A 72,089-nucleotide genomic window follows, 5' to 3' on the forward strand; every position below is an offset into this window, starting at 1 on the left:
ACCCCCCCACTTCCTACTCCCACCAGCTCTCCTCCTCCACTACCTCTCTTCACTACTTCTACACCTCCCACCAACACCCCTACTGCTACTGCTACGACCACCCCTCCCCCCACTTCCTTACCCACTTCATCCCCTTCCAAAGCTTCCACTTCCTCACAGCTTACCAAAACTTCCACTTCCTCTGCATCCACCTTCGCCCACTCCACCACAACCAAAACCTCATCCAGGTCCAACTCCACCTCCTCCAGACAAAATCCACTCAAACCTAAACCTACCCCAACTTCTAACGGACAGACCAATGAACATAAAAACAGATCCATCTCTTCCTCCCCCTCCAGGAAACGGGTCCGTAGCACCTACAAACACATATCCACTAATGGCACCACTATCACGGGCTTTAATCCAAACTCCTCCCCCGACATTAACTTTGCTAAGACGAAACCATTAAATCACGTTTAAGGTGATTCAGTTCAACGTACGTTCTTACTTTACAATTAGACACCTACTGGCCGAGCTCCTTGAAGCAGAGAGGCCAGATATTGTTTTGCTAAACAGTACCTGCCTCAAAGCCCCTCAGTGTATCCGCCATTATGGTTATACTGCACTACAGTCCCCCTATGATCCCCACGATGGGGTTGCCATCCTTGTCAATTCCAACATAAAACATGAATTTCTCCCAATCCCTTTTATTCACCAACACTGTCTTGCGGTCAGAATACACACCCACCTTGGCCCCTTTATCTTTTTCACCACCTATGCTCGCCCAAACACTACTCTCAACATACACGACCTCTCCTTAGTCTTCAACTACACCAACACACCAACTTACCTACTAGCTGACATGAATGCCAAACACACTGCCTTTCATCACACCAGTAACAACCAACTTGGTCACCAATTACTCAACTTCACAAACCATAAACACCTAATTCATCTTGGCCCAGACTTCAATACCTTCTTCAACCACACGGGCCAAGGCAAACCAGACATCATTCTGGCAAACCGAGCCAGCTCTCTATTTCAACATTACATCTCACCTGGCCCTATTACAGGCTCTGATCACATCCCAGTCATCTTACACATCTCCTCCAACCCTATCCTCATTCCAACCACACCTTCATTCTCCTACAAGAACGATGACTGGGATGCTTTCAAACAACACATAGACAATATTAACCTCACCTATGACTACAACAACAAACCTATCTCTGACATCGATACTCAACTTGATCTCATCCAGGACACCATTACACAAGCAGCCAACATCGCAATACCAAAGAAAACTCATACCACTCGTTATTCCTTCAAACCGTCACTCAGAACAAGAAGACTAATTATCTGCTACCACAACCGCTTCCTTTACAACACACATAGATTTAATCAAGTCCGATTAGATCTCACTTACCTTAGAAACAACATTTTACACAGCCTAGACCAAGACCACAACAATCACTGGTCACGACTAATACAACAAGCGGACAGGCAGCGTGTTAAAAACACTAAAGCCTTCTGGAACTTTATCAAAAAAATCAGAGGCACTACTCCCACCAACAAATTCAAACACATCACCCACAACAACACACACATCTCAGACCCACAGGCTGCTACCAACATCTTCAAACACATCTGGGAGAACATCTTCCACGCTCACCCACCTCACCCTAACGTTATTCAACACATTCAGAACATAGAACACTGGAACACTGCACACACACAAGAAACAACACCAGACAGCCACATACATCTAGACACTCTTACCTCCTCCCAAGAACTCGACACTCCTTTCACCAACACAGACATTAAAACTCTCCTCAGACACCTTCCTCCAAAGGCTCCTGGTGCCTCTGGCCTAAACCATATTATCCTGAAACACCTTCCTGACTCTATCATTACTGCCTACACAAACCTCCTCAATGCCTCCCTTGCCTCTGGATACTTCCCTTCCCTCTTCAAAGCTGCTACTGCTATCCTCCTTCCTAAACCCAATAAAGACCACTCTGACCCTAGAAACTATCGCCCTATCAGCATCCTCGAAACTTTAGGAAAACTCTTTGAAAAACTCATTAATCATCGCCTTCGCAGATACCTGGAACATAATTCTCTACTTTCAGATGGCCAGTTTGGCTTCAGAACACACAGATCCACACAGGATGCCATTAACATCATTCTCAACTACATCCACATAAACACAAAACAAAGAAACAGGACAGCCCTGGTTGCAAAAGACGTTGAAAAAGCTTTTGACACTGTGTGGCACGAGGGGCTCAAGTACAAACTCTGCACTACCTTCAACCTGCCTCTCAATACTCGTAAACTCCTCTGCAACTTCCTAGACGGCCGTACCATGAGAATCAAATTCCAAGGCTGTTACTCTGACTACTTCACACTAAATGCTGGAGTGTTACAAAAAACGCGATTCTAAAAGCTTAGAGATCTCCAGTGAATACTAGAAAGGACTGCCCTTCTAGCATCCAGCCTGTTACTGGGTTTTCGTAACAAGTAGTCAGTATCCTTGTCCAATTATCCATTAAAATTCAGTATGGTTCAATAGTGCTTTAGGATTACAACTGGTAGGCTACTAACTAGAGAAATTAAAATTTAATAAATTTATTAAGTAGTAAGTTGTCTAGAGGTATATTATCAAATTAAATTAATTACAGCAATCAAAATAAAATCAATCTCTCGAGTTCAATATTATTGTGCTGAAAGCACATATCACATTTATAATTCTTAAGTACCGTCAGGTACATTAACATTTAATAAGATATTACAAATATGTACAAGTAAGTGTGTATGCATATAAGTGCTCTTAAGTAGTTAGCTATGTCTCAAGACTCGAATAAGACTTAAACAAGTGACTGACAAAGTCCTCAAATAAACTAACTTCTTGACCGACTGGCAACCCGAACAGTCTGCTTGAACAACAAAGAATGCTAAGCCCAATAGCAATGCAATATCAAGCGACTGCGACACAGAATCAGGAACTGGGAAATAATATAACACTAAGTAGGGACCATCTGCAGATCCTCCACAAGTTACAAAACTCCCATAGGAAAACGCAACTGTGACAATACACAGAAACCAGTACAAAATTAGGTCAGAAGCTATAGCTAAGGACCTGAGATGTTCAGAGTGTCAATGTGACACACAACCTCAGTACAACGTCGAAAATCACTAAGTCTATACAATGTTCTGTGAACAAAGTTCTACAGAACTAACAAGGATAATGAGACAGACAATCTGTCCAACCAGCAAGCGAGTCTCCAGCAGACTGACAAGCTGTTCACGAGAGGTCCAGCAGACTGACATTTCACCCCCCCCCCTCGATCACGTGATAGCTACGTGGACAACTGCAGCTCAGAAGCCGGCAGTATAACGAGCGACAAGCGATAATTACAGTAGTTTGACAATCAAGACTAACTGAGCACATTTTATGTACATCCTAACAACATAAGTCAATTAAAAATATAACAGTCAAATAATAATATAAAATCATACATTTACGATTTAGCTATTATCGCAAATATAAGCAATATAAAATTATATGAAAAGATAATATACATTACATATATACATAATAATCATTGTAACCCATTCAGGGGTTGCAACACCCCCCCCCAACACGACAGAGGGTCGCACTAGGAGTTGCATGAATGTCTATCACATTATTTCTGGTTACTCATGTCAATATTATATAATATAAAAATTATTTAGAGTCACTCTCGTCCCAAGCACCTCTACAATTTCACAGCGACCGTCACTAGGATGTACTAGGGCAGTACACAGTATCGTATCTCTTCATACTCGTGGTTATGTACATCAGTGTAGAGACAGGATAGCGCTGACAAGGAGGGCACTGAGGCTCGATCATTGTAGAGGAGACTGCATTCCACTCTTAAGTAGTGGTTGTGGAATGCGAGGCAGTATGAACATCTGAGTATGAAACAGCTTAAGGTGTGTAGTGAGGGGGGGGTCTGCGACAGGACAGTGTTGCGTCACGCAGTACAGTACATCACCCGCACCACACTACTCACTCAACACTCAGCTTGTCTCCTCCTCACACAACATTACTGTGAATATATACATATAATAATTAGACATGACATGAGTATATATAGTTAATATGGGCTGGAGGGATTAAGTTACTTTACTGAATTTGAGATAGCAAGTAACAAAAGGTATTTGGGCATAAAATTACGTAAATTTAATGTAACTGATAATTATTAAGGACGAGACAGAGCGTCAGCAATTACATTACAATGACCACTTATGTGTTTTATACTAATAGAATAAGGTTGGATTCTGAGAGCCCACCTCATGATCCTAGCATTTTTACTTTTCATGGTATTTATATAAGTGAGTGGATTGTGGTCAGAAAAAACGTTAATTTTAAATGGGGAAGTGCCCAAATACACGTCAAAATGTTCCAAGGACACCACAAGAGCTAGAGCCTCTTTCTCAATAGTGGCATAATTTTTCTGGTGTCGTTTAAGCTTAGATGAATAGTAACATATAGGATGGAGAATATCAGTGGATGTTGACTGTTGGAGCAGCACAGCACCCACTGCATAACCACTCGCATCTATATGTAAAAAGAAGGGAAGATTGAAATTAGGACTTTTCAACACAGGAGCAGAGGATAGCAAGCGCTTCAACCTTTTGAACGAGTCTGAACAATCTCTAGTCCAGGTGAACTGAACTTTGCTACTAGTAAGCTCAGTGAGAGGAGCTGCAATCTGAGAAAAGTTTGGACAGAACCTGTGATAATATCCTGCCATACCCAGGAATCTCTGTACTCCTTTCCTATCCTGTGGCACTGGAAATTCAGAAATTGCACGAACCTTAGCCTCAAAAGGAGCAACCTCACCTTGGCCGATACAAAAGCCTAGATAGGTAATCTTGGCTTGACCAAAACTACATTTAGCTAAGTTAACAGTGAAGTTGTAGTGCGCCAGTCTCTCAAACAATGCTCTGAGACGCGTCAAGTGCTGTTCCCACTCGTCACTGTACACCACTAAGTCGTCAAGGTAGGCTTCTACTCCTTCTAAGTTGTGGGTCAACTCGTTCATTATACGTTGGAATGAAGAAGCCGCGTTACATAGGCCGAAGGGGGTGACGAGGTAGTTAAACAATCCATCTTGAACAGTAAAAGCAGATATTTCTTGAGCACGTTCAGTAAGCGGGACTTGATAATAGCCTCGTAAGAGATCTAAACGGCTGACAAACTGGGCTCCTGACACACGATCAATAAGGTCGTCAATGCGAGGTAGAGGATAACCATCAGGCAAGGTGACAGAGTTCACTTTCCTGTAATCAGTGCACATCCTGAAACTACCGTCAGGTTTAGGCACTAAAATACAGGGAGATGCCCATGGACTTTTACTGCGCTCAATAAGTCCGTGAGATAACAGAAAATCAACCTCTTCTCTCAATGCTTTATGCTTTGTTGGACTCATCCTATATGGTGATTGCTTAATGGGTGATGCTCCCTGTACATCAACGTCATGTACACCCAGAGTACAACGTTTAGGAACATCACCGAACAATTCAGGGAAATGCAAAATCATGTTTTTAATATCACCAGCTTTATCAATCCCAAGGTTACTAAGAAAATCGTCTAGTGATTGTAGAGTCACTGAATTTTCTAAACGAACCTCTATACCTCTAGAGATGTCAGGTAGACTGACGTTTTCTTCCTCTGTCCTAGGAAGAATAGAAGTAGTAGGTAGAGGACTAGCGTAGTATGCCTTAAGCTGGTTAACATGGTACACATGATTAGATTTCTTTTTCCCAGGCGTACGTACCAAATAATTTACGTCGCTAAGCTTTTTCACTACTTCCAGGGGACCATCATACCTGGCTTGTAGAGCATGACCTGGTACTAATTTCCGAGCCATCACCTTATCTCCTGCTTTAAAAGAACGAGAGACAGCACGCTTGTCATAATGTTGCTTCATTCTAGCTTGGGCTGAAACTAGGTTTTTCGAAGCTAGCTCTCTAGCGGCTGTCAAATGTTGCTGCATTAATGAAGGTGAAGTACTCAATGATGGATTTGATTTTCCTGTCCACACGTCTTTTAACACTGCGAGAGGACCACGCACTTGGTGTCCGAATATTAGTTCAAACGGACTAAATCCGAGACTTTCTTGCTCACTTTCTCTCATAGCGAACAGAAGAAAAGGTATACCTTCATCCCAGTCTCTAGAAAAATGTTCACAATAAGCTCTCATCATGGACTTCAGTGTCTGATGAAATCTCTCTAGAGCCCCTTGTGACTGTGGATGATAACTGGTTGAAAGTACAGACTTTATTCCTAGGTGGGATAATGCTTCTCGAAAGATCTTAGAAGTGAAATTAGATCCCTGATCTGATTGTATCTCTCGTGGCAATCCAACCTGGGAGAAAAATTTCATCAGCGCTCTCACAATAGCACGAGCATTAATTTTTCTCATAGGAATAGCTTCGGGATAGCGTGTTGCAGCGTCCATAATAGTAAATAAGTATTGGTTTCCTAGTTTGGTTCTAGGCAAAGGACCAACACAATCAATAATAAGACGTGAGAATGGTTCACCATGCACGGTGATAGGAATGAGAGGCGCAGGTGGAGGTGTGTGCGCTGGCTTGCCTGTCACTTGACACACGTGGCAACGTCGCACATGATCAGCTACTGTTTCCTTCATCTTTGGCCAAGTAAAATGTTTTGCCAGTTTACCGAGTGTCTTCTTGACACCCAAATGTCCTCCTATGGGACTATTGTGAGCAAAATCAATGGCTTGTTCACGAAATGTAACTGGTAACACAACGAGATTCTTGACTGTGTTAGAAACACTATCAGCTGACAACTTACATGTATTTTTCTCCATCAGTGCACCGTTACTATAATAGTAACAATTATCGAGATCCTTTGCTTCACTCTCAGTAACTGCTATATCTCTCAGTCTTTCCAGTGACTGATCAACAAACTGATCCTTGATTAAATCATCATGAGTTAGAAATTTAACGTCAGTTGTGTCCTGACTAGGTTGATGACCGGGGGGAGTCAGTGTTAATGATCCTGGGCGCAGAGCGTCACTAAACAACATATTCAACCCCAAATCATTGTCATCAACTAACTCAACAGGAGACAAGGATGGTTGTTGAATCTTTGACATAGCTCTAGTAATTGCGCTGAGAGGAAATAAAATAGGTTTCTCTTTGGAAATCTTCTTCGTTCAATCTCCTCTGTGCCTCAATTTGTGCAGTCTGCAACATAATGAGGCGTTCAAACCTCTCAAACTGTTCCTGAGAGATAGGACCAGTGGGTAATGGAGGAGTAGGGAAATTAACATGGTCTGGACGGTCCTTAGGTCGGACACTTGGTCCAGCCGTCTCTAGAGTGTCTAGATCTGGTCTAGGATAAGTAAATACAGGTGTAGTATACACTGTACTAGTATTAGGCTGTGTCATACTACCAGCTATACTCTGTACTAATGTGTCAGTGAGGGAAGGCGTGAGCGAGAACTGAGCTACACTAGGCTCAGACACTAGGCTCACTTCTGCTCTAGTTGCTCTTTCATCTTCATCAAATAGAGTCATACTTCCTAATTGTGACACTAGGCTTTCTGAATCTGAATCATAATCAGACATCTCTGTATGAGCAGGAAACAATATATCTTTAATTAATGCTCTGACAGTTTCAGCGGTGTAATTCCTGTTATACGTCACACCGAGATACTTGGCTACTTGCCAACACGTCTGAAGTTTTAATGTACTTAACTCAGACAAAGTCAGAGTATCAATTAACTGTTTCACTTTGGCATACATCACGAAAATAATTGTACTACGAGAGAGTGATTATGGGAAACTATAATCCTAATAGGAATTTTAGTGTTGGTTGTCTTAGAGTTAGAACTCATAAACAGTATTTCCATCTCCTTGGATCAAGAGACTCAGTCAGGTACATACATCCACCTGGTATGTTGTACAAGACTAAACTCAAAGTCTTCAGATTAGGAAAGTACTCAAAGTGTTTGATCATGTACTAGTATGTCAAACTGGACAATTTCTCCAACACCTTGGATCAAGAGCCTCCCGGACAGGCCCCCATTTGTTACAAAAAACGCGATTCTAAAAGCTTAGAGATCTCCAGTGAATACTAGAAAGGACTGCCCTTCTAGCATCCAGCCTGTTACTGGGTTTTCGTAACAAGTAGTCAGTATCCTTGTCCAATTATCCATTAAAATTCAGTATGGTTCAATAGTGCTTTAGGATTACAACTGGTAGGCTACTAACTAGAGAAATTAAAATTTAATAAATTTATTAAGTAGTAAGTTGTCTAGAGGTATATTATCAAATTAAATTAATTACAGCAATCAAAATAAAATCAATCTCTCGAGTTCAATATTATTGTGCTGAAAGCACATATCACATTTATAATTCTTAAGTACCGTCAGGTACATTAACATTTAATAAGATATTACAAATATGTACAAGTGTGTGTATGCGTATAAGTGCTCTTAAGTAGTTAGCTATGTCTCAAGACTCGAATAAGACTTAAACAAGTGACTGACAAAGTCCTCAAATAAACTAACTTCTTGACCGACTGGCAACCCGAACAGTCTGCTTGAACAACAAAGAATGCTAAGCCCAATAGCAATGCAATATCAAGCGACTGCGACACAGAATCAGGAACTGGGAAATAATATAACGACACTAAGTAGGGACCATCTGCAGATCCTCCACAAAAGTTACAACACTCCCATAATACTGAATCTTTGTTCAGCATAGGAAAACTGTGACTGTGACAATACACAGGAACCAGTACAAAATTAGGTCAGAAGCTATAGCTAAGGACCTGAGATGTTCAGAGTGTCTAAGTGACACACAACCTCAGTACAACGTCGAAAATCACTAAGTCTATACAATGTTCTGTGAACAAAGTTCTACAGAACTAACAAGAATAATGAGACAGACAATCTGTCCAACCACCAAGCGAGTCTCCAGCAGACTGACAAGCTGTCCAACAGCAAGAGTCTCCAGCAGACTGACAATTTCACGAGAGGTGAGGACACCCCCCCTCGATCACGTGATAGCTACGTGGACAACTGCAGCTCAGAAGCCGGCAGTATAACGAGCGACAAGCGATAATTACAGTAGTTTGACAATCAAGACTAACTGAGCACATTTTATGTACATCCTAACAACATAAGCTAAATAACAATATAACAGTCAAATAATAATATAAAGTCATACATTTACGATTTAGCTATTATCGCAAATATAAGCAATATAAAATTATATGAAAAGGTAATATACATTATATATACATAATCATCATTGTAACCCATTCAGGGGTTGCAACACACAACTTATCACTCATGCCAATATAGATACACTCACACACAAAACACAAAATGAGGTTGACAGGATAGCCATCTGGGAACAAAAATGGAGGATCAAAACCAATGCAGCAAAATCCAGCATTACGTATTTTAACTACAGGAAACGTGATCCTCCATTACCTGTCGAACTCAGAACAGCTGACACCCGCACTTACTTCCCTATCACACAATCTGTCACTGTCCTTGGCGTTAATCTTGACTACCTTCTTCGTTTACACGGACACATTCACTCAAGGCATGCAATAGCTAGTAAGGCCCTTGCGGGCCTCTACAAGCTGAAACATGCCTCTCAACGCACCAAACTACACCTCTACAAATCCCTAATACGTCCTCTGATAACTTACTCTCCTCTAGCCCTCTCTCTTGCAGCAAAAACAAACTTACTTAAACTGCAGCGTGTCCAGAACAAGGCGCTGCGCTGGGTGCTTGATGTCAGATGGGAGGACTTCGCCACAAGCGAGTCTCTCCATGCCCAGTTAGACGTCCCTGCGCTGAATCTGTACTGGAAGAGGCTCAGTGACAGACAGATAGACAAACTTGAGACACGACATGACTACTGGACCTCTCTCCTTGACGAAGACATTCGCAGACCCACAAACCAACACAACCTTTTCTACTCCTTGCATGATCCTGCTCCTAACCCTACTTACAAATAACCTTGGATCCGCTGACAGGTACCTTCTAAGACAGGTACCATTCTCTGACCCACGTTCGCCTTAGCTTTTTTAGGTTAAGACATGACTCAGTTCTGCACTCCTCTCTAGCTCTAAACGTCGCAAGTCCCTTACTCCCAGCTCACCCCACCGGAGTCCCAACAGAAGAACCGGAATTTCTCTTTTCAATATCTGTCCCACGATCCCCTTTGCTGTTGGGTTAAGCCCTGGCTCTATTTCTACGACTAAGAACACTCCTCTCCAGCACTATTCTTCGTCTGTCCCGTCTTCCCCGCTCATCCCATTTGGGATCTTACCTGAACTTTCGTTCGTTCGTTCGTTGTCTTTGCTCCAGATTCTCCTCCACCACGATGCTGTGAACACTAACTCCAAGGCCGAGGGACTGATTACCTCATCTTTTGTATATAGTTCTACTGTCTTCCTATTATGTCCTAGAATCTGTATTGATAAAGCCACTGGATGGCGAAACGTCTACTACAATAAAGATATCCAGATGTTGCACATGTGTCTTAACTTTCATATTGTCGGTATTTTATACCTTTCTTGCACACCTTCACCATACTTCATACACCTTCACCATACTTCATACACCTTCACCATACTTCATACACCTTCACCATTGTAATAAAGTTGGTAGAATTACCGACAATATGTAAAGTAAAAGGACACAAGTGTCACATTAGTTGCACTTGTGTCCTTTTACTTTACCTTCACCATACTTCATACACCTTCACCATATGAACATCAAAATGGTATACAATACCGACAGGTTGGTAGGTAAGACACATAGGCAACAGTTAGGCAACTTTATTCCGAAACGTTTCGCCTACACAGTAGGCTTCTTCAGTCGAATACAGAAAGTAGGCAGGAACAGTAGAGATGTGAAGACGATGTAATCAGTCCATCACTTCAAGGGTGATGGACTGATTACATCGTCTTCAAGTATCTTCTGCTTCTATCAACTTTTCTGTACTCGACTGAAGAAGCCTACTGTGTAGGCGAAACGTTTCGAAATAAAGATATCTAACTGTTGCATATGTGTCTTACCTAATTCACCGTGCTTCATACTCCTTCACCATTTTTCAATCTCCAACATTCTTCAAACTCCTTCACTATACTCCTTCATTATAAGAAAATAAAGGAAGAACACTGCAGCAGGTCTATTGGCCCATAGTATGCAGGTTCTTCACAAATCGAATCCACTAACAGAATATTTGTCCAACCCACCTTCAACGCTACCCAAGCAATAAGTTTTGACAATTCTATTTACTCACGTGCAAGTCCCACTCAAATCCAACCCCTCTCACTCACGTATTTATCCAACCTAAGAACATAAGAACATAAGAATGGAGGAACACTGCAGAAGGCCTACTGGCCCATGCGAGGCAGGTTCTTATCAAAACGACTACTACCTAAAGCTTCCCTAGAAATAACTCCCGTACCCAATGACACCAATCAAACTACCCAAGGTTTTAGCTTCAATAACCCTACTAGGCAGACTGTTCCACTCATCAACTACCCTATTTCCTAACCAATACTTTCCCATACCCTTTTTAAATCTAAACTTTTCTAATTTGAATGCATTATTGCGAGTTCTCTCTTGGCAAGATATCCTCAGGCCCTTATTTATATCCACTTTGTTAATGCCCATCTTTCACTTATACACTTCGATCATGTCCCCCTTCATTCTTCGTCTTACAAGTGAATGTAATTTAAGGCCTTAGACTTCAATCTTTCTTCATACAGAAGATTTCTAATGCTATGGATTAATTTTGTCATTCATCACTGAATGTTTTCGAATGAATTTATATCCATTCTGTAATATGGAGACCAGAACTGAGCTGCATAATCTAGGTGAGGCCTTACTAATGATCTATAAAGCTGTAGTATAACCACTGGACTTTTGTTGCCTACACAGCAGAGTGGTGACCTGATGGAAATAAATGGTATAAAATACCGACACAATGGCAATATAAACACAAATGCAGTATAATGTGATCCTTTATTGACTACGTTTCGCCCACACAGTGGACTTTTTCAAGTCACAAACAGAACTACCTGGGGTGGAAGGAACGCGAGTATTTATAGTCCGGCTGAGGTCAGGTGAAGAATGCTGCATCTGATGATGTACCGAGTTGGGTTGTAGAGTCTAAAAACTTGGGTAGCTTGGAAAGGAGACTGGACAAGTTTGTGAGCAGACCTTCTACAGTGTTCTTATGTGGGATAACGATGAAGAAGTTTCTTGGCAAGTGGTTCAGCTATGTTATAGAAGCCACTATTCTGGTTGAAGTTGTCGGATATAGAAATAAGTGATGATTCCAGGATTCTTCGGTATTGAGTGTTGTCTTCTGTGGCGATAAGTCTTGAGTTTCTGTAGTTTATCAAGTGGTTGTGTGAATTACGGTGTTGTACGCAGGCATTCCTTGTGTCGTCAGACCTGCTTGCGTATTGGTGTTCTGAAATACGTGTTTGGAGGTCCCTTGATGTTTCGCCCACGTATAACTTGTTGCAGTCATTACAAGGGATTATGTATACCCCTGCAGAGGATGGAGGCTTGTCCTGCCTACTACTGGTGATGTCCTTGATGGTCGTGGTTGTGGAGGTAGATACTTGGAATGATGTTTTGGCAAAGATGTTGGAAACATGTTTGGCAATGGAGTTGGTGGGAAGGACTATGTATCTCTTCTCGGCAGTGTCTTCTCTGGGTGTGTTGAAGATGTTTAGTGCTCGCCGTCTGCAGTCTCTGATGAAGTGACGAGGATAGTGGAGTTTGGAAAATACCTGTTCAATTATAGTGCATTCTTCCTCAAGGAACTCGTTGCTGCAGATTCTGAGTGCACGCAGGAAGAAGCCTATAATTACACCACGTTTGGTTTTGGTGTCGTGGTGAGAGTAGAAGTGGAGAAGATCGTTTTGGTTGGTGGGTTTGCGCAAGAAAATTGACGATTCACTTGATCTTCCCATTCCAGCCAGCGACTTCATCGACCTGGTTGAACTATGTGTTGGCTTTACGTGTTTCTCTTTTGAAAATCACCTCTTTCAGCAGACTTTTGGACTACCCATGGGTTCGCCACTCAGTGCAGTCCTAGCGAACCTATACATGGAACATCTAGAAGCCGAACGTTTCTCCACCATTATTCCTTCGTCTGTCACCTGGCTCCGTTATGTTGACGACATTCTCCTCATAACTCCTAAACGCTTCAACGTTCAAGCTCTCCAAGACAAGCTCAACCAGGTCGAGCCTTCAATCCAGTTCACACTTGAAGAAGAGGTCGACAACACTCTTCCTTTCCTTGATGTTCTACTCTGCAAAGCTGACCACGAACTTCGTTTTAAAGTCTATCGAAAACCCACCAACCAAAACGATCTTCTCCACTTCTACTCTCACCACGACACCAAAACCAAACGTGGTGTAATTATAGGCTTCTTCCTGCGTGCACTCAGAATCTGCAGCAACGAGTTCCTTGAGGAAGAATGCACTATAATTGAACAGGTATTTTCCAAACTCCACTATCCTCGTCACTTCATCAGAGACTGCAGACGGCGAGCACTAAACATCTTCAACACACCCAGAGAAGACACTGCCGAGAAGAGATACATAGTCCTTCCCACCAACTCCATTGCCAAACATGTTTCCAACATCTTTGCCAAAACATCATTCCAAGTATCTACCTCCACAACCACGACCATCAAGGACATCACCAGTAGTAGGCAGGACAAGCCTCCATCCTCTGCAGGGGTATACATAATCCCTTGTAATGACTGCAACAAGTTATACGTGGGCGAAACATCAAGGGACCTCCAAACACGTATTTCAGAACACCAATACGCAAGCAGGTCTGACGACACAAGGAATGCCTGCGTACAACACCGTAATTCACACAACCACTTGATAAACTACAGAAACTCAAGACTTATCGCCACAGAAGACAACACTCAATACCGAAGAATCCTGGAATCATCACTTATTTCTATATCCGACAACTTCAACCAGAATAGTGGCTTCTATAACATAGCTGAACCACTTGCCAAGAAACTTCTTCATCGCTATCCCACATAAGAACACTGTAGAAGGTCTGCTCACAAACTTGTCCAGTCTCCTTTCCAAGCTACCCAAGTTTTTAGACTCTACAACCCAACTCGGTACATCATCAGATGCAGCATTCTTCACCTGACCTCAGCCGGACTATAAATACTCGCGTTCCTTCCACCCCAGGTAGTTCTGTTTGTGACTTGAAAAAGCCCACTGTGTGGGCGAAACGTAGTCAATAAAGGATCACATTATACTGCATTTGTGTTTATATTGCCAGAGTGGTGACCTGTTGGTAAGTATGACACATAAGCAACATTTGGGCATATCTATTCCAAAGTGTTTTGCCTACACAGTAGGTTTGTAATAAAGTTGGTAGAATTACCTACAATATGTAAAGTAAAAGGACACAAGTGCAACTAATGTGACATTTATTGTGGCAACGTTTCGCTCTCCAGGAGCTTTATCAAGCCATTACAAACAATACATGGACACAGAGGGTATATAAAGGCACAGAGTGAGGTGAATACTAGTGAGGTACCATTCCGATGTTCACTAGTGGTAGTAGTAGTAGTAGTAGTGGTAGTGAGAAAAGCAATTAATTCGTACATGAGTAAAAGGATATAAAAGCTATTACTTGGGTAACATAAAAATAGGTTGGACAAATATAAACTGGAATGAGGCAGGTTGTTTCAGTGTTCACTCTCTGTGCTTTGTGTAGTATAACAGGAGAGACTATGTGATGGCAGGGTTTACTGTTTTCAGGAGGATTCTTGCTAAGACTTCGGAGATGGTGAAGCTGCCGTTGTTTTGTTTAATTGTATTCGAAACAGCGATCAGTGCTGATTCAAGGCACTTGCGTGTGCGGAAATTAGTTTCTTTTATCACTAATTGGGCGTCTCTGAATTTCATAAGATGATTGGTGGAATTTCGGTGTTGTACACAGGCGTTGTTTAAGTTGTCGTTCCTACATGCGTATATGTGTTCATTGAGGCGGGTGTCGAGGTTTCTTGCTGAGGGACTGACAACCTCAAATCTACATCTTCAAGGGTGATGGACTGATTACATCATCTTCACATCTCTACTGTTCCTGCTTACTTTCTGTACTCGACTAAAGAAGCCTACTGTGTAGGCGAAACGTTTCGGAATAAAGATGCCTAAACATTGCCTATGTGTCTTACTTGCCAACTTGTTGGTATTTTATTCCATTTTGAAATTCAGAGTAGTGACCTGTACTTAGCTCTGTGAGGACATGTCTAGTGTACTGTCTGTGAATCTGAACCAAGATGTCCTCCAATGAACAACTTTACCAGCAGCTTAAAGATGAGTTTAGGGTGGCTATGCTCAAGATACGGTGATTGACAGAGGAAAACAAGAGGATTCGTAGTAATCCTCTTGCTGTGAGTCCTCAGGTCAGGACGGGAACCTGGGCAGTGGCAGGGCAACATGGAATGAAACCGAGGATCAAGAAGATGGACAGAGTGGCAGAAACAATGAAGAACGAGAAGACTACTGTGGAAATTTCGAACCCATTTTCTGTGCTACCCAACGAATGTGGGTTGTCTACTGGAAAGGTCACAAAGAGTACCAAGGAAGCACTGACAGACATGGATGCAGGGAAGACCATTCCAGTGAAGGCCATACCAACAAAGACCATCGAGAACATCACGACAAACTCTGCAAGTGAAGGTAATACCATTGTTTTGGTTGGGGACATTCAGGTTAAGTTTATGGATAGGACTTTTAATCATAGAGATAGGAAGAGGAGGCAAAGAGTATGTTTTCCTGAGGCTGGGATGACATCATGAAAGGTAATGGGAGCAATCCTATTATCTGCTTCAGTGCGGGAAGCAACGATGTTGGCAGATGTAGGAGTGAGGACCTGATTAGCAGGTATAGGACAGCAATAGAGATAATTAGGAAGAAGGGCGGGAACCCTGTGATATGTGGCATTTTGCCGAGGAGGGGAGTTGGAAATGAATAGTTGTCCAGGGCAATTGGTGTCAATTGCTGGTTGGACAAACACAAAGGAAAATGTAAAGTAAAAGGACACAAGTGCAACTAATGTGTCATTTATTGTGGCAACGTTTCGCTCTCCAGGAGCTTTATCAAGCCATTACAAACAATACATGGACACAGAGGGTATATAAAGGCTCAGAGTGAGGTGTAATACTAGTGAGGTACCATTTCGATGTTCACTAGTGGTAGTAGTAGTAGTAGTGGTAGTAGTAGTGGTAGTGACAAAAGTAATACAATATGGTAGAGCAATTAATTCGTACATGAGTAAAAGGATATAAAAGCTATTACTTGGGTAACATAAAAATAGGTTGGACAAATATAGACTGGAATGAGGCAGCTTGTTTCAGTGTTCACTCTCTGTGCTTTGTGTAGTATAACAGGAGAGACTGTGATGGCAGGGTTTACTGTTTTCAGGAGGATTCTTGCTAAGACTTCGGAGATGGTGAAGCTGCCGTTGTTTTGTTTAATTGTATTCGAAACAGCGATCAGTGCTGATTCGAGGCACTTGCGTCTGCGGAAATTAGTTTCTTTGATCACTAATTGGGCGTCTCTGAATTTCATGAGATGATTGGTGGAATTTCGGTGTTGTACACAGGCGTTGTTCAAGTTATCGTTCCTACATGCGTAAATGTGTTCATTGAGGCGGGTGTCGAGGTTTCTGGCTGTTTCACCTACGTAAATCTTGTCACAGCCTCCACAGGGTATAGTGTAAACTCCTGCATTGACTGGTTCGTGGTGCTTGGATTTTGTCCTGGTTATATCATTAGAAGCGATGGCGACTCTGGTGTTAGCTTGTGAAAGTACTTTTGAGACGTTCAGTGCAACCTGGCTGTTGGGAAGAATTATAACTTTGCTGAGAGTGGTGTTGATGCGTGGAGAATTTATGATCTGAAGAGCTCTTTTCTTGCAGTCTTTGATGAAAAAAGAAGGAAAATGTAACTCAGTGAATGTTTGGGGAATGTATGTACACACCTCGTCAAGAAACTCAGGACTACAAATTCGGTATGCTCTTAGGAAAAACCCGATGATGATGCCTCTTTTGGTCTTGGTATCTTGACTGGAATAGAAGTGTGTGAGATCATTTTTATTGGTGGGTTTCCGATAAACTTGAAATCTTAGGTTGTTGTCTACTTTGTGAATGAGGACGTCGAGGAAAGGTAGCTTGTCATTGGACTCTTCTTCTAGTGTAAACTGGATCGCCGGTTCAACTGCGTTGAGCCTTGTCTGAAGATCCCGTACATCAAAACGTTTTGGAGTTATTACGAGGACATCGTCCACGTAACGTAACCAAGTGACGCTTAAAGGGATGATGTTGGCGAAGTGTTCGGACTCTAGGTGTTCCATGTATAAGTTGGCTAGGACGGCACTTATGGGGGACCCCATTCCCATGCCGTAGGTTTGTTTGTAGAGCTTGTTATTGAAAGAAAAACATTTGAAATTAACACAGAGTTCAATTAAGTCAACAAAATCTCCGGGAGGTAGAGGAAGATTAAGGTCCTGATTGACTTTACGTCGTAGAACCTCGATGGCTTTTTTGGTAGGTACTTTTGTGAAGAGGGAAGTCACATCCAAACTGCTTAGTTTCTTGTTACGGATGGAGAGGTTACGGATGCGGTTGAGAAGGTCACCTGAGTGTTTAAGAAGAGCGGGGCTGATGGTCCCCAAACTGATCATTCAAAAGGTCCATCATTTTAGTGTTGTAGTCACTGGTGTTGAGGATGACGACTCCACCTCCTTTGTCGGCGGTGGTGACGATAATGTTGGGGTCGTTGGCGAGGCTCTTAAGGGCCTTAATGGACCTTTTGAATGATCAATCTACATACGAACCCATCAGCACTCAACAGTGGGAGACGCTCACCAAAGATTTTCTATACAAAACCAGACAAATACTCAAACGCACTAGAGAAGGGAAGAAACTTCTGTACTTGTTACCAAGCAACCCTAAACCAGCACACATGTATGGTTTACCCAAGACCCATAAACACAATATTCCACTCAGACCAATCACGTCAGGAATAGGCAGTGCTCCACACAAACTAGCCGGAGTTCTTGCCAAACATCTTTCCTGTCTTCTGGGGACCATCAGCCCAGCTCATCTTAAACACTCAGGTGACCTTCTCAACCGCATCCGTAACCTCTCCATCCGTAACAAGAAACTAAGCAGTTTGGATGTGACTTCCCTCTTCACAAAAGTACCTACCAAAAAAGCCATCGAGGTTCTACGACGTAAAGTCAACCAGGACCTTAATCTTCCTCTACCTCCCGGAGATTTTGTTGACTTAATTGAACTCTGTGTTAATTTCAACTGTTTTTCTTTCAATAACAAGCTCTACAAACAAACCTACGGCATGGGAATGGGGTCCCCCATAAGTGCCGTCCTAGCCAACTTATACATGGAACACCTAGAGTCCGAACACTTCGCCAACATCATCCCTTCAAGCGTCACTTGGTTACCTTACGTGGACGATGTCCTCGTAATAATTCCAAAACGTTTTGATGTACGGGATCTTCAGACAAGGCTCAACGCAGTTGAACCGGCGATCCAGTTTACACTAGAAGAAGAGTCCAATGACAAGCTACCTTTCCTCGACGTCCTCATTCACAAAGTAGACAACAACCTAAGATTTCAAGTTTATCGGAAACCCACCAATAAAAATGATCTCACACACTTCTATTCCAGTCAAGATACCAAGACCAAAAGAGGCATCATCATCGGGTTTTTCCTAAGAGCATACCGAATTTGTAGTCCTGAGTTTCTTGACGAGGAGTGTACATACATTCACCAAACATTCACTGAGTTACATTTTCCTTCTTTTTTCATCAAAGACTGCAAGAAAAGAGCTCTTCAGATCATAAATTCTCCACGCATCAACACCACTCCCAGCAAAGTTATAATTCTTCCCAACAGTCAGGTTGCACTGAACGTCTCAAAAGTACTTTCACAAACTAACACCAGAGTCGCCATCGCTTCTAGCACTTCAATAAAGGATATAACCAGGACAAAATCCAAGCACCACGAACCAGTCAATGCAGGAGTTTACACTATACCCTGTGGAGGCTGTGACAAGATTTACGTAGGTGAAACAGCCAGAAACCTCGACACCCGCCTCAATGAACACATTTACGCATGTAGGAACGATAACTTGAACAACGCCTGTGTACAACACCGAAATTCCACCAATCATCTCATGAAATTCAGAGACGCCCAATTAGTGATCAAAGAAACTAATTTCCACAGACGCAAGTGCCTCGAATCAGCACTGATCGCTGTTTCGAATACAATTAAACAAAACAACGGCAGCTTCACCATCTCCGAAGTCTTAGCAAGAATCCTCCTGAAAACAGTAAACCCTGCCATCACATAGTCTCTCCTGTTATACTACACAAAGCACAGAGAGTGAACACTGAAACAAGCTGCCTCATTCCAGTCTATATTTGTCCAACCTATTTTTATGTTACCCAAGTAATAGCTTTTATATCCTTTTACTCATGTACGAATTAATTGCTCTACCATATTGTATTACTTTTGCCACTAACACTACTACTACTACTACTACTACTACTACTACTACTACTACTACTACTACTACTACTACTACTACTACTACCACTAGTGAACATCGAAATGTTACCTCACTAGTATTACACCTCACTCTGAGCCTTTATATACCCTCTGTGTCCATGTATTGTTTGTAATGGCTTGATAAAGCTCCTGGAGAGCGAAACGTTGCCACAATAAATGTCACATTAGTTGCACTTGTGTTCTTTTACTTTACATATTGTCGGTAATTCTACCAACTTTATTACAAAGGAAAATGCAGTAACATTCATAAATAACTGGGACCTCTTCTATGGCAGAAATGACATGTATGCCAGGGTTGGGGTTCACTTATCTAGGTTTGGGATAGGAGCACTGGCCACTGCAGTTGAGGGAGCTGTTAGGTCTTTAAACTAGAAATAGTGGTATGGATTTTTGTAGGAGAGCAATGAATTCTCAGTGTAGCGATAGTGTGAGTTTCAGGGAAACCAGTTAGTGGCAGAATGAGGTAGAGTTATTGGTGAATATTGGAAAGCCAGTGGCACTAGGTGATAAGGGCAGCAACGGGGATAGTGGAGGAACACAAATGAGCAGGAAGAGAAAAGAGAAGGGAGGTTTTCTAAATTTATATTATACTAATAATTGCAGTGCTAGAAATAAGATGGACGAGCTGAGATTAGTTGCAAGTGCGGGTAATATTGACATATTTGAAATAACTGAAACGTGGTATAATATGAAAAATCGGGACATGGCTGCAAAATGTCACATTCAGGGTTTTCAACTGTTCTAAATAGACAGAAGTATCAGAAAGGGAGGTGGGGTGGCACTGTATATCCGAGATCGCTTGAATTGTTGTATAAAAACAGGTATAAAGTCTGAAATAACATATACTGAGTCTGTCTGTATAGAATTTTCAGAGGGGCACAAAAAATTTATTTTAGGCGTGATATACCGTCCCCCAAACTTGGATTCGGACCAAGGAAGATTACTGTGGGAGGAAATTGTTAGGGCCACAAGGTACGATAACGTAGTAATTCTAGGGGACTTTAACTTTAGTCATATTGACTGGAATTCCTTGACTGGGAACTTAGAGTCTAATGACTTCTTAGAGGTAGTTCAGGAATGTTTTTTAAAACAGTTTGTAACAGAACCAACAAGGGGAAATAACCTGCTTGAATTGGTTCTGGCAAACAAGGAAACCCTTGTTAATAATTTAGAAATTTCGGAGGAATTTGGCACAAGCGATCACAAATCAATTACCTTTTGCAGTGAATGGAAGTATGAGAGTAGGGATAATTCAGTAACAGTCCCAAATTTTCGCTTAGTAGATTACGATGTGATAAGAAACACTTGTCATCTGTAGACTAGGGTAACGAAGAGAGCTATCAGTATGAGAGCTTTCTAAACACTATACATGCTGCTCAAAGAACATTTATTCAGTATAAAAACAAATTTGATCGAATAGAAATAACCAGAAATGGGTGAATAATAGGCTCAGATATCTTTAAGTGCAGAAGTAAAGAATTTAAATACACATCAGAAGAGGTGAGGGTCATCTTATGAAGCCAAATATTGATATTAAGAAGGATGTTAAAAAGGGGATAAGGAAAGCTAAGCGGGACTACGAAATTAAAGTTGCTAGGGATCCCAAAACTAATCCAAAACTTTTTTCCAGGTTTATAGAACAAAAGTTAGAGATAAGATAGGTCCCCTTAAAAATAACTCTGGGCATCTTACTGACAAGAAGAATGAAATGTGCTTGATTTTTAATAATTATTTTCTCTCAGTTTTCACACAGGAAAACACAAACAGTATCCCCATTATTAATTTTTATAGTGGGCCTGAAGAAGATAAATTATGTAATATCACTGTCACTATCGATATGGTTAACAGACAAGTAGACCGACTGAAATAAAGTAAATCCCCTGGACATGATGAATTTTTTTCAAGGGTTCTTAAGGAGTGCAGAATAGAACTTTGTGAAGAATTAACTAACTTTTTTAATATATCTCTTCTAACAGGTGAAGTGACTGATATGTGGAAGATGGACAAGTCGTTTCCATCAAATTACGGACCAATAAGCCTGACCTCAACCGTAGGCAAATTACTAGAGTTAATTACAGCTGATATTATAAGAAATCATCTTGATAATCATAATTTGATTAATGATACTCAGCATGGATTCACCAGGGGCCGTTGCTGCCTAACTAATTTCCTAACTTTCTTTGGTAAAGCTTTCGAGGCCGTTGCTCACAATTAGGAATTCGATATTGTTTATCTGGATTTTAGTAAGGCTTATGATAGAGTACCGCACCAGAGACTGCTAAAGAAAGTGGCAGCTTATGGCACTGGGGAAAAAGTCCTGTCATGAATCGAGTCATGGCTCACCAACAGGAAGCAGAGAGTGTGCACGAATGGGGTAAAATCCGAGTGGGGATCTGTAACAAGCGGCGTTCCACAGGGATCAGTTGTAGGCGCATTGTTGTTTATATATATTAATAACCTTGACGAGGGAATTACTAGTGATATGAGCAAATTCGCTGATGACACGAAGATAGGTACAATAATCGATTCAGACGCAGATGTCACGGAACTTCAGGAGAATTTAGACAAACTCAATTAGTGGTCAGAAAAGTGGCAGATGCAGTTCAATGTAGATAAATGCAAAGTTCTGAATCTCAGGACTGTTCATAACCCTAGCACTTATCAGCTAAATCATGTAGAACTTAGCTGTACAGAACGCGAAAAAGGACTTAGGGGTTATGTTAAGCCTTAAACCAAGACAGCAATGCCTAAGCGTGTGTAATAAGGCAAATAGATTACTGGGATTTATATCAAGAAGTGTAAGCATCAGCAGTCCAGCGGTTATATTATAGCTTTATACATCATTAGTAAGGCCTCCCCTAGATTATGCAGCTCAGTTCTGGTCTCCATATTACAGAATGGATATAAATTCGTTACAAAACATTCAGCGAAGAATGACAGAATTAATACATATCATTAGAAATTTTCCGTCTGAAGAAAGATTAGAGTTCTTTAAACTGCATTCACTTGTAAGACGAAGAATAAGGGGAGACCTGATCGAAGTGTATAAGTGGAAGATGGGTACTAACACAGGGGATATTAACAAGGTCTTGAGGATATTTCTCCAAGAGAGAACCCGCAGTAATGGATTCAAATTAAATAAGTTTAGATTTAGTAAGGATATAGGAAAGTATTGGTTTGGAAATAGGGTAGTTGATGAGTGGAACAGTCTGCCTAGTAGGGCTATTGAAGCTAAAACCTTGGGTAGTTTTAAATTTAGGTTGGATAAATGCATGAGTGAGAGGGGTTGGATTTGATTGGGACTTGCATACGAGTAAATAGATTTATCAAAGCTTATTGTTTGGGTAGTGCTTCAAATGGGTTGGACAAATATTCTGTTAGTGGAATGGATTTGTGAAAGACTTGCCAAGTATGGGCCAACAGGCCTGTTGCAGTGTTCCTCCTTTCTTATGTTCTCATAAGTCCCAGTAATCTATTTGCCTTATTACGTACACTTAGGCATTGCTCTCTTGGTTTAAGGTTGTTGCTCACCATAACCCCCAAGTCCTTTTCGCATTCTGTATGGCTAAGTTCTACATTATTTAACTCATAAGTGCTAGAGTTATTAACATTCCTGAACTTGAGAACTTTGCATTTATCTACATTGTACTGCATCTGCCACTTTTCTGACCACGAACTGAACTTGTCTAAATCCTCCTGAAATTCCGTGACATCTATGTTTGAATCTATTATCCTAACTATCATCATTGCCTCGTCAAAGTCAATGATATATATAATTGTACCTTTATGTTTAAATGAAAAAGAAAAGTAATTTTATTACTCTTTATTAAGATTACGATTCATAGGAATATGAAGGTCCTGTAAGTTTTATTGTTAATAAAGACATGGACTTTACTTGAGTTTTGGTCATCCTACAGAAAAAAAGATTAACAGTCTTTGGCCAAGAAGGCTTTATTTGCAGCACTAAAACCTTGTTGTTATGGAGTTCTCCCCTAGCCAACAGCCAACCTAGCAACTGACACCCCATCAGGAATCAGTGGCCTAATGTTAAATACTCCATACGCAACAGTTTTCGAATCCCTAGCAGCTTTAACTTCATAGTCCCGTTTAGCTTTTTATTTTTTTATTCCTTTTTTAACTTCCCTCTTGATGTCAGTATGTTGATTCATAAGATGACCCTCACCTTAAAGATGGCTCTCAGGCCCCACAAACTTAATTCCGCTTCACACTCCAAAATCCTACAGGGAGGATGGAAAGATTGACAGCTCATACATTAGTTATCAAAGCAATAACTTACACACTTCGTGAGTCTTACAAACTCTTGCGGGAACAGTGTATAGCACATTCACTTACCCTTCAAGTCGTGACCCTTCAAGTCACGTGTTAACCAGCAAGTTAACACGTGGATAATATGGTGAAACTTCCCATGTGTGTCATTCAGGTAATATAGTTGAGGAAATATCTTAAACGCATAATGTTTCCGGACATTTTCATTGCTTACTTTTGCTTATTTCGTTAAGTTCATTTTTCTGCTTGAAAATCCTTTCGTAAAGTTCAGAATGTTGCATGTGAAGACTGTCGGTAAGTGCTTGGCGCTGCCTTCTGATGAAAAGCTGAAAGAAATCAAATTGATGTAGCTTATAGACACAATAACACTATCAGCACACTGATAGACGCGATGGAACCTCGTGATAGCGTTGACAAAGTTGTGCATTTGTTGCTGCTGCAAGTATTTTCCGAAAAAGTGTATGTGGGAAAGCAGGAAGACGTCTGAACAAGCGTGAGTTTTGCTTGTCTGAAGAAAGAAAAAATCCTGCTTGTCATCGACAAAGATGAGAGACGAAGTGCTGCAGGTCGCGCACAAGGCTCTCCAAGAAGACAGGTACCCAGAGGACTACAGAGAATTCATTGAGCTATGTATCCTTTTCCTTAGAGCAAAGATTTTCTTGTCTTTTCAAGTGTCCAGGAGCAATGATCTCTGCAGCCTCTCCAGAATCATCGCAAAAGCTGCACCATCAAAATTTGAAGCTTACTTGTGGTACTTGTCAACGGAAATAGTGGGTTGATAAATTAGACACATATGCAACTCTTGGGTATCTTTATTGAGGAAACGTTTCGCCACACAGTGGCTTCATCAGTCCATACAAAGGAGAATCTTGAAGAACAGGAGGAGAATGAGGTAATCAGTCCCTCAACCTTGAGTCGATGTGGTCAGTCCATCAATCTTGAATAGAATACGGCATATGTGCGGAGAAGGCGCTTATAAACCGTAGGTAGGAGAGGTGCAGCAGTCGTAGGTGGTGTCACATTTGTTCAGTGTGGAAGTAGGTCGTGCCCAAGTGTTAGGCAAGCGAAGAATTCCCAAGTATTAAGATCCCAAGGTTGAGGGACTGATTACCTCATTCTCCTCCTGTTCTTCAAGATTCTCCTTTGTATGGACTGATGAAGCCACTGTGTGGCGAAACGTTTCCTCAATAAAGATACCCAAGAGTTGCACATGTGTCTAATTTATCAACGTGTCGGTTCTCTGAACCATTCATCTACAACCGGAAATCCCCTCAAGGAAGGTTCCATGATGTTGGTGAGGGGCTCTTGATTTAGGGAATTGGATCTGTGCTCCAGTTCCCCGAATTAAGCCTGAATGCCTTCCACATCCCCCCCCAGGCGCTGTATAATCCTCCGGGTTTAGCGCTTCCCCTTGATTATAATAATAATAATAATAATAATAATAATACAACCGGAAATAGTGTGACTGGTGTTGCTTTGTTCTTCCGTTTCTGTGACAGTAAACATGCAATTCCGAAGCCAATGGGAGCAAGGGAAGGTGATCACGACTGCTCGAAACGTGTGAGCTTTCCACTGGGTCTCGTTCTGATGTTGGATTCCTGGCCACAAGGAACTCCCTCAAGCTTCATAGAGCCCTGAAGGTCAACCGCTTCTTCTTGTGCAAAGGTCCGTCGACTTGAGACTCAGATAAAAACTCCCAAGAGGCTCTCCAGAAGGTGGAAACGCTCTCTCTCCATACATATGCTGCATTACAAACAAACCTCTCGTGGTCTTCAAGAGGGAACTGAACAACTTCCTCAAATTAGTTTCCGACCAGCCAGACTGCGGTTCCTTTCGTTTAGCTTAGTGCGGACAGCAGCAACATCCTGGTTGATCAGGTCTTGATCCTCCAAGAGGCCTGGTCTGGAACCGACCCGCGGGAGCATTGACTCCCGGAAACGTCTTTCAGGTAATTACAATGGTGAACTGTGGGTTACTCTGATTCAGGAGTACAGTAGAGAGCAGCTTCATTACTTACTGCAAGTTGTCGACAACCAGCGAAAGAAATTTTCAGAAACTAGGCAGAGTTCTCTGACAGGTGGGCAACAACGAGTGGTCAGACTAGCCATGATACCCCAGCCTAGAGCGGTTAATACGCATTCTAGTTGGGGAACCCATGGTTCGTCCTCTGGTAAATTCAGTTTTGGAAGACACCAATAAATATTTGAATAGGCACACATTTTGCCGATATGATTTTCTTTTGAAAAGTGATGTACATAGACTATATTAATTAGACTCTTAATTATGCTGCTCCTGTGTTAATATTCGCCAAGGAAATTTCTTTCCCGATATGGAACTAATGCAAAATGAAGCACTCAGAATTGTTTTCGGCTGTCGTAAAACTGCCAAGGTTCTTAATATGAGGAAGGAGCTTGGTGTTCCTAGTATCAGTAAATGGTATTATTGAGAGTAACATGGTACTTGGTATTAAAATTATTAGAATTAAATACACATAAATCTATTTGGGACTAGGTGAGTACAAATAGGAAGCGCGTCTGTCTGGCGCTCAGCAGACGGAGGATCAAGCCTCCACGTCATGCGCTGAATGATCCCCATGGATTTAGCGCTTAACATAAATTAAAAAAAAAAAAAAAAAAAAAAAAAAAAAAAACATAAATCTAAATGGATTGTGAAAACATGCAATTATATTAAGTTTTACAACTTGCACGAACTGTATCAATGTAGACAACCAGAGCATTTCACCCCTCCATGTGTTCATTTAATATCACATACTTGCAAGCCCCTCCCAAGAAGCTCATCACAAGTAATATCTTCATTAAATCGCTTGTGAAGTCAACTGCTCAAGAAGAAATTTCTCGCCTTACTGGTAGCAATAATTGATCACAAGTTATATACACTGATGGATCTAAGCAGGAGTCCACTGGCAGGGCTGCATCTGCTCTTGTTGTCACCTACCTTGTTAACAGCGATTGGAACTTTGTTGAGTTCGACATAAGAATTAACTGGGCGGCGTCTACACTGCAAACTGAATTGTTTACCATCCTAACGGCACTATAGCTAACTTATGACACTGAGCATAATTCTATGATTATTACTAATTCTGTGTCATCACTGAAGGCTCTTGACTTGCATAATGACTTTAACAATATGCTCATTGCAAAAGCCAGGTACAGATACTCAAAAATTTGGGAAATTAATAGGAATTAATTTACGATTTTTATGGACTCCACCACACACTGGTTTACTCCTTCATGATAACGTGGATATATTAGTCAAGAAAAGTACTCTGAATGATAATGTAGAATATAATTGGTATATCTGTCTCTGTGAGGGAAAAGTTCAACAGATAGGAGTAGCGAGCGAGTATATGGTAACAATAGTTTGATTGCCTGCTGCTTGTTAAGGTAGTGTCAGTCTAGCTCCCGCTATCCCCTCCCCCCCTCTCTCCCCACCCGGGAAGGTGACGTGTGGGGCTCCGGCCAAACAGTAATCACTCGACTCACAGCTCCCAGCACAACTCTTGGAATGACAGATCGGGTCACCTGCCAACCAACGAGAAGTGTTGAAGGAGACGGACTGAAACCGGTCTTGGGACGTCACCTTATTATCTACCTACCTGATTAATTGTACAGGACACTACCCCTCATCTTTGTAGTGGTAAAGAACCTGCGTTCCTGTCATCTGGACTGACTATTCAAGGCTATAGACTCTGTGAAGAACTAGTCATTGGGTTGTCACCAACACCTGTGACCCCCCACATCATCAGCAACGGCTACAATTTCTACCAGACGGTGTCAACAACAACCAGACACTCCAGTATTACTGTACATATTAGCACTGAATTCAAATGCCATTTTTCAATTTCATTTTTCATTTTTCTCCCCTCAAGGAAGGTTCCTTGATGTTGGTGAGGGGCTCTTGATTTAGGGAATTGGATCTGTGCTCCAGTTCCCCGAATTAAGTCTGAATGCCTTCCACATCCCCCCCCCAGGCGCTGTATAATCCTCCGGGTTTAGCGCTTCCCCCTTGATTATAATAATAATAATAATAATTTTCATTTTTCTTTCAAGTAGGATACACCTTCATATTTTAATGTTTTATTAATAAATAATAAAGTGTTTATCTTTGTGAATTATTATTTCTTTTTCTATTCATTAATTTTCCTGAGGAGGAGCCAGCCTTGGTAATACTGTCTGAGGAGCCAGCCTTGGTAATACTGTCTGAGGAGCCAGCCTTGGTAATACTGTCTGAGGAGCCAGCCTTGGTAATACTGTCTGAGGAGCCAGCCTTGGTAATACTGTCTGAGGAGCCAGCCTTGGTAATACTGTCTGAGGAGCCAGCCTTGGTAATACTGTCTGAGGAGCCAGCCTTGGTAATACTGTCTGAAGTTGTTACAGGGCTGAGGAGGAGCCAGCCTTGGTAATACTGTCTGAAGTTGTTACAGGGCTGAGGAGGAGCCAGCCTTGGTAATACTGTCTGAAGTTGTTACAGGGCTGAGGAGGAGCCAGCCTTGGTAATACTGTCTGAAGTTGTTACAGGACTGAGGAGGAGCCAGCCTTGGTAATACTGTCTGAAGTTGTTACAGAGCTGAGGAGGAGCCAGCCTTGGTAATACTGTCTGAAGTTGTTACAGGACTGAGGAGGAGCCAGCCTTGGTAATACTGTCTGAAGTTGTTACAGGACTGAGGAGGAGCCAGCCTTGGTAATACTGTCTGAAGTTGTTACAGGGCTGAGGAGGAGCCAGCCTTGGTAATACTGTCTGAGGAGCCAGCCTTGGTAATACTGTCTGAAGTTATTACAGGACTGAGGAGGAGCCAGCCTTGGTAATACTGTCTGAAGTTGTTACAGGGCTGAGGAGGAGCCAGCCTTGGTAATACTGTCTGAAGTTGTTACAGGGCTGAGGAGGAGCCAGCCTTGGTAATGCTGTCTGAGGAGCCAGCCTTGGTAATACTGTCTGAAGTTATTACAGGACTGAGGAGGAGCCAGCCTTGGTAATACTGTCTGAAGTTGTTACAGGGCTGAGGAGGAGCCAGCCTTGGTAATACTGTCTGAGGAGCCAGCCTTGGTAATACTGTCTGAAGTTATTACAGGACTGAGGAGGAGCCAGCCTTGGTAATACTGTCTGAAGTTGTTACAGGGCTGAGGAGGAGCCAGCCTTGGTAATACTGTCTGAAGTTGTTACAGGGCTGAGGAGGAGCCAGCCTTGGTAATACTGTCTGAAGTTGTTACAGGGCTGAGGAGGAGCCAGCCTTGGTAATACTGTCTGAAGTTGTTACAGGACTGAGGAGGAGCCAGCCTTGGTAATACTGTCTGAAGTTGTTACAGGACTGAGGAGGAGCCAGCCTTGGTAATACTGTCTGAAGTTGTTACAGGGCTGAGGAGGAGCCAGCCTTGGTAATACTGTCTGAAGTTGTTACAGGGCTGAGGAGGAGCCAGCCTTGGTAATACTGTCTGAGGAGCCAGCCTTGGTAATACTGTCTGAAGTTATTACAGGACTGAGGAGGAGCCAGCCTTGGTAATACTGTCTGAAGTTGTTACAGGGCTGAGGAGGAGCCAGCCTTGGTAATACTGTCTGAAGTTGTTACAGGACTGAGGAGGAGCCAGCCTTGGTAATACTGTCTGAAGTTGTTACAGGGCTGAGGAGGAGCCAGCCTTGGTAATACTGTCTGAGGAGCCAGCCTTGGTAATACTGTCTGAAGTTGTTACAGGACTGAGGAGGAGCCAGCCTTGGTAATACTGTCTGAAGTTGTTACAGGACTGAGGAGGAGCCAGCCTTGGGAATACTGTCTGAAGTTGTTACAGGGCTGAGGAGGAGCCAGCCTTGGTAATACTGTCTGAAGTTGTTACAGGGCTGAGGAGGAGCCAGCCTTGGTAATACTGTCTGAAGTTGTTACAGGGCTGAGGAGGAGCCAGCCTTGGTAATGCTGTCTGAAGTTGTTACAGGGCTGAGGAGGAGCCAGCCTTGGTAATACTGTCTGAAGTTGTTACAGGGCTGAGGAGGAGCCAGCCTTGGTAATGCTGTCTGAAGTTGTTACAGGGCTGAGGAGGAGCCAGCCTTGGTAATGCTGTCTGAAGTTATTACAGGGCTGAGGAGGAGCCAGCCTTGGTAATACTGTCTGAAGTTGTTACAGGGCTGAGGAGGAGCCAGCCTTGGTAATGCTGTCTGAAGTTGTTACAGGGCTGAGGAGGAGCCAGCCTTGGTAATACTGTCTGAAGTTGTTACAGGGCTGAGGAGGAGCCAGCCTTGGTAATGCTGTCTGAAGTTGTTACAGGGCTGAGGAGGAGCCAGCCTTGGTAATACTGTCTGAGGAGCCAGCCTTGGTAATACTGCCTGAAGTTGTTACAGAGCTGAGGAGGAGCCAGCCTTGGTAATGCTGTCTGAAGTTGTTACAGGGCTGAGGAGGAGCCAGCCTTGGTAATGCTGTCTGAAGTTATTACAGGGCTGAGGAGGAGCCAGCCTTGGTAATGCTGTCTGAAGTTGTTACAGGGCTGAGGAGGAGCCAGCCTTGGTAATGCTGTCTGAAGTTGTTACAGGGCTGAGGAGGAGCCAGCCTTGGTAATACTGTCTGAGGAGCCAGCCTTGGTAATACTGCCTGAAGTTGTTACAGAGCTGAGGAGGAGCCAGCCTTGGTAATACTGTCTGAAGTTGTTACAGGGCTGAGGAGGAGCCAGCCTTGGTAATACTGTCTGAAGTTGTTACAGGGCTGAGGAGGAGCCAGCCTTGGTAATACTGTCTGAAGTTGTTACAGGGCTGAGGAGGAGCCAGCCTTGGTAATACTGTCTGAAGTTGTTACAGGGCTGAGGAGGAGCCAGCCTTGGTAATACTGTCTGAGGAGCCAGCCTTGGTAATACTGTCTGAAGTTGTTACAGGGCTGAGGAGGAGCCAGCCTTGGTAATGCTGTCTGAAGTTGTTACAGGGCTGAGGAGGAGCCAGCCTTGGTAATACTGTCTGAGGAGCCAGCCTTGGTAATGCTGTCTGAAGTTGTTACAGGGCTGAGGAGGAGCCAGCCTTGGTAATACTGTCTGAGGAGCCAGCCTTGGTAATGCTGTCTGAAGTTGTTACAGGGCTGAGGAGGAGCCAGCCTTGGTAATACTGTCTGAGGAGCCAGCCTTGGTAATGCTGTCTGAAGTTGTTACAGGGCTGAGGAGGAGCCAGCCTTGGTAATACTGTCTGAGGAGCCAGCCTTGGTAATACTGTCTGAAGTTGTTACAGGGCTGAGGAGGAGCCAGCCTTGGTAATGCTGTCTGAGGAGCCAGCCTTGGTAATACTGTCTGAAGTTGTTACAGGGCTGAGGAGGAGCCAGCCTTGGTAATACTGTCTGAAGTTGTTACAGGACTGAGGAGGAGCCAGCCTTGGTAATACTGTCTGAAGTTGTTACAGGACTGAGGAGGAGCCAGCCTTGGTAATACTGTCTGAAGTTGTTACAGGACTGAGGAGGAGCCAGCCTTGGTAATACTGTCTGAAGTTGTTACAGGACTGAGGAGGAGCCAGCCTTGGTAATACTGTCTGAAGTTGTTACAGGACTGAGGAGGAGCCAGCCTTGGTAATACTGTCTGAAGTTGTTACAGGACTGAGGAGGAGCCAGCCTTGGTAATACTGTCTGAAGCTGTTACAGGGCTGAGTAAGCCTTCACAGTCTCTAACATTAGGAATAACATTAGGAGAGAAGTAAATAACGAAACTAAATGCTACAGGAACGCAATGAGAAGCCTGTGTAGATCTATAACCCACTATAATAACATGAACGTTAAAAAGAACTTTTATGGAGTAACTTGTAATGACTGATGTAGCCTGGGTTAGGCTTGCTCACAAGTACTTCTGACAGTTTGGTAGACACACAGATGATGATCAGACTAAATACAAAGTATGTGGCCAGCACTGTGGTCACTATCAAGAACACTATTTGCTTAATTGTCCACTTATTGAGGAATATAGATATAGACAGCATAATAGCCCTAGTCTAGGTAGTAGGTTGGTAGACAGCAACCGCCCAGGGAGGTACTACCGTCCTGCCAAGTGAGTGTAAAACGAAAGCCTGTAATTGTTTTACATGATGGTAGGATTGTTGGTGTCCATTTTTCTGTCTCATAAACATGCAAGATTTCAGGTACGTCTTGCTACTTCTACTTACACTTAGGTCACACTACACATGCAAGTACAAGCATATATATGTATATATACACAACCCTCTGGGTTTTCTTCTATTTTCTTTCTAGTTCTTGTTCTTGTTTATTTCCTCTTACCTCCATGGGAAAGTGGAACAGAATTCTTTCTCCGTAAGCCATGCGTGTTGTAAGAGGCGACTAAAATGCCGGGAGCAAGGGGCTAGTAACCCCTTCTCCCGTATAAATTACTAAATTTAAAAAGAGAAACTTTCGTTTTTCTTTTTTGGGCCACCCTGCCTTGGTGGGATACGGCCGGTTTGTTGAAAAAAAAAATAGCCCATGTGATATGCCAAGATATTTTATCAATGAAAACAAGATACCAGATACATCAGACGCTTCTTAAATCTGCTTGTAACAAATAAGTGAAAAAATAGATATAAATCCAGATGTGCTCCTGCTAACAGTGTTGGGGTCTAGTTCCTAGCTCTTCTGACCATACACAACCTCTTGCCTTACCGTCCACATAATAGATATGCAGAAGAACCACTGTGAAAAGAATAGTGAATTCGCAAGCGTTTTCGTGATTTCTCACATTATCATAGTTCCTTGATAAGTGAAATCACGAAACCGCTTGAAAGTTTACTATTCGTTTCACAGTGTTGTACCGCACATTATGTTATCTCCTTTACTGCCATCTTAATGCATATATATATATATATATATATATATATATATATATATATATATATATATATATATATATAAACACTGATCTCTGGCTGGAGACTCGAACCTACGAACCTTGGAACAAGGTACGCAGTGCTATACCAATCTCACCACACTGGACCAAGACCTTGGAGTCCAGCTTGCGCTAGACGTTTGATCCAAGGCAGCCAGCTTTCAGGGAGAAGGCTTATAGCTTTTCATCTCATCCTCTGCATGCATCAGCCTTACTAGAAATTTTAACAATGCAAGGAATTCGCAAGAGCGAATTGGCTGGCTGCCTTGGATCAAACGTCTATCGCAAGCTGGACGCCAAGGTATTGGTCCAGTGTGGTGAGATTGGTATAGCACTGCGTACCTTGTTCCAAGGTTCGTAAGTTCGAGTCTCCCTCAGCCAGAGATCAGTGTATATATATATATATATATATATATATATATATATATATATATATATATATATATATATATATATATATATATTAGGTTGAGTTTAATGGAAGGCTCAGCAGGGACGGTAGGAAGGGAGGGAGGGACGGGACGGGACGGGGCAGCAGCCACTTTGAAAGCAATAAAGTGAATGTTTGTGTGTGGTGGGATATGAGGCGGCAGTCAGTGGTAGGTTAACCTGCACTCTCTTTCACTTTTCACCCACCACTACCACCACTACCACCACTACTACCACCACTACCACCACTACCACCACTACCACCACCACTACCACTACTACAACCACTACCACCACCACTACCACCACTACCACCACTACCACCACCACTACCACCACCACTACCACTACTACCACCACTACCACCACCACTACCACCACTACCACCACCACCACCACTACCACCACTACCACCACCACTACCACCACCACTACCACCACTACCACCACTACCACCACTACCACCACCACCACCACTACCACCACTACCACCACCACTACCACCACTACCACCACTACCACCACCACTACCACCACTACCACCACTACCACCACCACTACCACTACCACCACCACTACCACCACTACCACCACCACCACCACTACCACCACTACCACCACCACCACTACCACCACTACCACCACTACCACCACCACTACCACCACTACCACCACTACCACCACCACCACTACTACCACCACTACCACCACCACTACCACCACTACCACCACTACCACCACCACCACCACTACCACCACTACCACCACCACTACCACCACTACCACCACTACCACCACCACCACCACTACCACCACTACCACCACCACTACCACCACTACCACCACTACCACCACTACTACCACCACTACTACCACCACTACCACCACCACCACCACTACCACCACTACCACCACCACCACCACTACCACCACTACCACCACCACCACTACCACCACTACCACCACTACCACCACTACCACCACCACCACCACTACCACCACTACCACCACCACCACCACCACCACTACCACCACCGCCACCACCACCACCACTACAACCACCACCACTACCACCACCACCACAACTACCACCATTACCACCACCAACACCACTATCACCACCACTACCACCACTACCATCACAACCATCACTACCACCACTACCACCACCAACACCACTACCACCACCAACACCACTACTACCACCACCACCACCAACACCACCACTACCACCACCACTACCCCCACCACTAACCAATACCACCACCATCACCACCATTACCACCATCACCACCACTACCACCATCACCACCACTACCACCATCACCACCACTACCACCACCACCACCAGTACCACCACCACCACAACCACCGCTACACCACCACCACCACCACAGCCACCACTACCACCACCACCACCACCACCTCAACCACCAAAACCACCACTGACACCCCCACCACCACTACCATCACCACATTACCACTACCATCACCACCACTACCACCACAACTACCACCATTACCACCACCATCACCACCACTACCACCACAACTACCACCATTACCACTACCAACACCACTACCACCACTACCCCACCACCAACACCAATACCACCACTAACACCATCACCACCACTACCACCACCACCACTACCACAACCACTACCACCACCACTACCACCACCACTACCACCACCACTACCACCACCATTACCACCACTACTACCACCACATCTACCACCACCACTACCACCACCACTACCACCATCACTACCACCACCACTACCACCACCACTACCACCACCATTAACACCACCACTACCACCACCACTACCACCACCATTAACACCACCACTACCACCACCACTACCACCACCACTATCACCACCACTAACACCACCACTACCACCACCACTACCACAACCACCACCACCACCACTACCACCACCACTACCACCACTACTACCACCACCACTACTACCACCACTACCACAACCACTGCTACCACCACTACCACCACCACTGCCACCACCGCTACCACCACCACTATCACCACCACTACCACCACCACTTCCACAACCACTACCACCACTACTACCACCACCACTACCACCACCACTACCACAACCACTACCACGACAACTGCCACCACCACTACCACCACTACTACCACCACCACTACCACCACCTCTGCCACCACCACTACCACCACTACTACCACCACCACTACCACCACCACTAGCACCGCTACTACCACCACCACTACCACCACCACTACCACAACCACTACCACCACCACTACCACCATTATTACCACCACCACTACCACCACCACTACCACCACCACTCCACTACCACCACCACTACCACCATCACTACCACCACCACTACCACCACCCCTACCACCACCACTACCACCACCACTACCACCACCACTACCACCACTTCTACCACCACCACTACCACCACCACTAGCACCGCTACTACCACCACCACTACCACCACCACTACCACAACCACTACCACCACCACTACCACCACTATTACCACCACCACTACCACCACCACTACCACCACTTCTACCACCACCACTACCACCACCACTAGCACCGCTACTACCACCACCACTACCACCACCACCTCTACCACCACCACTACCACCACCACTACCACCACCACTACCACCACCACTACCACCACTTCTACCACCACCACTACCACCACCACTAGCACCGCTACTACCACCACCACTACCACCACCACAACCACTACCACCACCACTACCACCACTATTACCACCACCACTACCACCACCACTACCACCACTTCTACCACCACCACTACCACCACCACTAGCACCGCTACTATCACCACCACTACCACCACCACTCCACTACCACCACCACTACCACCACCACTACCACCACCACTACCACCACCCCTACCACCACCAGTACCACCACTACTACTACCACCACCACTACCACCACCACTACCGCAACCACTACCACCACCATTACCACCACTACCACCATCACTACCGCAACCATTACCACCACCACTACCACCACCACTACCACAACCACTACCACCACCACTACCACCACTATAACCACTACCACCACCACCACCATTACCACCACCACTACCACCACTACCACCACCACTACCACCACCACTACCACAACCACTACCACCACCACTACCACCACTACAACCACTACCACCACCACCACCACTACCACCACCACTACCACCACCACTACCACCACCACTACCACCACCACAACCACTACCACCACCACTACCACCACCACTACCACCACCACTACCACCACCACTACCACCACCACTACCACCACTACCACCACCATTACCACCACCACTATCACCACCACTACCACCACCACTACCACCACCACTACTACAACCATTACCACCACTACTACCACCACCACTACTACCACCACCACTACTACCACCACCACTGCCACCACTACTACCACCACCACAACCATTACCACCACTACTACCACCACCACTACCACCACCACTACCACCACCACTACCACCACCACTACCACCACTTCCACCACCATTACCACCACCACTATCACCACCACTACCACCACAACTACCACCACCACTACCACCACCATTACCACCACTACTACCACCACCACAACCTAAGACCCTTCAACTTACCCTTCAAATCCTCTCTACCATCCACCCACCTCAACCTTCCCTCACCTTTAATACAAACTCTCAACACTGTATCCAGCTCAGGTACTGTGCACACTCAGCACAAACAACAGGAGCAGTTGGTAATTGTCCGCTTATAATTATCTATTTGTAACTTCTGTTCCGTAGTTACCGATTTGCAATCAATAGTTATAATTATTAATTGCCTATTAGTAACTACTTGAGGGGAATCATGAAAGTGACAAGGGGAAAACGTGAGTGGTACACTGAGGAGTCTGTGGAGACAAAGAACTTTATCCATGAAAACAAGAGGGGAATGTATGAGAGTATAGTTATACCAACTCTCTTATGTGGGTGTGAAGCATGAGTGATGAATGTTGCAGCGAGGAGAAGGCTGGAGGCAGTGGAGATGTCATGTCTGAGGGCAATGTGTGGTGTGAACATAATGTAGAGAATTCGTAGTTTGGAAATTAGGAGGAGGTGTGGGATTACCAAAACTATTATCCAAATGGCTGAGGAGGGGTTGTTGAGGTGGTTCCGACATATAGAGAGAATGGAGCAAATTAGAATGACTTCGTTGGTGTATAAATCTGTAATGGAGGGAAGGCGGGGTAGAGGTCGACCTAGGAAAGGTTGGAGGGAGTGGGTAAAGGAGGTTTTGTGAGCGAGAGGCTTGGACTTCCAAGCATGCACGAGTGTGTTAAGAGCAAATGGAAACTGTTACAACCCTTGAATGGGTTACAGTGTATATATATATTACATGTATATTACCTTTTCATATAATTTTGTATTGCTTATATTTGCGATAATAGCTAAATCGTAAATGTATTGCTTTATATTATTATTTGACTTAGTTACTTTTGCTAGGTAGGATGTAACACATATATTATGTGCTCAAAGTTCAAGTCTTGATTGTCTAACTACTGTAACTATCGCTCTTTGCTCGTTACTCTGCCGGCTTCTCGTTGTTACTGAGCAGCAGCTGTCCACGGAGCTATCACGTGATAGAGGGGGGGTGTACTCCCCTCGCCTGAAGTATTCAGTCTGGTATAGACTCGCTTGGTAGTTGGACGTGTTCCAGACAACAAGTGCCTAAATTTCCCTTATAGGCCCTTGTTGGAAGATCGTCTCTGTCTCATCATTATTATTGTTAGTTCTGGAGACTCTGTTCACAGAACATTGTATAGACTTAGTGATTTCCGACGTTGTACTGAGGTTGTGTGTTGCATAGACACTCTGAGTAACTCAGGTCCTGAGCTGTAGCTTCTGACCTAACTTGTGCTGGTATCTGTGTACTGTCACAGTCGGTGATTTTCTTATGCTGAACTGAGATTCAGGAGTATGGGAGCTTTGTGACTTTTGTGGAGGATCTGCTGATGGTCCCTACTTAGTGTCTTTATATTATCTACTTGTTCCTGATTTTGTGTCGCAGTTGCTTGTTATATTGCTATTGGGCTTAGTATTCTTTTTTTTGTTCAAGCAGACTGTTCTGATTGCCAGTTGGTCAAGAAGTTAGTTTATTTGAGGACTTTGTCAGTCACTTGTTTAAGTCTAGTCGAGTCGTGAGACATAGCGAACTACTTAGAGCACTTACACACATACACAAACTTGTACATATTTGTAATATCTTATTAAATGTTAATGTACCAGACGGTACTTAAGAATTATAAATGTGATATGTGCTTTCAGCACAATACTATTGTATACGAGAGAAGTGATTATTATTATTTTGTTGATTACTGTGATTAATTTAATTTAATTTAATTTGATATACGCCTAGACAACTTAATAAATTTATTAAATTTAAATTTCTCTAGTTAGTAGCCTACCAGTTGTAATCCTGAAACACTATTGAATCATACTGAATTATAATGGATAATTGGACAAGGATACTGACTACTTGTTACGAAAACCCAGTAACAGGCTGGATGCTAGAAGGGCAGTCCTTTCTGGTATTCACTGGAGATCTCTAAGCTTTTAGAATCGCGTTTTTTGTAACAGAAACAAATGGTTTTTAGGACTTGACGTGCTGTTGGAGTGTGAGCAAGGTAACATTTATGAAGGGATTCATGGAAACAAGCAGGCTGGACTTGAGTCCTGGATATGGGAAGTACAGTGTCTGCACTCTGAAGGAGTGTGAATGTTGCAGTTTTATAACTGTAGTGTAAGCATGCCTCTGGCAAGACAGTGATGGAGTGAATGATGGTGAAAGTTTTTCTTTCTCGGGCCACCCTGCCTTGGTGGGAAACGGCCGTTGTGTTAATAAAAAAATTACAACTGAGCAGTCTCGCTCGTGGTGTCCCATCTTCAGTAATTATTTAATATAATTTTTTTGGTGCCCTGTAGCTCAGTTGGTATCACAGTCAGCTCACACACTGAGCTGACTGTGATACCAACCAGGTACGGGTGAAAACATTTGGGCGTGTTTCCTTATGACATCTTCTGTCTCTGTTTACCTTGCAGTAAATAGGTACCTGGGTGTTAGTCGGCTGGTGTGGGTCGCATCCTGGGGACAAAATTAACATAAGCTGCCGGAAATGCTCTGCATTACAAGAGGCTTTCTATATAGTAGCATGTCACTGACGTTATCTAGGACTGTGTACCTTGCACATGTACTTGTAGAAATAAAGATTATTATTATTATTATTATTATTAATTTTATTATTACTATTATTATAAATTATCCGTAGCACTTACCAGCTCGTCTTTTACTCAACTGGGTTGATCTACCACACTGTTCGTGAAGGTATTATGTTCTGTAGCAGCCTCTTGGCTCTACCTGTATTTACATCACTGACTCCTTGTTATCCTTCAAGAAGTCTTCTCTATCTGTCCTTATATGTTCTTTTATCGCCTTATTTTTGGTGGACGCACACACACACACACACACACACACACACACACACACACACACACACACACACACACACACACACACACACACATATATACACACACATACACACGCACACACACACACACACACACACACACACACACACAAGACTGGGAGCTAGAGCTCCAAAAAAGGGAGGAAGAGTGGGGAAGGAAGATAGTAGAGCTTGGTAAGAAAATGGAGGAGCGGATAGCTGAAGAGTGCAGGAAGTGGGAAGTACAGGTCTTAGCAGCAGAAGCTAGGATACAGTGCTTAGAAGAGAAACTGCAAAGCCTGAAACAGATTAGAGAGACAAATGACAATTCAGGTGTGACATTAGGAAATTCAAAGTCAGGCGCAGACAAGGGGATGGTAAGCAACAACGGAGACATGCCAAACATGAAGGCCCTATCAGACCCACGTGGGGCCAGGGAAAAGACGACGAGCACACTAAGATCAAACGACAGGTCCGAAGACAATGAAGGTATGCTATATGCAGAGATTCTAACAGCCAACTGCAGTAGCAAGGGACAGCTGGTCAGGAAAGACAGTCCACTGAGAATAGAAGTTTCAGATATGACAGGGACTGAAGGCAAGAACATGTCAATGGAAGGAAATAAAATGCCTCAGAGGACGCAGATGGAGACTCAGTGGGAGGAGGAAAGGGCGAGGTCAGTTTTTGTGTACGGGCTCCAAGAAGCCAAGGGGGCCAACTTTGAAGAAATAAAACAGGAGGAGAAAAAAATGATTGAAGGCATCATGAAAACAATAGGGGAGGGCAATATGACCCAGGTGACAAATTTTCAGAGAATTGGGTGGTTTGCGAGTGGAAGGATACGGCCTGTCAGAGTAACTTTCAAGGAAGAATCAGTTCGAACCAGGATTCTGCAAGAGAAAGCAAGACTGAGGGACAAAGAGGGGTACCAGAGAGTATACCTCGACCGCGACAGAACACAAGAACATAAGAACATAAGAAAGGAGGAACACTGCAGGAGGCCTGCTGGCCCATACTAGGCAGGTCCTTTACAATTCATCCCACTAACAAAACATTTACCCAACCCAATTTTCAATGCTACCCAAGAAATAAGCTCTGATGTGAAAGTCCCACTCAAATCCAACCCTTCCCACTCATGTACTTATCCAACCTAGATTTGAAACTACCCAAAGTCCTAGCCTCAATAACCCAACTAGGTAGACTGTTCCACTCATCAACTACCCTATTTCCAAACCAATACTTTCCTATGTCCTTTCTAAATCTAAACTTATCTAATTTAAATCCATTACTGCGGGTTCTCTCTTGGAGAGACATCCTCAAGACCTTATTAATATCCCCTTTATTAATACCTATCTTCCACTTATACACTTCGATCAGGTCTCCCCTCATTCTTCGTCTAACAAGTGAATGTAACTTAAGAGTCTTCAATCTTTCTTCATAAGGAAGATTTCTGATGCTATGTATTAATTTAGTCATCCTACGCTGAATGTTTTCTAACGAATTTATGTCCATTTTGTAATACGGAGACCATGACCTCTGGACTTCTGTTGCTTACACTTCTTGATATAAATCCCAGTAATCTATTTGCCTTATTATGTACGCTTAGGCATTGCTGTCTTGGTTTAAGGTTGCTGCTCACCATAACCCCCAAGTCCTTTTCGCATTCTGTATGGCTAAGTTCTACATCATTTAATTTATAAGTACTAGGGTTATGGGCACTCCCAAGCTTCAGAACCTTGCACTTATCTACATTGAACTGCATCTGCCACTTTTCTGACCAAGAATAGAGTTTGTTTAAATCCTCCTGAAGTTCCCTAACATCTACGTTTGAATCAATTATCCTACCTATCTTTGTGTCATCGGCGAATTTGCTCATATCACTAGTAATTCCCTCATCAAGATCATTGATATATATTATAAACAACAACGGGCCCAAGACTGATCCCTGTGGAACGCCACTTGTTACAGATCCCCACTCGGATTTAACCCCATTTATGGACACTCTCTGCTTCCTGTCAGTGAGCCATGACTCGATCCACGAGAGCACTTTTCCCCCAATGCCATGAGCTGCCACTTTCTTTAACAGTCTATGGTGCGGAACTCTATCAAAAGCCTTACTAAAATCTAAGTAAATAATATCAAATTCTTTATTGTGGTCAACAGCCTCAAAAGCTTTACTGAAGAAAGTTAATAAATTAGTTAGACAAGACCGGCCTCTTGTGAATCCATGCTGAGTATCATTAATCAAGCTATGCTTATCGAGATGGACTACACTGAAAGAGAGGGTACAGAGACGCAAGGAGGAACGAGAAGCAATGAAAATGAGCAGGACCCAGACACAGGAGGATGGGCAAACACACCCCACAGAATCTCCCACCAAAAGACTCCACCCGCGACATTCCCAACGCAACTGAGCAACCTATACTACAACCCACTCACTGTTCCCTCTGCCACCAATCCCCATATCACAAACCTCACCCCAACAGCTGTCCCTTATGGGCATTCTGACCCCACCCCCATCAACACAAACCCCACCTACACCACAGCCCCATATAGGCCCCCACCAAGGCTCTCGCTCCCCCAACCCCAATATTCTTGCATGACCACAATGATAGAAAAGAAACTAAAGGTTTGGTACACAAACGCGGATGGAATAATGAATAAACATGAGGAGTGGAATGAAAGAATCAGTGAAAAATCCCCAGACATCATAGCAGTCACAGAAACAAAACTCGCTGAGACAATAACAGACACAATCTTCCCAACAGGATATCAGATCCTGAGGAAAGATAGAAGGAGTAGAGGGGGAGGAGGGGTTGCACTGCTCATAAAACACCGATGGGGATTTGAGGAAATGGAAGGCATGGACATGATTGGAGAAAGAGACTACATTGTAGGTACAATTCAGTCCGGAGAACATAAAGTAGTCATTGGAGTGATGTATAACCCACCACAGAACTGCAGGAGGCCAAGAGAGGAGTACGAAGAAAACAACAGGGTGATGGTGGACACACTGGCTGAGGTGGCAAGAAGAGCTCACTCGAGCAGAGCAAAGTTACTGGTAATGGGGGATTTCAACCACAGGGAGATCGACTGGGAAAACCTGGAGCCACATGGGGGTCCCGAAACATGGAGAGACAAGATGATGGATGTGGTACTTGAAAACCTCATGCATCAACATGTCAGGGACACAACCAGAGAGAGAGGGGAGGATGAGCCAGCAAGATTGGATCTTGTGTTCACCCTGAGCAGTTGAGACATTGAGGACATCACTTATGAGAGGCCCCTTGGAGCTAGCGATCATGTGGTTCTGAGTTTTGACTATATAGTAGAGTTACAAGTGGAGAAGGTAACAGGAACTGAAGGGGACAGGCCAAACTATAAAAGGGGGGACTACACAGGTATGAGAAACTTCCTGCAGGAGGTTCAGTGGGACAGAGAAATGGTAGGAAAATCAGTAAACGAGATGATGGAATATGTGGCAACAAAGTGCAAGGAGGCAGAGGAAAATTTTGTTCCCAAGGGAAACTGAAGTAATAGGAAGACCAAAACGAGTCCTTGGTTTACCCGAAGGTGTAGGGAGGCAAAAACTAAGTGCAACAGAGAATGGAAAAGGTACAGGAGGCATAGGACCCAGGAAAACAAGGAGATTAGTAGAAGAGCCAGAAACGAGTATGCACAGATAAGGAGGGAGGCCCAGTGACAGTATGAAAACGACATAGCATCGAAAGTCAAATCTGACCCGAAACTGCTGTATAGCCACATTAAGAGGAAGACAACAGTGAAGGACCAGGTGATAAGGCTGAGGAAAGAAGGTGGAGACCTCACAAGAAACGATCAAGAGGTATGTGAGGAGCTCAACACGAGATTTAAGGAAGTATTTACAGTAGAGACAGGAAGGACTGGGGGGACAGACCAGATGGGGACACCAGCAAGGAATACACCAACAAGTGTTGGACGATATACATACAGATGAGGAGGTGAAGAAACTGCTAAGGGACATCGATACCTCAAAGACAATGGGACCAGACAACATCTCCCCGTGGGTCCTTAGAGAGGGAGCAGATATGTTGTGTGTGCCACTTACCACAATCTTCAACACATCCCTGGAAACTGGGCAACTACCTGAGGTATGGAAGACGGCAAATGTAGTTCCCATTTTTAAAAAAGGAGACAGAAAAGAGGCACTAAACTATAGACCTGTGTCATTGACGTGTATAGTACGCAAAATTATGGAGAAGATTATCAGGAGGAGAGTGGTGGAGCACCTGGAACGGAACAGGAGTATAAATGCCAACCAGCACGGATTCACGGAAGGCAAATCCTGTGTCACAAACCTTCTGGAGTTTTATGATAAAATAACAGAAGTAAGACAAGAGAGAGAGGGGTGGGTTGATTGCATCTTCTTGGACTGCAAGAAGGCCTTTGACACAGTTCCTCACAAGAGATTAGTGCAGAAGCTAGAGCATCAGGCGCATATAACAGGAAGGGCACTGCAATGGATCAGCAATGTCAGCGTGCCTCGTTGTGCTCCCGGTTTTTCTCGTGTTTTCACGGTCGCTCTTACGTGCTAGAACTTTATTTTGTGTCATTAATCCTATACGATACATCCCTCTAGCGCCTGGAACCAATCTTGGGCGGAAAACATTATATACTGAGTCAAAAAAGGAGAATTAGTGTGCACTGCGTAGCAGAGTTTACTGCCAGAGGGGAATCATAGGCCTGTCCCGTGTGAAAAAAAATAATAATAATTGAACTTTTCATGTCAGAGGAAAGAAAGTCTCCCTGAAAGCATTGAGTATACATAGTGTATAGTGTATACTACAGTGGCTCCCTAGTATATTGATGATAAAGGCTAAAGTGTCATTTGAAAACAGGTGAATTTGTAAATGAAGTGATAAGCCTATAGAGGCAGGTGCCAGAAGTCGCCAGAAACTTACCACAGGTCAGCTGTTTTTAATAATCTTCCTGGCCTGCTAGTGTACTCGCATATAATCTAGTGATACCAGTGAATAGCAGAATACAGTGTTGTAGTAGCAACTAACCAGTATTATAATGGTACTTAGTGGAGTGGAGTGACTTTCATTAGTTTCTTTTCTTGAAATACGAGACGTTACTGTGAATTTCATATAACCTGTAGTTACCAGCGGTCGCAATATACACAACAAGAAGCAATTATTACTACAGAAAAAGCGTCCTTCCTCCAAAATTTGCACCAGTCAACTATAGTGATAATATAGCATTTATTGTGGTGGAGACGGAAAAAAAAAAAAAAAAAAAAAAAATAGAAAAGCCAGATACAGCGATTGATAAACAAGGAGGTGACCGTTCGTCATTGTAGGAGCTGCCAGTAATCACCGGCTCTTCAACACGCAAGTTATACTTTTGTATCAGTCAAATCACATATTACTCGGGTAGATAATTTCCAGTAGATCCTTCATGTGTTAGCTCAAATCACCGACCAGTATGTTTTAAATAAGTGACCCACTGATCAGAGCAGATCGACTGGTCCGGACCCTTGACTGGTCCGAACCCTTGACTGGTCCGAACCCGGGACTGGTCCGAACCCTTGACTGGTCCGAACCCTGGACTGGTTTCAAACGGTTTCGTTGTGCACCACCTAGCAGGTTATTAATAGAATATTCAAGAGGTTGCTAGTAGAATTGCAGTAAATCAACCATTCAAATCATTATGAAGCTGTGTGTAGTCTGTGGTCAGTCAAACAAACGGGCTTCCACATGCATAAATTGTCATTTCTGTGGAAATTGGTGTCACACCCCTTGTGCAGATATCCAAGAACTAGCTACAAGCAGTATTAAAACAGGGAAGTGTTTTTGGGTATGCCCAAATGAGATAAATCTGCGGACTAAAATCACAAGGGTATTAAAAGAGGTCAACATCAAAGCTGCTTTCATAGAAAACCTGGAAGCTTTCTACAACAGATGGGAACATAAAAAGTCCGGGCTGAATGATACTGCCCTTGATACTGGCCATGTAGTCAGAAACTGTAAGGCTGGAGATGATGTCCTGGTAGTCAGTAAATGGGGGGCTGATAGTGCTGTCCTGGGAGACAGTAATGGGGAAGCTGGAGGTGCTGTCCTGGGAGACAGAAATGGTGAAGCTGGAGGTGCTGTCCTGGGAGACAGTAATGGTGAAGCTGGAGATGCTGTCCTGGGAGACAGTAATGGGAAAGCTGGAGATGCTGTCCTGGGAGACAGTAATGGTGAAGCTGGAGATTTTGTCCAGGTAGTCGGGAATTATACGCAGGAAGGAATACATATAAATGATCCCATAGGGGACAGGAGCCATAGTAGGGAAACAAGTGTAGTCAAAGATAAGATAAAACCAATATTGCAAACTAGAAATACCGCAGGAAATAGCAAACAAGAGGACTCCACTAGCAATAGTGAGGATATATTACCAAAAACAAATGGTGGGAGCTCCATTGTTGGTGCTAGGGAGGATAGAAGTAAGACAGGGAAACATGCACCAACAGGGAATACAGTCACAGAAACCCAAGGCAAACGGAAACCAAGCCTGTGCACATACTATGCACTCGGTATCTGCTGGCATGGGAAATCTGGAAAAACAGATGGGACGTGCAACTATGACCACCCTAGGAAATGCCATGCCCATATGACAACAGGAAAATGCAAACTCCCTTCCTGTAAGCTTTTTCACCCTGAACTGTGTACCTCTTCAGTACAGGAAAGACTGTGCTATAACTTAAATTGCCAGGCATACCATCTAAAGGGGACAAAAAGATACAAAACATCCAGGCCATGGGAAAACCTGGGTAGCCACAGCCACTCAAGAGGGAGAGGTTTTTTAGTGCCAGGAAGGAAAAATAACTGGCAGGAAATGGCAGAAATCGTACACCAAATCCAGTCATTCCTGGAGTGGAACCACAGTCGATGGCCTCCACTCCAAACCAACAGATACAGATACTAATGCCGGAAAAAAAATCCCCCCCAGTACCAACAATACCACCAGTCCGATAACATTCTTCTTTGCAAATATACAGGGTCTAAAGCCAGCAACAAACAACAAAATACCTTTCATCCGTGGACTGCTTGCAGAGGCAAAGGCAATGTTCGCGGCTTTCACTGAGACCCACATAAAGGATCACTTGGACAACGAAATATGGATCCCAGGTTACAACCTATACAGATGTGACAGAGTGAACAGGCAAAAGGGGGGGGGTTGGCCTGTACATTGCAGAGTCACTTGTTTGCACAGAACTGCTAAATGCCTCAAATGATGTAGTGGAAGTTTTAGCAGTAAAGGTCGAGAACCAAAACCTCCGGATGCAACATCCCAGCAATTCCAGGAACAGCTGTTAAAAATTGACCACTGTCTGGAAAACCTTCCAGCTCCTGCACCCAACATCTTGCTCCTGGGGGATTTCAACTTAAGGCACCTAAAATGGAGGAATATAGCAAATAATATTGTTGCAGTAATAACACCAGGAGGCAGCCCTGATGAAAACTCACACTCACGCGAGCTTTTAAATCTCTGCACAAAATTCAATTTAAACCAGCAAATAATAGAGCCTACTAGACTGGAGAATACACTAGACCTCATCTTCACTAACAATGATGATCTGATAAGAAATATCACCATATCAAAAACAATATACTCAGATCACAACATAATTGAGGTTCAGTCATGTATGCGCGGAGCCCCAGACCGACATAATGAGATTAGTCACGAGGGAGCATTCACCAAATTCAACTTCAATAACAAAAACATAAAGTGGGACCAAGTAAACCAAGTCCTAACCGATATAAGCTGGGAAGATATACTAAGCAACACAGACCCCAACTTATGCCTAGAACAGATTAACTCGGTGGCACTCGATGTATGCACAAGGCTTATTCCTCTAAGAAAAAGGAGGAGTAGATGTAAAACAGAAAGAGACAGGCGCTCCCTTTACAGGCGACGGAAAAGAATAACAGAGCGGCAAAAAGAGGTCAATATATCTGAAATGCGTAGAGAGACACTGGTCAGAGAAATAGCAAGCATCGAACTTAAGCTAAAAGAATCCTTTAGGAATCAGGAATCGCGGGAAGAACTAAAAGCCATAAATGAAATCGAAAGAAACCGAAAGTATTTCTTCTCCTATGCCAAATCAAAATCGAGAACAACGTCCAGTATTGGGCCCCTACTTAAACAAGATGGGTCCTACACAGATGACAGCAAGGAAATGAGTGAGCTACTCAAGTCCCAATATGACTCAGTTTTTAGCAAGCCGCTAACCAGACTGAGAGTCGAAGATCAAAATGAATTTTTTATGAGAGAGCCACAAAATTTGATTAACACAAGCCTATCCGATGTTATCCTGACGCCAAATGACTTCGAACAGGCGATAAATGACATGCCTATGCACTCTGCCCCAGGGCCAGACTCATGGAACTCTGTGTTCATCAAGAACTGCAAGAAGCCCCTATCACGAGCCTTTTCCATCCTATGGAGAGGGAGCATGGACACGGGGGTCGTCCCACAGTTACTAAAAACAACAGACATAGCCCCACTCCACAAAGGGGGCAGTAAAGCAACAGCAAAGAACTACAGACCAATAGCACTAACATCCCATATCATAAAAATCTTTGAAAGGGTCCTAAGAAGCAAGATCACCACGCATCTAGAAACCCATCAGTTACACAACCCAGGGCAACATGGGTTTAGAACAGGTCGCTCCTGTCTGTCTCAACTATTGGACCACTACGACAAGGTCCTAAATGCACTAGAAGACAAAAAGAATGCAGATGTAATATATACAGACTTTGCAAAAGCCTTCGACAAGTGTGACCATGGCGTAATAGCGCACAAAATGCGTGCTAAAGGAATAACAGGAAAAGTCGGTCGATGGATCTATAATTTCCTCACTAACAGAACACAGAGAGTAGTCGTCAACAGAGTAAAGTCCGAGGCAGCTACGGTGAAAAGCTCTGTTCCACAAGGCACAGTACTCGCTCCCATCTTGTTCCTCATCCTTATATCCGACATAGACAAGGATGTCAGCCACAGCACCGTGTCTTCCTTTGCAGATGACACCCGAATCTGCATGACAGTGTCTTCCATTGCAGACACTGCAAAGCTCCAGGCAGACATCAACCAAATCTTTCAGTGGGCTGCAGAAAACAATATGAAGTTCAACGATGAGAAATTTCAATTACTCAGATATGGTAAACATGAGGAAATTAAATCTTCATCAGAGTACAAAACAAATTCTGGCCACAAAATAGAGCGAAACACCAACGTCAAAGACCTGGGAGTGATCATGTCGGAGGATCTCACCTTCAAGGACCATAACATTGTATCAATCGCATCTGCTAGAAAAATGAAAGGATGGATAATGAGAACCTTCAAAACTAGGGAGGCCAAGCCCATGATGACACTCTTCAGGTCACTTGTTCTATCTAGGCTGGAATATTGCTGCACACTAACAGCACCTTTCAAGGCAGGTGAAATTGCCGACCTAGAAAATGTACAGAGAACTTTCACGGCGCGCATAACGGAGATAAAACACCTGAATTACTGGGAGCGCTTGAGGTTCCTAAACCTGTATTCCCTGGAACGCAGGAGGGAGAGATACATGATTATATACACCTGGAAAATCCTAGAGGGACTAGTACCGAACTTGCACACGAAAATCACTCATTACGAAAGCAAAAGACTTGGCAGACGATGCACCATCCCCCCAATGAAAAGCAGGGGTGTCACTAGCACGTTAAGAGACCATACAATAAGTGTCAGGGGCCCGAGACTGTTCAACTGCCTCCCAGCACACATAAGGGGGATTACCAACAGACCCCTGGCAGTCTTCAAGCTGGCACTGGACAAGCACCTAAAGTCAGTTCCGGATCAGCCGGGCTGTGGCTCGTATGTTGGTTTGCGTGCAGCCAGCAGCAACAGCCTGGTTGATCAGGCTCTGATCCACCAGGAGGCCTGGTCTCAGACCGGGCCGCGGGGGCGTTGACCCCCGGAACTCTCTCCAGGTAAACTCCAGGTAAACAGGGAGGCAACAACGAGTCATGGTACGTAATGATGCATCACAGTGGGCACCTGTGACGAGCGGGGTCCCACAGGGGTCGGTCCTAGGACCAGTGCTATTTTTGGTATATGTGAACGACATGACGGAAGGGTTAGACTCAGAAGTGTCCCTGTTTCCAGATGATGTGAAGTTAATGAGGAGAATTAAATCTGATGAGGACCAGGCAGGACTTCAAAGAGACCTGGACAGACTGGACACCTGGTCCAGCAAATGGCTTCTCGAATTTAATCCTGCCAAATGCAAAGTCATGAAGATGGGGGAGGGGCACAGAAGACCACAGACAGAGTATAGGCTAGGTGGCCAAAGACTGCAAACCTCACTCAAGGAGAAAGATCTTGGGGTGAGTATAACACCGAGCATGTCTCCGGAAGCACACATCAATCAGATAACTGCTGCAGCATATGGGCGCCTGGCAAACCTGAGAACAGCATTCTGATACCTTAGTAAGGAATCATTCAAGACACTGTACACCGTGTATGTCAGGCCCATACTGGAGTATGCAGCACCTGTTTGGAACCCGCACTTGATAAAGCACGTCAAGAAACTAGAGAAAGTACAAAGGTTTGCGACAAGGTTAGTTCCAGAGCTAAGGGGAATGTCCTATGAGGAAAGATTAAGGGAAATCGGCCTGACCACACTGGAGGACAGGAGGGTCAGGGGAGACATGACAACGACATATAAAATACTGCGTGGAATAGACAAGGTGGACAAAGACAGGATGTTCCAGGGAGGGGACACAGAAACAAGAGGCCACAATTGGAAGTTGAAGACACAAATGAGTCAGAGAGATAGTAGGAAGTATTTCTTCAGTCATAGAGTTGTAAGGCAGTGGAATAGCCTAGAAAATGACGTAGTGGAGGCAGGAACCATACACAATTTTAAGACGAGGTATGATAAAGCTCATGGAGCGGGGAGAGAGAGGGCCTAGTAGCAACCGGTGAAGAGGCGGGGCCAGGAGCTAGGACTCGACCCCTGCAACCACAAATAGGTGAGTAAATAGGTGAGTACACACACACACACATATGCACACGAATATGCACAGATAAGAATGATGAATGTTGAATGATCAGTTATGGAAGGAGAAAAGAGAATATGAATGTGTAAATTCAAGAATTATGTGGATTAAACTAAAGGTTGGATGCGAGAAGTGGGTCATAATAAGCGTGTATGCACCTGGAGAAGAGAGGAATGCAGAGGAGAGAGAGAGATTTTGGGAGATGTTAAGTGAATGTATAGGAGCCTTTGAACCAAGTGAGAGAGTAATTGTGGTAGGGGACCTGAATGCTAAAGTAGGAGAAACTTTTAGAGAGGGTGTGGTAGGTAAGTTTGGGGTGCCAGGTGTAAATGATAATGGGAGCCCTTTGATTGAACTTTGTATAGAAAGGGGTTTAGTTATAGGTAATACATATTTTAAGAAAAAGAGTATAAGTATACAAGATATGATGTAGGGCGAAATGACAGTAGTTTGTTGGATTATGTATTGGTAGATAAAAGACTGTTGAGTAGACTTCAGGATGTACATGTTTATAGAGGGGCCACAGATATATCAGATCACTTTCTAGTTGTAGCTACACTGAGAGTAAAAGGTAGATGGGATACAAGGAGAATAGAAGCATCAGGGAAGAGAGAGGTGAAGGTTTATAAACTTAAAGAGGAGGCAGTTAGGGTAAGATATAAACAGCTATTGGAGGATAGATGGGCTAATGAGAGCATAGGCAATGGGGTCGAAGAGGTATGGGGTAGGTTTAAAAATGTAGTGTTAGAGTGTTCAGCAGAAGTTTGTGGTTACAGGAAAGTGGGTGCGGGAGGGAAGAGGAGCGATTAGTGGAATGATGATGTAAAGAGAGTAGTAAGGGAGAAAAAGTTAGCATATGAGAAGTTTTTACAAAGTAGAAGTGATGCAAGGAGGGAAGAGTATTTGGAGAAAAAGAGAGAGGTTAAGAGAGTGGTGAAGCAATGTTAAAAGAGAGCAAATGAGAGAGTGGGTGAGATGTTATCAACAAATTTTTTTAAAAATAAGAAAAAGTTTTGGAGTGAGATTAACAAGTTAAGAAAGCCTAGAGAACAAATGGATTTGTCAGTTAAAAATAGGAGAGGAGAGTTATTAAATGGAGAGTTAGAGGTATTGGGAAGATGGAGGGAATATTTTGAGGAATTGTTAAATGTTGATGAAGATAGGGAAGCTGTGATTTCGTGTATAGGACAAGGAGGAATAACATCTTGTAGGAGTGAGGAAGAGCCAGTTGTGAGTGTGGGGGAAGCTCGTGAGGCAGTAGGTAAAATGAAAGGGGGTAAGGCAGCCGGGATTGATGGGATAAATATAGAAATGTTAAAAGCAGGTGGGGATATAGTTTTGGAGTGGTTGGTGCAATTATTTAATAAATGTATGGAAGAGGGTAAGGTACCTAGGGATTGGCAGAGAGCATGCATAGTTCCTTTGTATAAAGGCAAAGGGGATAAAAGAGAGTGCAAAAATTATAGGGGGATAAGTCTGCTGAGTATACCTGGTAAAGTGTATGGTAGAGTTATTATTGAAAGAATTAAGAGTAAGACGGAGAACAGGATAGCAGATGAACAAGGAGGCTTTAGGAAAGGTAGGGGGTGTGTGGACCAGGTGTTTACAGTGAAACATATAAGTGAACAGTATTTAGATAAGGCTAAAGAGGTCTTTGTGGAATTTATGGATTTGGAAAAAGCGTATGACAGGGTGGATAGGGGGGCAATGTGGCAGATGTTGCAAGTGTATGGTGTAGGAGGTAGGTTACTGAAAGCAGTGAAGAGTTTTTACGAGGATAGTGAGGTTCAAGTTAGAGTATGTAGGAAAGAGGGAGATTATTTCCCAGTAAAAGTAGGCCTTAGACAAGGATGTGTGATGTCACCGTGGTTGTTTAATATATTTATAGATGGGGTTGTAAGAGAAGTAAATGCGAGGGTCTTGGCAAGAGGCGTGGAGTTAAAAGATAAAGAATCACACACAAAGTGGGAGTTGTCACAGCCTCTCTTTGCTGATGACACTGTGCTCTTGGGAGATTCTGAAGAGAAGTTGCAGAGATTGGTGGATGAATTTGGTAGGGTGTGCAAAAGAAGAAAATTAAAGGTGAATACAGGAAAGAGTAAGGTTATGAGGATAACAAAAAGATTAGGTGATGAAAGATTGAATATCAGATTGGAGGGAGAGAGTATGGAGGAGGTGAATGTATTCAGATATTTGGGAGTGGACGTGTCAGCGGATGGGTCTATGAAAGATGAGGTGAATCATAGAATTGATGAGAGGAAAAGAGTGAGTTGTGCACTTAGGAGTCTGTGGAGACAAAGAACTTTGTCCTTGGAGGCAAAGAGGGGAATGTATGAGAGTATAGTTTTACCAACGCTCTTATATGGGTGTGAAGCATGGGTGATGAATGTTGCAGCGAGGAGAAGGCTGGAGGCAGTGGAGATGTCATGTCTGAGGGCAATGTGTGGTGTGAATATAATGCAGAGAATTCGTAGTTTGGAAGTTAGGAGGAGGTGCGGGATTACCAAAACTGTTGTCCAGAGGGCTGAGGAAGGGTTGTTGAGGTGGTTCGGACATGTAGAGAGAATGGAGCGAAACAGAATGACTTCAAGAGTGTATCAGTCTGTAGTGGAAGGAAGGCGGGGTAGGGGTCGGCCTAGGAAAGGTTGGAGAGAGGGGGTAAAGGAGGTTTTGTGTGCGAGGGGCTTGGACTTCCAGCAGGCATGCGTGAGCGTGTTTGATAGGAGTGAATGGAGACAAATGGTTTTTAATACTTGACGTGCTGTTGGAGTGTGAGCAAAGTAACATTTATGAAGGGGTTCAGGGAAACCGGCAGGCCGGACTTGAGTCCTGGAGATGGGAAGTACAGTGCCTGCGCTCTGAAGGAGGGGTGTTAATGTTGCAGTTTAAAAACTGTAGTGTAAAGCACCCTTCTGGCAAGACAGTGATGGAGTGAATGATGGTGAAAGTTTTTCTTTTTTGGGCCACCCTGCCTTGGTGGGAATCGGCCAGTGTGATAATAAAAATAAAAAGAAGGGAGGCCCAAAGACAATATGAAAACGACATAGCAGCGAAAGCCAAATCTGACCCGAAACTGTTGTACAGCGACATCAAGAGGAAAACAACAGTCAAGGACCAGGTAATCAGGCTAAGGAAGGAAGGAGAGACAACAAGAAATGACCGTGAAGTATGTGAGGAACTCAACAAGAGATTCAAAGAAGTGTTCACGGAGGAGACAGAAGGGGCTCCAGAAAGACGGAGAGGTGGGGTACACCACCATGTGCTCGACACAGTGCACACAACCGAGGAAGAAGTGAAGAGGCTTCTGAGTGAGCTAGATACCTCAAAGGCAATGGGGCCAGATAACATCTCCCCATGGGTATTGAGAGAGGGAGCAGAGGCGCTATGTGTACCCCTAACAACAATATTCAATACATCTATCGAAACAGGGAGATTGCCTGAGGCATGGAAGACAGCAAATGTAGTCCCAATCTTTAAAAAAGGAGACAGACATGAAGCATTAAACTACAGACCAGTGTCACTGACATGTATAGTATGCAAAATCATGGAGAAGATTATCAGGAGAAGAGTGGTGGAACACCTAGAAAGGAATGATCTCATCAACAGCAGCCAACATGGTTTCAGGGACGGGAAATCCTGTGTCACAAACCTACTGGAGTTCTATGACATGGTGACAGCAGTAAGACAAGAGAGAGAGGGGTGGGTGGATTGCATATTCTTGGACTGCAAGAAGGCGTTTGACACAGTTCCACACAAGAGATTGGTGCAAAAACTGGAGGACCAAGCAGGGATAACAGGGAAGGCACTACACTGGATCAGGAAATACTTGTCAGGAAGACAGCAGCGAGTCATGGTACGTGGCGAGGTGTCAGAGTGGGCACCTGTGACCAGCGGGGTCCCACAGGGGTCAGTCCTAGGACCAGTGCTGTTTCTGGTATTTGTGAACGACATGACGGAAGGAATAGACTCTGAGGTGTCCCTGTTTGCAGATGACGTGAAGTTGATGAGAAGAATTCACTCGATCGAAGACCAGGCAGAACTACAAAGGGATCTGGACAGGCTGCAGACCTGGTCCAGCAATTGGCTCCTGGAGTTCAATCCCACCAGGTGCAAAGTCATGAAGATTGGGGAAGGGCAAAGAAGACCGCAGACGGAGTACAGTCTAGGGGGCCAGAGACTACAAACATCACTCAAGGAAAAAGATCTTGGGGTGAGTATAACACCAGGCACATATCCTGAAGCGTACATCAACCAAATAACTGCCGCAGCATATGGGCGCCTGGCAAACCTCAGAACAGCATTCCGACATCTTAATAAGGAATCGTTCAGGACCCTGTACACCGTGTACGTTAGGCCCATATTGAAGTATGCCGCACCAGTTTGGAACCCACACCTAGCCAAGCATGTAAAGAAACTAGAGAAAGTGCAAAGGTTTGCAACTAGACTAGTCCCAGAGTTAAGAGGTATGTCCTATGAAGAGAGGTTAAGGGAAATCAATCTGACGACACTGAAGGACAGGAGAGATAGGTGGGACATGATAACGACTTACAAAATACTGAGAGGAATTGACAAGGTGGACAAAGACAGGATGTTCCAGAGACTGGACACAGCAACACGGGGACACAGTTGGAAGTTGAAGACACAGATGAATCAAAGGGATGTTAGGAAGTATTTCTTCAGCTACAGAGTAGTCAGGAAGTGGAATAGTTTGGGAAGCGATGTAGTGGAGGCAGGATCCATACATAGCTTTAAGCAGAGGTACGATAAAGCTCATGGTTCAGGGAGAGTGACCTAGTAGCGACCAGTGAAGAGGCGGGGCCAGGAGCTCGGACTCGACCCCTGCAACCTCAACTAGGTGAGTACAACTAGGTGAGTACACACACACACACACACACACACACACACACACACACACACACACACACACACACACACACACACACACACACATATATACACACACACACACACATATAAACACACATACACACACACACACATACACACACACACACACACACACACACACACACACACACACATACACACCACACACACACACACACACACACACACACACACACACACACACACACACACACACACACACACACACACACATACACTAAAGAATCAAAGATGCATCGCCAGACATCACATGAATGATAACAGATGCCATTTTATCAACTGGATATCAGATCCTGAGGAAAGACAAAGGGTACAGAGGGGGTAGAGGAGTGGCACTGCTCATCAGAAACCAATGGGATTTTGAGGAGCTGGAGAGAGGAGACACAGGAAAAGCATAACACTATGTAACAGAATTTCACTTTTGTCTTGTTCCTGGGAAATAATCATCATTTCCAAATTTTTAATAACTAAACAAAATTTAAAAAAACAATTTTGTTCCCAGAACTTTTCTTTTGTGGTCAAGACACTTGTGGAACACTTTCAAGAAAGACTATAACTATTATGCTCTAGAGTTTAACTTGACAAATGTATATAATTATATATATAAGCAAATATATAAACAGGGGCTCACAAACCAGCATTCAGTGCAGCTCTGGCACCTGAGAAGACACACCAGAAGACGTGAAATTGCATCAAGAGGCTGAAATCATTCTCCAGATACATTCTGCTACATATCTGGTCATTTCATTAAGACAAGAGCAAAGAAGTTCTTTGTAACAGCATCTTAAAAATGTGTGATGCTTACGAAGCATATTCTGGCATGCCAGTTGGGCACTAAGACAAGACCTGGACACCTCATGTTGCTTGTGAACATTGTAAGAAAACATTGGAAGGTAAGAAAGTCATTAGTTATATGAAAGGTAAAATCTTGAATAGCAACATTTTTTAAATGAAATGTATGCCACAGAAACTAATTCTTATGTTCTTGTACAGTATGATATAGAGGAGATAAAAGAGCCATGAAGTTTGCTGTTGCTAGAATATGGCGTGAACCCGCTGATCACTCAACCAACTGTTACTTCTAGTGGATCCTTCCAAACACCGAACTGGGAAAATTGAACCTGCTATTTCTTATCTAGATCTTCCCTCTTCTATTGCAGCAGTACCACACAGTGCTGATCTTCCTGTACCTACACCTCCAATAAGAAGTCAACCGTCAGAAGAAGAAAGCTGCAAATCAGAAAATGAAGAGCACAGTGAACAAGACTTTGCTCTCACAGATGCAGTTGTTGGGAAGAAACCTTACTACCAAAACCAAACAGACCTCAATGACCTTATCAGAGATCTTGGTTTGACAAAGTCAAATGCTAAGCTTTTGATTTTAAGGCTCAAAGAGTGAGACTTGGTGGATGAAAGTGTGCAAGTGACAAGCCAAAGACAACGTCACCAACATTTCTCAAGCTTCTTCCCTAATGAAGACAGGTTGTGCTACTGTAATGTTGTATCAGACCTGCTTGATACAACTGAGATTGCAAGCAATCCAGATGAGTGGAGATTCTTCATTGACAGTTCCTCCTAAAAGCTGTACTTCTGCACAATGGGAACAAGTATCCATCTCTTTCCTTGGCTCATTTAGTGCATCTACAACAGCTTTGAACTATGATAAGTATGGCTGGGAGGTTATTGGAGACTGCAAAATGGTGGCATTTTTGATGGGATTCCAAGGAGGTTTTACCAAGTTTCCCTGTTATCTGTGTCACTGGGATAGTAGAGACAGAGCAGCACATTACCAGAGGAAGCACTGGCCTCAAAGGATCAAGTTGTCAGTAGGGAGACATAATATCAAATATAAAGCTTTGGTGGATCCTCAAAAGGTTCTGTTCCGTCCATTACACATTAAACTAGGGCTAATGAAACAGTTTGTTACAGCTCTTGACAAAAAGTCTGCAACCTTCAAGTATCTTTAAGACTTCTTTCCCAAACTATCAGAGGCGAAGGTGAAGGCTAGCATCTTCACTGGACCACAAGTCAGGAAAATCATGAAGTGCTCAGAATTTCCGAAGCTCAAAGAGAAGGATAAGGAAGCCTGGGAGAGTTTTGTTGCTGTAGCACAGGGTTTTCTGGGCAACAACAAGGCTGACAGTCATGTGGAACTTGTTGAGACCTTGGTAAAAAGCTGTGGTCAGATGGGCTGTAGGATGTCCCTTAAGGTCCATATCCTTGATGCTCATCTTGACAATTTTAAGGAGAATATGGGAACATACTCAGAGGAGCAAGAAGAGCGCTTCTACCAAGATATAATGGACTTTAAACACAGATATCAGGGATCTTATAATGAAATCATGATGGGAGACAACATCTGGGAGCTTAAACGGGAAAGTGATTTGTTGCTGCTCGCAAATCTAGAAAAACTGCTCATTTTTAACTTTGTAAATATGTTTCAGAAAGTTTAAAATAAAATTTGTGTAAATTTTACTTTATTTATGTAAATTTTATTTATTTCATAATTTTTTTGGCTTTACATCCAAAACTAGCAAAACATATTGAAATTTAACCAGTTTTTGTCAAAAATTCAACCTGTAAGCCACAAAAGCAAAGTTTAAAAGGAACAATGGGCATTTTCTATTATTTTGCAATAAAAGGAGTTGAAAAATAACACTTATTTGCCAGGAACAAAAACTGTGTTAAACTGTGTAAAAGGAGCACTTCAGTCTGGAGGTCCAAAGGTGGTGATTGTAGTGTTGTATAACCCACCACACAACAGCAGGAGGCCAAGGCAAGTATGTGAGAAGAGTAAAAGAGCGATGGTTGACACACTGGCAGAAGTCGCCAGAAAGGCTCATACGAGCAGGGCAAAGCTACTGATTATGGATGACTTCAATCAAAAAGAAATTGACTGGGAAAACCTAGAGCCACATGGGGGTCCAGAAACGCAAACGGCTAAGATGATGGAGGTGGTACTGGAAAACCTCATGTACCAACACGTAAGGGACACTACCAGAGAGAGACGAGAAGATGAACCAGCATTAAACTACAGACCAGTGTCACTGACATGTATATATAGAGTATACAAAGTCAAGGAGAAGATTATCAGGAGAAGAGTGGTGAAGCACCTAGAAAGGAATGAGCTTATAAACGACAACCAGCATGGTTTCAGGGATGAGAAATCCTGTGTCACAAACCTACTGGAGTTCAATGACAGGGTGACAGCAGTAAGACAAGAGAGAGAGAGGTGGGTGGATTACGTTTTCTTGGATTGTAAAAAGGCATTTGACACAGTTCCACACAAGAGATTAGTCGAAAGCTGGAGGACCAGGCAGGAATAACAGGGAAGACACTACAGTTTATCAGGGAATACCTAATGGGAAGACATCAGCTAGTGATAGTGTGTGACGAGGTGTCAGAGTGGGCGCCTTTGACAAGCTGTCAGTCCTAGGACCGGTGCTGTTTTTGGTATATGTGAACGACAAAATGGAAGGAAAAGACTCAGAAGTGTTTCTGTTGGCAGACAATGTAAAGCTGATGAGGAGAATTCAATTGGAAGAGGACCAGACAGGACTACAAAAGTATCTGGCCAGGCTGCAGGTCTGGTCCAGAGAATGGCTCTTGGAGCTCAACTCCACCAAGTGCAAAGTTATGAAGATTGGGGAAGGGCAAAGAAGACTGCAGACGGAGTACAGTCTAGGGGTCAGAGGCTACAGAAAAGGATCTTGGGGTGAGTATGATACCGAACACGTCTCCTGAGACGCACATCAACCAAGTAACTGTTGCAGCAAATGGGCGCCTAGCAAACCTAAGAATAGCATTCGTAAATCTCAGTAAGGAATCGTTCACGACCCTGTACACCGTGTACTTCAGGCCCATATTGGAGTATACAGCACCAGTTTGGAACCCACACCTAGCCAAGCACGTAAGGAAATTAGAGAAAGTGCAAAGGTTTGCAATGAGACTAGTCCCGGAGCTAAGGGGCATGTCCTATGGGGAGAGGTTAAGCGAAATCGACCTAATGACACTGGAGAACAGGAGAGATAAGGGAATTGACAAGGTGGACAGAGACAGGATGCTCCAGAGATGGGACACAGAAGCAAGGGGTCACAATTGGAAGCTGAAGACTCAGATGAGTCAGAGAGATGTTAGGAAGTACTTCTTTAGTCGTAGAGTTGTCAGGAAGTGGAATAGTCTGGCAAGTGATGTAGTGGAGGCAGGAACCATACATAGTTTTAAGAAGAGGTATGATAAAGCTCATGGAGCAGGGAGAGAAAGGACCTAGTAACGACCAGTGAAGAGGCGGGGCTAGGAGCTATGAATCGACCCCTGCAACCACAAATAGGTGAATACACATACATATACACACACACACAAACACACACACACATACACACACATATATATATATACACACACACACACATACATATACACACCTCACTTGTGGAGTCTGGGAGAAGCTTCCAGCTCACCTGTGGGGTCTGGGAGAAGCTTCCAGCTCACCTGTGGGGTCTGGGAGAAGCTTCCAGCTCACCTGTGGAGGGAACAAGAGAACAAGGTCAGCCTCTCAGGTCACTACCTGGTGGAAAGTAACGAGCAACTCACCTCACTAACTTTACTAACAGAGGGAGTTACTTGTAACAGAGGAGGGGGGGGGCGCTACCCCTCTTTGACTGTTAAGCTTTTCTCCCCTCATCCCCTTCACTGGGATCCCTAGGCTCTATCCTTGTGGGGGATCCCCAGCCTACTCTATCCTTCTGGGGGATCCCCAGCCTACTCTATCCTTCTGTGGGATCCACAGCCTACTCTATCCTTCTGTGGGATCCACAGCCTACTCTATCCTTCTGGGGGATCCCCAGCCTACTCTATCCTTCTGTGGGATCCACAGCCTACTCTATCCTTCTGTGGGATCCACAGCCTACTCTATCCTTCTGGGGGATCCCCAGCCTACTCTATCCTTCTGTGGGATACACAGCCTACTCTATCCTTCTGTGGGATCCACAGCCTACTCTTCCCTTCTGTGGGATCCACAGCCTACTCTATCCTTCTGGGGGATCCCCAGCCTACTCAATCCATCTGGGGGATCCTCAGCCTACTCTATCCTTCTGTGCGATCCACAGCCTACTCTATCCTTCTGTGGGATACACAGCCTACTCTATCCTTCTGTAGGATCCACAGCCTACTCTTCCCTTCTGTGGGATCCGCAGCCTACTCTATCCTTCTGTGGGATCCACAGCCTACTCTATCCTTCTGTGGGATCCACAGCCTACTCTATCCTTCTGTGGGATCCACAGCCTATTCTATCCTTCTGTGGGATCCACAGTCTACTCTACCCTTTTGTGGGATCCACAGCCTACTCTATCCTTCTGGGGAATCCACAGTCTACTCTATCCTTCTGTGGGATCCACAGCCTACTCTATCCTTCTGGGGGATCCCCAGCCTACTCTATCCTTCTGTGGGATCCACAGCCTACTCTTCCCTTCTGTGGTATCCCCCAACCTGCCCCCCTTGTATTCGATCCCTAGCCTATTCCATCCTTCTGTGGGATCCCCAGCCTGCTCTTCCTTTCTCTGGGATCCCCAGCCTGTCCCTAGTTGATCAGGCCCTGATCCACCGCAAGGCCTGGTCACAGACCAGGCCGCGGGGGTGTTGACCCCCGAAACCCTCTCCCTTGACCCTGACCTTGAGCATATAAGGCGCAGGGTGATTTTCCAAGACTTTCTACGGGACACAGAAATGCGCGTCTTATATGCAGGAAAATGCGGTAATTATTTAGTGATTTTTAAGACTCACTTGCCATGGGTTCAAACCCTGGCCGTTCCGTGAGCTAATTATGAGTGGCATCACTCTCCACTCATTATACCTGGTCTGGTCACAGACCGGGCCCCGGGGGCGTTGACCCCCGGAACTCTCTCCAGGTAAACTCCAGGTAATACCTGGAATGTGAAATTAAGCTGTGCTGACCTTAGGCCTGAATGCCACACGACTCTTTCTCAAACATTTTCATTGAAGGTCCTTGTTATGCTGAGTATTTCCCGGAAATTAGGTCAGTTTTGTCCCAGGATGCGACCCACACCAGTCGGTTAACACCCAGGTACCCATTTTACTGATGGGTGAACATTGACAACAGGTGTAAGGAAACACGCCCAATGTTTCTGTCCCTCGCTGGAAATCGAACCCGGACTTTCGCCGTGTGAAACGAGAGCTTTTGCCACCAGGTCTGTTTGTTAGTCGTTATTACCAGATGGAAGTTACGGGAAGATGCTGAGGCTCTCATGATTAATTACCCTTGACGGTTCACTCTATAATTAGTGCACTCACTCCACAGACAACAACAGACATAATGGAGTCACTCACTCCACAGACAACAACAGACATAAGGGCGTCACTCCCATCACAGAAAACAACAGACATAAGGGAGTCACTCACTCAACAGACAACAGACATAAGGGCGTCACTCCCTCCACAGACAACAACAGACATGAGGGCGTCACTCCCTCCTCAGACAACAACAGACATAAGGGTGTCACTCCAACCACAGACAACAACAGACATGAGGGCGTCACTCCCTCCTCAGACAACAACAGACATAAGGGTGTCACTCCAACCACAGACAACAACAGACATAAGGGCGTCACTCCCATCACAGACAACAACAGACATAAGGGCGTCACTCCCACCACAGACAACAACAGACATAAGGGCGTCACTCCCACCACAGACAACAACAGACACAAGGGTGTCGCTCCCACCACAGACAACAACAGACACAAGGGTGTCACTCCCACCACAGACAACAACAGACACAAGGGTGTCGCTCCCACCACAGACAACAACAGACACAAGGGTGTCGCTCCCACCACAGACAACAACAGACATAAGGGCGTCACTCCCACCACAGACAACAACAGACACAAGGGTGTCACTCCCACCACAGACAACAACAGACATAAGGGCGTCACTCCCACCACAGACAACAACAGACATAAGGGCGTCACTCCCACCACAGACAACAACAGACACAAGGGTGTCACTCCCACCACAGACAACAACAGACACAAGGGTGTCACTCCCACCACAGAAAACAACAGACATAAAAGCGTCACTCCCACCACAGACAATAACAGACATAAGGGCGTCACTCCCACCACAGACAAAAACAGACATAAGGGTGTCACTCCCTCCACAGACAACAACAGACATAAGGGTGTCACTCCCTCCACAGACAACAACAGACATAAGGCTGTCACTCCCTCCACAGACAACAACAGACATAAAGGTGTCACTCCCTCCACAGACAACAACAGACATAAGGGTGTCACCCCTCCACAAACAACAACAGACATAATGGTGTCACTCCCTCCACGTACAACAACAGACAAAAGGATGTCACTCCCTTCACAGACAACAACAGACATAAGGGTGTCACTCCCTCCACAGACAACAACAGACATAAAGGTGTCACTCCCTCCACAGACAACAACAGACATAAGGGTGTCACTCCCTCCACAGACAACAACAGACATAAGGGTGTCACTCCCTCCACAGACAACAACAGACATAAGGGTGTCACTCCCTCCACAGACAACAACAGACATAAGGGTGTCACTCCCTCCACAGACAACAACAGACATAAAGGTGTCACTCCCTCCACAGACAACAACAGACATAAGGGTGTCACCCCTCCACAGACAACAACAGACATAAAGGTGTCACTCCCTCCACAGACAACAACAGACATAAGGGTGTCACCCCTCCACAGACAACAACAGACATAAGGGTGCCACTCCCACCACAGACAACAACAGACATAAGGGTGTCACCCCCTCCACAGACAACAACAGACATAAGGGTGCCACTCCCACCACAGACAACAACAGACATAAGGGTGTCACTCCCTCCACAGACAACAACAGACATAAGGGTGCCACTCCCACCACAGACAACAACAGACATAAGGGTACCACTCCCACCACAGACAACAACAGACATAAGGGTGCCACTCCCTCCACAGACAACAACAGACATAAGAGTGCCACTCCCACCACAGACAACAACAGACATAAGGGTGTCACTCCCTCCACAGACAACAACAGACATAATGGTGTCACTACCTCCACAGACAACAACAGACATAAAGGTGTCACTCCCTCCACAGACAACAACAGACATAAGGGTGTCATCCCCTCCACAGACAACAACAGACATAAGGGTGCCACTCCCTCCACAGACAACAACAGACATAAGGGTGTCACCCCCTCCACAGACAGCAACAGACATAAGAGTGCCACTCCCACCATAGACAACAACAGACATAAGAGTGCCACTCCCACCACAGACAACAACAGACACAAGAGTGCCACTCCCACCACAGACAACAACAGACATAAGAGTGCCACTCCCACCACAGACAACAACAGACATAAGAGTGCCACTCCCACCACAGACAACAACAGACATAAGAGTGCCACTCCCACCACAGACAACAACAGACATAAGAGTGCCACTCCCACCACAGACAACAACAGACATAAGAGTGCCACTCCCACCACAGACAACAACAGACATAAGAGTGCCACTCCCACCACAGACAACAACAGACACAAGAGTGCCACTCCCACCACAGACAACAACAGACGGCCCACAACAACTGCTACCTCGCAACATTAAATATTTATTTATATATCTTATTAAATATGTCTACACCAGACGTATTCTTATTATAGTCGACATTGTTGTTGTGGTGCTGCTGCACCACAGATGTAAACACCACCTCTGCTGTGGTGCTGCTGCATCACAGATGTAAACACCACCTCTGCTGTGGTGCTGCTGCACCACAGATGTAAACACCACCTCTGCTGTGGTGCTGCTGCACCACAGATGTAAACACCACCTCTGCTGTGGTGCTGCTGCACCACAGATGTAAACACCACCTCTGCTGTGGTGCTGCTGCACCACAGATGTAAACACCACCTCTGCTGTGGTGCTGCTGCACCACAGATGTAAACACCACCTCTGCTGTGGTGCTGCTGCACCACAGATGTAAACACCACCTCTGCTGTGGTGCTGCTGCATCACAGATGTAAACACCACCTCTGCTGTGGTGCTGCTGCATCACAGATGTAAACACCACCTCTGCTGTGGTGCTGCTGCATCGCAGATGTAAACACCACCTCTGTTGTGGTGTTGCTGCATCACAGATGTAAACACCACCTCTGCTGTGGTGCTGCTGCATCACAGATGTAAACACCACCTCTGCTGTGGTGCTGCTGCATCACAGATGTAAACACCACCTCTGCTGTGGTGCTGCTGCATCGCAGATGTAAACACCACCTCTGTTGTGGTGTTGCTGCATCACAGATGTAAACACCACCTCTGTTGTGGTGTTGCTGCATCACAGATGTAAACACCACCTCTGCTGTGGTGTTGCTGCATCACAGATGTAAACACCACCTCTGTTGTGGTGTTGCTGCATCACAGATGTAAACACCACCTCTGCAGTGGTGCTGCTGCATCACAGATGTAAACACCACCTCTGCTGTGGTGTTGCTGCATCACAGATGTAAACACCACCTCTGCTGTGGTGTTGCTGCATCACAGATGTAAACACCACCTCTGTTGTGGTGTTGCTGCATCACAGATGTAAACACCACCTCTGCAGTGGTGCTGCTGCATCACAGATGTAAGCACCACCTCTGTTGTGGTGTTGCTGCATCACAGATGTAAACACCACCTCTGCTGTGGTGTTGCTGCATCACAGATGTAAACACCACCTCTGCTGTGGTGTTGCTGCATCACAGATGTAAACACCACCTCTGCTGTGGTGTTGCTGCATCACAGATGTAAACACCACCTCTGTTGTGGTGTTGCTGCATCACAGATGTAAACACCACCTCTGCAGTGGTGCTGCTGCATCACAGATGTAAACACCACCTCTGCAGTGGTGCTGCTGCATCACAGATGTAAGCACCACTGCTGGTATCACTTTCTAAATAGAAATTATTCAGAATAGTTGAGTGGCACCGCCTTAGCGCCTAGTATATTGTATTCAGCTGTATCGGTTTTCCTGTCACCAATACAGCTGAATACAGTATTATAGAGGTCACAATGGGGCTTTATTAGACCCAGCCAGGCACAGTTACATTACAAAAAATATCAGTATAGTCATTTCATACAATACAATTTCCTCGTGTAGTTATTGTAGACAATACAACACTGGGATGCAGTTTCAAACAACAGCAGTGTCTTATTACCACTAAAACATTACTCATTACTATGGGTTACCGGCTGGAACACTGCTCATGCAGCTGCTCCGCACTAAATGTGGATACATTCTCAATATTTCAGATGTCATTAACAATGAGATGCTTTGTCATATCCTGTAATGATTGTATGACACTGTCTCTGTCCACACACTAGTGTATGACACTGTCTCTGTCCACACACCAGTGTATGACACTGTCTCTGTCCACACACCAGTGTATGACACTGTATCTGTCCACACACCAGTGTATGACACTGTCTCTGTCCACACACCAGTGTATGACACTGTCTCTGTCCACACACCAGTGCATGACACTGTCTCTGTCCACACACCAGTGCATGACACAGTCTCTGTCCACACACCAGTGCATGACACTGTCTCTGTCCACACACTAGTGCATGACACTGTCTCTGTCCACACACCAGTGCATGACACTGTCTCTGTCCACACACTAGTGCATGACACTGTCTCTGTCCACACACCAGTGCATGACACTGTCTCTGTCCACACACCAGTGCATGACACTGTCTCTGTCCACACACTAGTGCATGACACTGTCTCTGTCCACACACTAGTGCATGACACTGTCTCTGTCCACACACGTCACTTGTTTGCACAGAACTGCTAAATGCCTCAAATGATGTAGTGGAAGTTTTAGCAGTAAAGGTCGAGAACCAAAACCTAGTCATTGTGGTAGTCTACAAGCCTCCGGATGCAACATCCCAGCAATTCCAGGAACAGCTGTTAAAAATTGACCACTGTCTGGAAAATCTTCCAGCTTCTGCACCCAACATCTTGCTCCTGGGGGATTTCAACTTAAGGCACCTAAAATGGAGGAATATAGCAAATAATATTGTTGCAGTAATAACACCAGGAGGCAGCTCTGATGAAAACTCACACTCACACGAGCTTTTAAATCTCTGCACAAAATTCAATTTAAACCAGCAAATAATAGAGCCTGCTAGACTGGAGAATACACTAGACCTCATCTTCACTAACAATGATGATCTGATAAGAAATGTCACCATATCAAAAACAATATACTCAGATCACAACATAATTGAGGTTCAGACATGTATGCGTGGAGCCCCAGACTGACATAATGAGACTAGTCACGAGGGAGCATTCACCAAATTCAACTTCAATAACAAAAACATAAAGTGGGACCAAGTAAACCAAGTCCTAACCGATATAAGCTGGGAAGATATACTAAGCAACACAGACCCCAACTTATGCCTAGAACAGATTAACTCGGTGGCACTCGATGTATGCACAAGGCTTATTCCTCTAAGAAAAAGGAGGAGTAGATGTAAAATAGAAAGAGACAGGCGCTCCCTTTACAGGCGACGGAAAAGAATAACAGAGCGGCTAAAAGAGGTCAATATATCTGAAATGCGTAGGGAGACACTGGTCAGAGAAATAGCAAGCATCGAACTCAAGCTAAAGGAATCTTATAGGAGACAGGAATCGCGGGAAGAACTAAAAGCCATAAATGAAATCGAAAGAAACCCAAAGTATTTCTTCTCCTATGCCAAATCAAAGTCGAGAACAACGTCCAGTATTGGGCCCTTACTTAAACAAGATGGGTCCTACACAGATGACAGCAAGGAAATGAGTGAGCTACTCAAGTCCCAATATGACTCAGTTTTTAGCAAGCCGCTAACCAGACTGAGAGTCGAAGATCAAAATGAATTTTTTATGAGAGCCACAAAATTTGGTTAACTCAAGCCTATCCGATGTTATCCTGACGCCAAATGACTTCGAACAGGCGATAAATGACATGCCCATGCACTCTGCCCCAGGGCCAGACTCATGGAACTCCGTGTTCATCACGAGCCTTTTCCATCCTATGGAGAGGGAGCATGGACGCGGGGGTCGTCCCACAGTTACTAAAAACAACAGACATAGCCCCACTCCACAAAGGGGGCAGTAAAGCAACAGCAAAGAACTACAGACCGATAGCACTAACATCCCATATCATAAAAATCTTTGAAAGGGTCCTAAGAAGCAAGATCACCACCCATCTAGAAACCCATCAGTTACACAACCCAGGGCAACATGGGTTTAGAACAGGTCGCTCCTGTCTGTCTCAACTATTGGATCACTACGACAAGGTCCTAAATGCACTAGAAGATAAAAAGAATGCAGATGTAATATATACAGACTTTGCAAAAGCCTTCGACAAGTGTGACCATGGCGTAATAGCGCACAAAATGCGTGCTAAAGGAATAACAGGAAAAGTCGGTCGATGGATCTATAATTTCCTCACTAACAGAACACAGAGAGTAGTCGTCAACCGAGTAAAGTCCGAGGCAGCTACGGTGAAAAGCTCTGTTCCACAAGGCACAGTACTCGCTCCCATCTTGTTCCTCATTCTCATATCCGACATAGACAAGGATGTCAGCCACAGCACCGTGTCTTCCTTTGCAGATGACACCCGAATCTGCATGACAGTGTCTTCCATTGCAGACACTGCAAGGCTCCAGGCGGACATCAACCGAATCTTTCAGTGGGCTGCAGAAAACAATATGAAGTTCAACGATTAGAAATTTCAATTACTCAGATATGGTAAACACGAGGAAATTAAATCTTCATCAGAGTACAAAACAAATTCTGGCCACAAAATAGAGCGAAACACCAACGTCAAAGACCTGGGAGTGATCATGTCGGAGGATCTCACTTCAAGGACCATAACATTGTATCAATCGCATCTGCTAGAAAAATGACTGGATGGATAATGAGAACCTTAAAAACTAGGGAGGCCAAGCCCATGATGACACTCTTCAGGTCACTTGTTCTATCTAGGCTGGAATATTGCTGCACACTAGCAGCACCTTTCAAGGCAGGTGAAATTGCTGACCTAGAAAATGTACAGAGAACCTTCACGGCGCGCATAACGGAGATAAAACACCTCAATTACTGGGAGCGCTTGAGGTTCCTAAACCTATATTCCCTGGAACGCAGGCGGGATAGATACATGATTATATACACCTGGAAAATACTAGAGGGACTAGTACCGAACTTGCACACGAAAATCACTCGCTACGAAAGCAAAAGACTTGGCAGACGATGCAACATCTCCCCAATGAAAACCAGGGGTGTCACTAGCACGTTAAGAGACCATAAAATAAGTGTCAGGGGCCCGAGACTGTTCAACTGCCTCCCAGCATATATAAGGGGGATTACCAACAGACCCCTGGCAGTCTTCAAGCTGGCACTGGACAAGCACTTAAAGTCCGTTCCTGACCAGCCGGGCTGTGGCTCGTACGTTGGTTTGCGTGCAGCCAGCAGCAACAGCCTGGTTGATCAGGCTCTGATCCACCAGGAGGCCTGGTCACAGACTGGGCCGCGGGGGCGTTGACCCCCGGAACTCTCTCCAGGTAAACTCCAGGTAAACTCCAGTGCATGACACTGTCTCTGTCCACACACCAGTGTATGACACTGTCTCTGTCCTCACACCAGTGTATGACACTGTTTCTGTCCACACACCAGTGTATGACACTGTCTCTGTCCACACACCAGTGTATGACACTCTGTCCACACACCAGTGCATGACACTGTCCATACACCAGTGTATGACACTGTCTCTGTCCTCACACCAGTGTATGACACTGTCTCTGTCCACACACCAGTGTATGACACTGTCTCTGTCCTCACACCAGTGTATGACACTGTTTCTGTCCACACACCAGTGTATGACACTGTCTCTGTCCACACACCAGTGTATGACACTCTGTCCACACACCAGTGTATGACACTGTCTCTGTCCATACACCAGTGTATGACACTGTCTCTGTCCGCACACCAGTGTATGACACTGTATCTGTCCACACACCAGTGCATGACACTGTCTCTGTCCATACACCAGTGTATGACACTGTCTCTGTCCGCACACCAGTGTATGACACTGTCTCTGTCCACACACCAGTGTATGACACTGTCTCTGTCCGCACACCAGTGTATGACACTGTCTCTGTCCACACCAGTGTATGACACTGTCTCTGTCCACACACCAGTGTATGACACTGTCTCTGTCCACACATCAGTGTATGACACTGTCTCTGTCCACACACCAGTGTATGACACTGTCTCTGTCCACACACCGGTGTATGACACTGTCTCTGTCCACACACCAGTGTATGACACTGTCTCTGTCCATACACCAGTGTATGACACTGTCTCTGTCCACACACCAGTGTATGACACTGTCTCTGTCCACACACCAGTGTATGACACTGTCTCTGTCCACACACCAGTGTATGACACTGTCTCTGTCCACACACCAGTGTATGACACTGTCTCTGTCCACACACCAGTGTATGACACTGTCTCTGTCCACACACCAGTGTATGACACTGTATCTGTCCACACACCAGTGTATGACACTGTCTCTGTCCACACATCAGTGTATGACACTGTCTCTGTCCACACACCAGTGTATGACACTGTCTCTGTCCACACACCAGTGCATGACACTGTCTCTATCCACACACCAGTGTATGACACTGTCTCTGTCCACACACCAGTGCATGACACTGTCTCTGTCCACACACCAGTGTATGACACTGTCTCTGTCCACACTCCAGTGTATGACACTGTCTCTGTCCACACACCAGTGCATGACACTGTCTCTGTCCACACACCTGTGCATGACACTGTCTCTGTCCACACACCAGTGTATGACACTGTCTCTGTCCACACACCAGTGTATGACACTATATCTGTCCACACACCAGTGTATGACACTGTTTCTGTCCACACACCAGTGCATGACACTGTCTCTGTCCACACACCAGTGTATGACACTGTGTCTGTCCACACACCAGTGTATGACACTGTCTCTGTCCACACACCAGTGTACGACACTGTCTTTGTCCACACACCAGTGTATGACACTGTCTTTGTCCACACACCAGTGTATGACACTGTCTCTGTCCACACACCAGTGTATGACACTGTCTTTGTCCACACACCAGTGTATGACACTGTCTCTGTCCACACACCAGTGTATGACACTGTCTCTGTCCACACACCAGTGTATGACACTGTCTCTGTCCACACACCAGTGTATGACACTGTCTCTGTCCACACACCAGTGTATGACACTGTCCCTGTCCACACACCAGTGTATGACACTGTCTCTGTCCACACACCAGTGTATGACACTGTCTCTGTCCACACACCAGTGTATGACACTGTCTCTGTCCACACACCAGTGTATGACACTGTATCTGTCCACACACCAGTGTATGACACTGTATCTGTCCACACACCAGTGTATGACACTGTCTCTGTCCACACACCAGTGTATGACACTGTCTCTGTCCACACACCAGTGTATGACACTCTGTCCACACACCAGTGTATGACACTGTCTCTGTCCACACACCAGTGTATGACACTGTCTCTGTCCACACACCAGTGTATGACACTGTCTCTCTCCACACACCAGTGTATGACACTGTCTCTGTCCACACGCCAGTGTATGACACTGTCTCTGTCCACACACCAGTGTATGACACTGTCTCTGTCCACACACCAGTGTATGACACTGTCTCTGACCACACACCAGTGTATGACACTCTGTCCACACACCAGTGTATGACACTGTCTCTGTCCACACACCAGTGTATGACACTGTCTCTGTCCACACACCAGTGTATGACACTGTCTCTGTCCACACACCAGTGTATGACACTGTCTCTGTCCACACACCAGTGTATGACACTGTCTCTGTCCACACACCAGTGTATGACACTGTCTCTGTCCACACACCAGTGTATGACACTGTCTCTGACCACACACCAGTGTATGACACTCTGTCCACACACCAGTGTATTACACTGTCTCTGTCCACACACCAGTGTATGACACTGTCTCTGTCCACACACCAGTGTATGACACTGTCTCTGTCCACACACCAGTGTATGACACTGTCTCTGTCCACACACCAGTGTATGACACTGTCTCTGTCCACACACCAGTGTATGACACTGTCTCTGTCCACACACCAGTGTATGACACTGTCTCTGTCCACACA

Source organism: Cherax quadricarinatus, chromosome 2 (assembly GCF_038502225.1).
Source record: "Cherax quadricarinatus isolate ZL_2023a chromosome 2, ASM3850222v1, whole genome shotgun sequence".
Lineage (NCBI taxonomy): Eukaryota > Metazoa > Arthropoda > Malacostraca > Decapoda > Parastacidae > Cherax > Cherax quadricarinatus.